This window comes from Hibiscus syriacus, unplaced genomic scaffold (genome assembly GCF_006381635.1).
Source record: "Hibiscus syriacus cultivar Baekdansim isolate YM2019G1 unplaced genomic scaffold, ASM638163v2 tig00111208_pilon, whole genome shotgun sequence".
Taxonomy (NCBI): Eukaryota; Viridiplantae; Streptophyta; class Magnoliopsida; order Malvales; family Malvaceae; genus Hibiscus; species Hibiscus syriacus.
Window position 1 is genome coordinate 164,124 of NW_024063020.1, and position 72,089 is coordinate 236,212.

The 72,089-nt window shown below is 33.7% G+C and overlaps 3 protein-coding genes and 2 long non-coding RNA genes across 6 annotated transcripts; 4 read left to right on the forward strand and 1 right to left on the reverse strand.

The window, feature by feature from the left end:
• Nucleotides 1-11,122: 11,122 nt before the first annotated feature.
• On the forward strand, nt 11,123-11,974 carry LOC120155805 (21 kDa seed protein-like). The gene has a single exon (XM_039167268.1). The coding sequence runs from the start codon at nt 11,159-11,161 to the stop codon at nt 11,816-11,818; it is 660 nt and encodes a 219-aa protein (XP_039023199.1). The 5' UTR covers nt 11,123-11,158; the 3' UTR covers nt 11,819-11,974.
• Nucleotides 11,975-12,208: 234 nt separating this feature from the next.
• Nucleotides 12,209-24,119, reverse strand: LOC120155847. The gene is made up of 3 exons (XR_005519009.1): nt 24,105-24,119; nt 20,495-20,498; nt 12,209-12,337 (listed from the first exon to the last, which is right to left on the reverse strand). It is a non-coding gene; the product is annotated as an uncharacterized LOC120155847 (long non-coding RNA).
• Nucleotides 24,120-28,552: 4,433 nt separating this feature from the next.
• LOC120155823 (21 kDa seed protein-like) lies at nt 28,553-29,343 on the forward strand. Its single transcript, XM_039167286.1, has one exon. It carries the CDS (start codon nt 28,569-28,571, stop codon nt 29,256-29,258), a length of 690 nt encoding a protein of 229 aa, XP_039023217.1. The 5' UTR covers nt 28,553-28,568; the 3' UTR covers nt 29,259-29,343.
• A 15,048-nt stretch (nt 29,344-44,391) lies between these two features.
• On the forward strand, nt 44,392-46,169 carry LOC120155837. The gene is made up of 4 exons (XR_005519006.1): nt 44,392-44,707; nt 44,834-44,992; nt 45,300-45,321; nt 45,893-46,169. It is a non-coding gene; the product is annotated as an uncharacterized LOC120155837 (long non-coding RNA).
• Nucleotides 46,170-66,812: 20,643 nt separating this feature from the next.
• Nucleotides 66,813-67,763, forward strand: LOC120155811 (21 kDa seed protein-like). Of its 2 annotated transcripts, XM_039167274.1 has the most exons (2): nt 66,813-67,358; nt 67,395-67,763. In XM_039167274.1, exons 1-2 carry the CDS (start codon nt 66,848-66,850, stop codon nt 67,571-67,573), a joined length of 690 nt encoding a protein of 229 aa, XP_039023205.1. In that variant the 5' UTR covers nt 66,813-66,847; the 3' UTR covers nt 67,574-67,763. The 2 variants fall into 2 exon arrangements, with proteins under 2 accessions (XP_039023205.1, XP_039023204.1); XM_039167273.1 differs by having other exon boundaries at nt 66,813-67,762.
• Nucleotides 67,764-72,089: the final 4,326 nt, after the last annotated feature.

Here is a 72,089-nt window from a genome sequence, read left to right on the forward strand (position 1 = left end):
GTGGTAGTTAAATAGTTAAGTTATTTGTTTGTTGAGTTTTATATATAAAAAATTAGTTAGTAAGTTTATTAGTAGTATATTATAATGAAAAAATAGTTATATTTTAGTTATAAAAGAATATTTTATTAGTTGTTTAAGGTTTAGCGTTTACGTTTAACTTATATTTTAAAAAGTTTAGTTTAGTTTATTAGTTTATTATATTATAAGTTATTATTAAAGTTTAGTGTTGTAAATTAGTTAGTTAGTTTATATTAGATTATTAAATGATTTTTTAATATTGTTGTTTAATTTTTTTTACAGATTTAATGAATTATAATTAATAAATATTTGAATATATTTTATGATTGATAAATTTTTTGAAATATTAATTGCAGGAGGACGAGCAGCGAGCTTCGTCTTCGGCTACATAAAGTGCCCAAGCCACACAGATTGATAGAAAAAAACTTGCAGAGGCTGGATTTTGGTATGTACATTTGTGCGAGTTACAAGTTGGTCACAGGTTTGATCAGTGCCTTGATTGAGCGTTGGAGACCAGAAACGCACACGTTTCATTTGCCGTGTGGCGAATGTACGATAACTCTGAGGATGTGGATTGCAACTCGGGGTCCAAACAAATGGGATGCCAGTGTAATGTCACATGAGTTTAATATGTGCACAACTTTGTAGCTTGTTTCTTGGGAAACGCCCGTACCACCAGAGTGTAAAGGGTGGCGTGTGAGGTTTCATGGTTGAAGAATGAATTTCAGCTTCAACCAAATAGTACGAGCACGAAATTATATGCAACACGAGCATATATTACAGTTGATTGGGGTATTTTAATGCCGGATAAATCCGGTAGTTATGTTCACACTCAGTATCTTCTTTTTTAAGAATTTGAGAATAGTAGGCAATATAGCTGGGGATCGGCGATATTGGCGTTCTTGTATCGTGAGATGTGCAAGGCGTCATTATCGTGAATGATAATAAACAACAGAAATCGTGGATGTCTGTTGCTGCTACAATCATGGGCTTGGCATAGACTTCCGTTTCTGACACGATTAGTCGACTGCGGTTGACTTTCCGCTTGCCGGAAGGTAAATGAATTCTCTATTTTAATATAAAATATTAATTATAAAAAATGATCATATTTTATTTTGATTGATATACAGATGGAGGCATAAAATTGAAGGCATGGGGTTGGTGCACAACAACATTAAAGAGTTCAGGCTGAAGATCGACATTAAGGCAAAAAGAGGTATGTATATCTGTTATTTTTAATTATTATTTAAATTAACTATATATTTGATTTAAATAATTTTATTGTTTTTGTAATTTTACAGTTTAATTGGAGACCATACCTGAATGAAGATACTTGCGTTGATACCGACGATATTTTAGATGGGTTTCATATTGGTGTGTTGTTACACCATTGATCAATTTTGCTTTTGTTGAGATCCAATTTGGGATAGAGTGTTGAGGCATTCCACTTCCACCAACCTATTCCGCGGAGTCCATGGATCATGACCTCCTCCAAATCTTAGATGGTCGTGTCAGGTGAATTGGTTGAGACGCATGACCAGCTGCACAGATTTGATGGTCGTTTAAGAAAATGTTAATTGGGTTGAGAAGCATACACCTACATTAATGCTTGGAACAATAGGGCTTCATTCATGCCAACTCTTGACGACATTCAAGCGACGACTTTATTTTGAGACTTCGGCTTACCTTGCTTATTTTTTGGATAATGGAAAGCCATTCTTGACAACAATTGTAGAGGCGACAATTTTTGAGGTTTAAGAAAAGATTTGGTAAGCTGAATACTCTCTACCAAGTGGGAGTGGGAGTTCATCTCAACAACCTGAAGCGAAAATGACCGATGTGGATAATAGCGCACCACAACCGTTCGCGATGCATACATACCAGAGTTTGTGCAGCCTGATGCATCCATCTACTCTCCCATGTTTTCGTCGACGTATGACTTTGAACACATGTCAGTTCAAATGCCCCCAACGAATGAGGAGGATGGGTACCATACTCCTGAGCACCGCAACGGCCACAACGCATCAGACGTCCGCCCCAACATTATCATTCAACAACACCCTGACATCGGCAATAATTGTAAACTAGTTTGTTATTTGTTACAAATTTAATATTGAAATTAGACTAGTTTTTTCAAACCTTAACAAATTTGACATATTTATAATGATTTTTAGTATCAAATCATTATTATAATTTCATTACTAGTATATAACGAAAATATGGTTAATTGAACCAAACCTTGTTTATTGTTCAAGTCGTAAATCATTACTATCAAATCATTACTAAATCATTAATATCAAATCATTAAAGATTAATAATAATTTCATTACTAAATCATTACTATCAAATCATTAAAAATTAATAATATTTCATTATTACTAATCATTACTAAATCATTAATATCAAATCATTAAATATTATAATAATTTCATTATACTAATCATTACTATCAATCATTAATATTAATAACATTTCATTATTACTAATCATTACTAAATCATTAATATCAAATCATTAAAATTAATAATAATTTCATTATTACTAATCATTATTAAATCATATTATAATTTCATTACTAGTTTTGTAACGAAAATATGGTTAATTGAACCAACATTGTTCATTGTTCAAGTCGTAAATCATTACTATCAATCATTACTAAATCATTAATATCAATCATTAAATATTAATAATAAATTATTATTACTAATCATACTATCAATCATTAAAAATTAATATATTTCATTATTACTATCATTAAATCATTAATATCAAATCATAAATTAATATAATTTAATCATTACTAATCATTACTATCAAATCATTAATATTAATAACAATTTCATTATCATAATTACTAATCATTAATATCAAATCATTAAATATAATAATTCATTATTACTAATCATTACTAAATAATTTATAATTTCATTACTAGTTATAACGAAATATGGTTAATTGAACCAACATTGTTCATTGTCAAGTCGTAAATCATTACTATCAAATCATTACTAAATCATTAATATCAAATCATTAATATTAATAATAAATTTATTATTAATCATTACTAATCATTACTATCAAATCATAAAATTAATAAAATTTCATTATTACTAATCATTAAATTAAATCATTACTAAATCATTAATATCAAATCATTAAATATCAAATCATTGTTCAAGTATAAATCATTACTATCAAATCATTACTAAATATTAATATCAAATCATTAAATATTAATAATAATTTTATACTAATCATTACTAAATCATTACTATCAAATCATTAAATATTAATAATTTCATCATTACTATCATTACTAAATCTTATAAATACATAGAAATTCATAGAAAACATATATCATTACTAATGATGAGCCTATATCTTGGTAAATTAGGACAATTGTTTTTGAATGGCCTTCACCCTACATAATCTGCATCTCTTGCTTGACCTCTCTCTCTAGCATGGTGACAACTGTCGTTTCGGATGTCAAATAATTCCTTATTCTCAATCATAAATTAAGGAAATGCGTAGCAAGGAGAAGTAAGGGTCGATTCCACAGGACTTAGAAAATTATAAATTTCTGTCTGAATTATTATACCAGGCGTGAAACAGTAAAATGGGGGATTTTAGTAAAATAATAAAGTGATTAAATAAAAGTAATTAAAGTAAAAATAAGAAGATGAAGATTGTGAATAAATACGGTAAAAGTAGCCTCAAGCTTCGCTTGATTCAATTCCTTTAGATCATCGAACAAGATTTCTCTCGGGATTCACGTCGGTTACTTTGTCTACAAGGGCTATCCTTGTGACTCTATCTTGTATACCGAATACCCAAGGCAATCTTGATTTCGGCTTCGGTAGTTGATTCTAACAACATCTATTGTCGTAGATCAAATACCGTTTAAGTTCGTGGCGACCGACTCGGATTGTTGTTTCTATAACCGTCAATTCCGATCTCAATTCCCTCTTGGCGAAGCTATCTCGCCAAGTGTGTTCCTAGGAAGTCGAATTGCTTTCTATAAGTCGAATCTTCCTCCCACACGTTTAATCGCAACAACTTCTTGACCAAAGTCAATCTTCGATTTTGAAAACTGTTTTGATTTTGAAAATAAGCGCAGAGATTGAGAGAGAGATTCCGAAGATATTAAGGGACCGTTTCAATTCTCCCGTTGGAATTGAATCATCGCGACAGCTCTCGGCTTATGAAAAGTTTAGCTAAGCATGAAAAAAGTCATACTTAGCATAAAAATAAAACTTGAAAATAAAGAAAAATAAAAAAGAACTTAAAAAGGAAAAGAGAAAACTTTTATAAAAACTAGAAAGAAAAGAATAATGTATTCTGAATGATGATTTTAGGCTTACCCCAAGTGGGTATTTATAGCCTCTCAAAGCCTAAAGGATAAGCAAAGAAAATAATAAAATAATACAAAAGATAATTGTTTTTAAATTTAAATTCAAACTTAAACTAGTCTCCTAATGCAACTCTACTCGTCAATCTTCCAGAAGGCGTGCGGAAGAAGCCTTCTAGAAATCGCCGCTGACTGGACCTTCTAGAAACTTCCACGTCATACCGCGTCGTGCACAGAGTCGTGCCCATGTCTCCAGCCGTGACCAAATAATAAAAAAATGCAGAATTCGCCCGTTTTGTCACAAATTCTAGAAAACAATGACCTGTACGAAAACAAGCACAACACGACCAAATCAACAGCAATAAATCCACAAAACCGAAGAAATAACGAGCAAATATTAACTATTCTGAACACTCATCAAATTCCCCCTCACTTATCTCATGCTTGTCCTCAAGTATGATTAACCAAATCAGTCAAAAACTTCATTAAACGTTCTTTCTCAAGTTTCACATTTAGGGAAGCAAGGTAGAGACCACAATAACTATTCAAGTCAAGAAATCAATCAATTGAATATCACCAATTAGAACAAGTCAAGTGCAATTGTAATATCCATTCATTCATTAATTTCAATGCTCATAACTCAATACCTTACCGGGATTCACTCAAATCACTCCATGTGTTTGGGGTAAAGAAACGCTCAATGTCAGAATTTACACAGTATTACCATAAGCCTGTAAGTAAATCAATCTCCACTACTAATAAGAATGATGCATAAATCAAAGGGTCTTTTATTGGTTGTAACGGGGCTTAGGTAAAGGTGGGGAAAAGGCTAAACATAAGGCTAAAAGTTTAAGGCAAGGAACTAACAAATAATAATCTCAACTCCATCAAAACATTAAGCACAACAAGAAAAAAAAACAAAATATCAAACAACAAATTTCTTATCGAAATGCATTTTTCACAATTTTGTTGTTTTGTCTTGCATTTTTTTCACGTCTTTTTTGTGTTCTTTTTTTTTCTTTCGAACATTCTCTCTTTTTTTCGAACAACTTCTTTTTTTTTTATTCAACATTTTTTCGATGGAGAATACAATGGTAAAAATTATTCACTTACCCTGAAAAAGGTAGAAAAGAGGGATAAAATAAAAAGGCTCGGGTTTATGAATATGGTGAAAACAAAGAAGCGGGAATAGGCTCAAAAGTGTTTAACTAAGGGAAATATGCATGGGTAGGCTATTTAGTGGGGAAACGAATGGTTAATCCTAAGGTGCCCAAATCATTTTTAAGCATCATGTTCATGTGTAATCTCGACAGTATTTAACATGCAGGTTCTAGAATACCAATGCCAAACTCGACACACTCAATCAAACAAAATGAGAGCGAAAATGATATGCTTGTAAAGGCTCAAATCTCACCAAATTGTTTCATGCATTGAGCTAATCACATTTCAACCAACAAAGTCATGGAATATCACAAAAATACCAACTTATCACAATTCATGCTATTCGCTATCAAGAATATCCTAACCTAAACAATTATGTGTTCCCAAGCAAGCATAGCATTCCAAAAAATTTCAACAAGACAAAGATAATTAATGAAATTTTCGACCAATTCAACCAACACATACTAGATTCAAAGCATAAAGATAAGCGAAATGAAATTCAATCCTATACTCTACTCCCCCTCACTTAAAGCGTTTTGCCTCAAAACGAAGAAAAAAATTAGAGTGCAAGAGAAGGAACAGAGTACTCCCCGGATTTACTGTCGACCGGTCTCCTTAGAAGTGTGCTAACGTTCACCGTTACATGCTCCTAGGGGTAGAATTTGGCATTGTTCGGACGATAATATCTCAATTCTTCGTTGTTTAAGTTTGAAATTCCTGCAAAATTAAATAAAATATGCTTAATCGGAAAAAAATAAAAGAAAAAAAATAAAAATATAACGGAATTGAAAACAATGGGTTGCCTCCCATGAAGCGCTTTTTTAACGTCATTAGCTTGACGACCTGGTTCAGACTACAGGTTTCGTGACAAGCACTTTCGCTTCATTCGCTTTCTCCAACTAAGAAATTCCTTATGAGAAATTTGAAAATTCTCACAAAGATTTCTTCGGATATTTCCCAATTTTAAAAACTTGTCCAGAAGAATGGCCGTCAAAACATCTTTTTTACCAAAAATGATTTCTTCAAACGGCTCCTTATGATTTCGACTTAATTTTGGTGCCTGCAAAAAGGAAGGTAAATCTTTAGTTTTTAAAGGAGTTGAGATCAAATTTGAATCAACAACTGAAATATTTTTCAACTCCCTTATGTCGTCTTTTTTATCATCTGATTCCTTGCATAAATCGTCAACAAAGTTAGATTCATCATCAACAAGTTCAAAAATGCCAACAAAATTAATACTATGAACGTTATCCGAATATCTCATTGCTTTATAGACATCAAATTTTAAGATCTCACCGTCGAACTCCATAGTAAGAATACCGCTTCGAACATCAATCTTTGCATTTGTCGTGCTCAGAAAAGGACGACCGAGTAGGATTTCAGAACTAATGTTGCTACGATCATTTTCCATATCAATCACATAAAAATCAGCAGGGAAAATTAAGTTTTCTACCTCCACTAGAACATTTTCTATGAGTCCTTCAGGATAAATTATTGATTTGTCGGCTAGCTAAAGTGTAACTCTCGTCTCCTTCAAAGGCTTGGTGGAAATTAAATTATAGACGGAGAGAGGCATTACATTGATAGAGGCACCTAGATCGCACATAGCTCGCTTGATTTTAACCTTACCAATTTTACAAGGTATTGAAAACATACCTTGGTCTTTATACTTCGGTGGAAGCGATCGTTGGAAAACTGCTGAGACGTTCGCGCCTAAATCCACTTTCTCGACCCCGGTAAGCTTGTTTTTAGTCGTACAGAGATCCTTCAGAAACCGACAATACCTTGGAACTTTCCGGATAACTTCGAGGAGAGGTATGTTAACTTCTACCTTCCGAAGTACGTCTAATATTTCCTTTTCCTCAACTTTTTTATCCTTTTTAACTAACCTTGATGGAAAAGGCGGTGGCACATCGTAGGGAGATGGCTTCGGATCGTCCGTTTGTTCTTCATCGTTCTCTTTCTGGGATTCTGCGTCAACTGCTTCTTCTTCACTTTGGGAGTTCGAATCTTCTTCTTTCTTCCGGGATCTTGCACTTACCTCCTTAGGGTCTGGTTGTTCAGCAATTGTACCACTTCAGAGGGTGATGGCGCTAACATTCTCTATTGGATTCGGTTCAGTTTGTGATGGTAGCCTCCTTTGTGACTCTAATCTCCCCACGGTTTGAGCCAGTTGGCTCAATTGCTTGTCCATCTCTTGGAAGTGGGTTTCAGTTCGAGTCTAGAATTTCTCCTGGGATAATGCTAACCTCTCGACAATCAATTCTAATGATGACTTCTGCGGTTGTTGCGGTGGTGGAGGTCTCGCTTGATAGCCTTGATTCGGTCTCGGGTTCTGCGCATAACTGAAGTTCGGATGGTCCCTCCATCATGGGTTGTTTGTATTACCATAAGGATTATAAGCTCTTTGGGGAGGTCCCAGGAAGTTTTCGACTACGTTGAATTGAGCTGTTGCATCGTCTTGAATCAGTGGACAACCGCCTGTTGGATGATCAGGCAATGCACATATTCCACATACTTGGTTTTGTCCTGTCTTTCCTGCAACAAGAGAGTTTACGACTTCAGTTAACTTATCTATTTTACTTTTCAAGGAAGATGAACTTATCTCATGAACCCTTCGAGAAGGTTCATTATTTGCGCGGAACTGTTGGGAATTTGCAGCCATCGTCGATATTAAGTCTCTAGCCTCGGTAGGAGTCATATTCACCAAGGCTCCACCGCTAGCAGCATCGATCATCTTCATTTCCAGGGGAGATAATCCTTCATAGAAGTATTGAATGAGTGTTTGTTCGGTTAGCCCATGTTGTGGGCAACTAGAACACAACTTCTTAAACCGCTCCCAGTAGTCGTAGAGCGACTCTCCATCAAGTTGCTTGATTCCAAGTATTCTCCTTCGTAGTTCACTTACTTTTGCTGCAGGGAAAACCTGTCAAGAAAAAGACTAGTCATATTAGCCCATGTAGTAATAGAATTAGGAGGAAGATAAAATAACTACTCCTTAGCCGAGTCGGCTAAGGAAAAAGGGAAAGCTCTAAGTTTTATTTGGTCCTCGGTTACTCCCTGTGGTGTCATGCTAGAGCAGACCATGTGAAATTCTTTGAGATGTTTGTGTGGATCCTCGTTTGGCAATTCGCGGAATGTAGGGAGGAGATGAATAAGGCCAATTTTCAACTGGTATGGAGTTTCGCCTTGGGGAAAATTAATGCACATAGGTCCTTGTTCAGTGGGTGCCGCGGCTAACTCTCGAATAGTAGGTTCGGCCATCAGATTTGTATTACCTGAATTTAATTCTTCTTCTGGATTTGATTGTTGTCTCCTTCTTTCCCAAAGTGTCTGTGCGTGGAGTCTCCTAGCTTCAGCTTCGATCTCCGGGTTGTTCTCCACTAATGTGCCCGGATTAGTCCTGGTCATAAATAAAAAACAAACAAAAATTAGTAACTTTGGCGAAGTCCCCGGCAACGGCGCCAATTTGACAACTGTCGTTTTGGATGTCAAAATAATTCCTTATTCTCAATCAATAAATTAAGGAAATGCGTAGCAAGGAGAAGTAAGGGTCGATTCCACAGGGACTTAGAAAATTATAAATTTCTGTCTGAATTATTTATGCCAGGCGTGAAACAGTAAAAATGGGGGGATTTTAGTAAAAGATAATAAAGTGATTAAATAAAAGTAATTAAAGTAAAAATAAGAAGATGAAGATTGTGAATAAATACGGTAAAAGTAGCCTCAAGCTTCGCTTTGATTCAATTTTCTTTAGATTATCGAACAAGATTTTCTCTTCGGGATTCACGTCGGTTACTTTGTCTACAAGGGCTATCCTTGTGACTCTATCTTGTATACCGAATACCCAAGGCAATCTTTGATTCCGGCTTCGGTAGTTGATTCTAACAACATCTATTGTCGTAGATCAAATACCGTTTAAGTTCGTGGCGACCGACTCGGATTGTTGTTTCTATAACCGTCAATTCCGATCTCAATTCCCTCTTGGCGAAGCTATCTCGCCAAGTGTGTTCCCAGGAAGTCGAATTGCTTTCTATAAGCCGAATCTTCCTCCCACACGTTTAATCGCAACAACTTCTTGACCAAAGTCAATCTTCGATTTTGAAAACTGTTTTGATTTTGAAAAATAAGCGCAGAGATTGAGAGAGAGATTCTGAAGATATTAAGGGACCGTTTCAATTCTCCCGTTGGAATTGAATCATCGCGACAGCTCCCGGCTCATGAAAAGTTTAGCTAAGCATGACAAAAGTCATACTTAGCATAAAAATAAAACTTGAAAATAAAGAAAAATAAAAAAGAACTTGAAAAGGAAAAGAGAAAACTTTTATAAAAACTAGAGAGAAAAGAATAATGTATTTGAATGATGATTTTAGGCTTACCCCAAGTGGGTATTTATAGCCTCTCAAAGCCTAAAGGATAAGCAAAGAAAATAATAAAATAATACAAAAGATAATTGTTTTTAAATTTAAATTCAAACTTAAACTAGTCTCCTAATGCAACTCTACTCGTCAATCTTCCAGAAGGCGTGCGGAAGAAGTCTTCTAGAAACCGCCGCTGACTGGACCTTCTAGAAACTGCCACGTCATACCGCGTCGTGCCCAGAGTCGTGCCCATGTCTCCAGCCGTGACCAAATAATAAAAAAATGCAGAATTCGCCCGTTTTTTCACAAATTCTGGAAAACAATGACCTGTACGAAAACAAGCACAACACGACCAAATCAACAGCAATAAATCCACAAAACCGAAGAAATAACGAGCAAATGTTAACTATTCTGAACACTCATCACATGGAAATCCAAACTGGTATGAATACGAGTGGACTCAGGTCGACCCTTTGGACTTCTGATAAGCATTGAATTTGGCAGCCATTCGTCATGATCTTTTTCTGGGCCAATATGATTCATTCGGTATCTGTCTGAACGCATAGCTTGTAGGTAGTGCATGGCGACCTGTGTTGGGGTGCTGGGGACGTGCATGGCGACCTGTGTTGGGGTGTTGGGGACGTGCATGGCACATGCAGACGTCCATTATCTCTGTGCAGCTCCCGGGAAGCCATGGCGACGTAGTAGGTTGCCCGGAAGGCATGGCGACCTACGGTCACACTGTTGATTTCATCCTATTTCAGCAAATAATATAGGGAGTGCATTAGATCGTGAATTATTTATTTTGAAAACATTATATCGTGAGTTTAGCCATTAGTTTACATATACATATACAATGGAAGCCACTCAACCAGAATGCTTGAAGATGTAAATATTCATATAAAGTAGTTCAAAATATTTTCTTAAAAATTATGCGAACACATGAACACCGTACGAGGAAAATCGTTCTAGAGTTATCTGCTACCAAATGTGACCTTATGGAATCAATTATTTTGAGTGTCTCATTCATGCATGTGCTTAAATGGATAATAAGAAAACAAGAACAATAAAAAACAAGACAACAAAAATGCTGTTGGCGTGGGGTAATGCGATGTTGAAGATTTCAACAAGACATGTACGAGGTGGTCCAATTAGGTGGTCCTACTAATTGGACCACCTCAAATGAATTATGGACGTTCATGGAGCTTACACCTATAAATTGGTATGGAAAACTAAACCAACAACACATCTCAAACACAATCTGCTAATCATGAAAACCACAAGTGCTTCTGTATTTCTTCTTTTCGTCCTGTTTGGCCTGGCCAACGCTGCAAACAATGCCGTGCTGGATAGAAACGGCGAAGAGGTCGTCACGGGCGTCCCATACTATGTAGTGTCGGGGATATGGGGCGCTGGTGGTGGAGGGCTTGCCATAGGCAGGGAGAGTGATAGAAAATGCCCGGAAATCGTCGTTCAGAGACTATCCGATAGGGACTATGGTAACCCCGTGATATTTTTTAATGCAGACTCCAACGATGATGTTGTCCGTGTGTCCTCCGACGTGAACTTGATGTTCACTGGACCAACCGACTTACTCTGCACAACAACAAAGGTGTGGAAGGTTCAAGATCGCGACCACTCAACCGGAAAAACGTTTGTGGAACTAGGTGGGAAGGAAGGAAACCCTGGTTGCGACACAAAGAAGAGTTGGTTTAAAATAGAGGAGACCGGCGTGGAACGTATGTACAAATTTAAGTACTGCCCTTCGGTATGTGGTTCATCCGCAACTGCTTGCAACGAAATTGAGAGAGCTGAAGACAAAGATGGACAAATACGTTTGGCTCTATCCGATGGCGAAGGGGCATGGCCATGGGTATTTATCAAAGCAAATCAACCACGTAATAAGATCCGACAAGTTGTTCGTGCTTAATCGAAAGCCATCGTTATGCATCAACTAATCACTACTTTAATAGTAGTATTAGCTTTAAGTGAATAAATGGCCACTGCTTAAATCTGAGAGAGCTTATCATTAAAGTTGCCTTGTTAGAGGCAGCAGCATGCTCATGCTTACAGGGTTTGCCTCTCAGGCCGTGGTTTTTACTCTTCTCAGCTTATTGAATAAAACAATGTAGTTAATTACTTCTTGCTGCCATTGAATTACTTCTTGCTGCCATTGATTCTAGTATTAGACTCTTTAATGGTTTAACTTGTTTGGTTAATTTTAGTGGGTATGTAAACTAACCGAATGTTCAACGAACCATTCATGAACGATTTCGGCGGGAAGTTCGTTTATGTTCATTTATTTACTAAACGAATAAATATGAACAAGATTTTATGTTCGTTTAATTAAATGAATGAACACGAACAAAAGGCTCGTTCGTTCGTTTACGTTGGTGAACGTTTGATATGTTGTTCGTTTTATATTCGTTCATTTATTTATTTTTATATTCTCCATGCCCGTTTGAAATATAAAGACTTAATAATTTTTAACTTTAAACTCATTAATATTTTTAAACTAAATTAATTTTAAACCCAAATAAAAAGTACTCAAATCAATTAAATAAAATAAAATCTTAAAATTATTTGAAAAGAAAAAAATTCCTCTCAAATATAAACCCAATTAATTTTATGTTCGTTCGTTTATGTTCGTCTGTTTGTGTTCATTTACATTCATTCATTTGTGTTCGTTTATCATTTAAACGAATGAACATGAACAAGCTAAATTTCTTAATGAACGAACACGAACAAAAAATTTTGTTCATTTAATTGTTTGTGTTCGTTCATTTGTTCGGTTAAAGTTAAACTAACGAATATGAACACACCCTCATTCATGTTCGTTCGGTTTATTTACAGACCTAATTTTAGCATCTAGTTCGATCACATGTGTGTGATGCACAAAATAAGTGAGAATTAGATGAAAATGAAAAATAAAAAAAAAAAAATCAAAAATCGAAAGAAGAGCTTGACAATGCATAAGAAAATTGTGATAAGAGATGTTATAAAACTTATGTCTTCGATTAATATTGGGAAATAATAAATTAATTAAATAAAATTGATGCTCTTTATAATAAGTCGTGTCACTTGGTGAATATACTACTATTGAAGATTATTTTAAAAATTATACCTCTTAAACAAATTTAAAACTAGGGCAGAGGGTGTGACCAACCATACTCCTACCATCAAAGCTGGGCTACTATTTGAGATTATTTTATTTAAAATATCTCATAAACAGGTTTGAATCAGATTTCTAAACCCCAAAATTTACTTTCCCCAGGAGAACTAACACCCAAAAACCCTCAAGCCTTTAAACATTCTCCTCTTCGTTTGAGGTCTGATCAACCCTCTCTCGGTGGTCGTGCCTTGCACTACTCACAACGTCGTGATTGTCGTTCACCCGCGACCAAAATCCGATCAACTACACTCTGAGAAGCCCCACCGTTAGCGATGAAGGAAGCCTCGAACGCTCATCGAAAACCAAGCAATCGCCTAGGTTTTCTTCCATTTCCAGTCGATCACGACAACCTACGACTACAACGCCACCACTGGGTCCCTCGTGTAGTTTCGGTCAAAACCCGATTGGTTTTGTCCCACGTCATTGCTCCATTGACGTACCTCCTACATCCATCATTGGAGAAGGTTCGATCGAATTCAAAACCCACCCTCTATCTTTTTTCACCTCGAAACAACCCAAGCAACGAACACATTCGTCCTCGAATTGCAAATCTAGAAATTTCAGGATTTTTAGTCCGGAGGAGGTGAAGCACGCGCCTTACATGCAAGGGGTTGTCTGCCAGCGAAAGAGATTCATGAATTCACTCTGGACCGGTCCAGACCTCCCGAACCGATCCAGACCACTTGCGTCGATCCAATAGAGCTGTGACTGACTTAACTGGCTGTTGACTGGTCATTAATTGACCATTGATCGGGCGTTGATTTTTTTTGGACCACCTATATAGATATTTTTTGATATCATGAGTTTATTTTTAGGGTCTATTTTACCTAATTCGAATCCTATAAACTATTTTTCAATATTTTATCTTCAATATGTTTTCCAATTAAGATCCGTTTTTGATGTCATTATTTTGTTATGTATTCGAGATATTTTTTAACGTCAAATCCAAGTCGAAGAGTGATGACCGATATAACTCAAAAATCAAGACAATATATTACTATTTTTTGCATGCTTTACGGAACGTGTTTATATTGATCATTGCATAATTGAATATTATTGGACAATTATGTGTTATTAATTACCACTGGACTCGAACTAAATACGGTAAAAAAATTAATAAATGGTATAACACTTGAATGACTCACATAAGAAATTGGAAGTATGATATGTAATAAATCCAAGTTCATTAATTAATCAATAAATTAATTAACCTAAGGATCTGAAAATTCTTATTTTTTGTTAAAGGATAAATATCGAAAAATACATGGATAAAAAGTTACAAAATACCCCTATGATGTAAAAGGAGAAGGATTGTCCCTGAAGGCTAATTTATCAAAAGTAATACCAATGATAGAACTGAATGAAATGATGAAAATGCCATTGAGATATAAATATTACATGATTTACCTCTGATAGTGGAAAATATATGGAAATTTATATTAGACCTAATATAAGTCTTTGAATCATCGGTTTAAGTTCCCGATCTATTTAAAAAAAACTCGGATAACTCGTATAAGGGAGTTGAAGACTGATAAAAAATAATTCAAGTTAAGTGGTTATTCGATAAAGCGATTAACCCTAAAATTATTAGATTTTGATATTTCTCGTTAAAGAGTTTTTAATACCAAAAATTTGATGATAAAAAATTATAAAATTACCCTTGCGAGATAAAAATGACCAAAACTAACCCTAAAAGTGGAAATAATCCTAGAAAAAGCCTTTCATGCTCCAATAAAGTTATGATTCACATATTGAATACTTAATCTATTTAGAAAAATCCTGACAATGGATTTTTAACCTCTATGAGAGAAAAAGACTTAGAATTTTTTATTCTAGAATAATCACCCTATAACTAAATTACTGGAAATGAAGCATAAGAATAAATTGAAAAAATGACCAGAATGACCTTGAGCTTTGGAATGACCAAAATAATCTCAAGTTGTAAAATGATCAAAATGCCCTTGCACTATATAAGATCCAAAATACCTTGAATGACAAATTAAATAAATAGCTTTGTTTATTGAAACGACCTAGATATCCTCATAAATTTGAAACAAGTGAGAGACTCAGATAAACTATGGGTATTCTGACAAATATGAATTTGGTATCGTCCCTATATGTTAGGAAACATTAATCGAAATTGTTGCCATTTTCTGACACCATTGTAATACTGGAATAAAATAAATATCACGTGAATACTTGTATGTCTCTTTGAGACTTGCTCAATGAAGATTTTTTATGGAGATCTGTTCAGTTATAACATGTTATTGATACTATGAAATGAACATCCACAAGGTATCTCTGTTCGAATATTTGATAAATATTGCATTGCTGAGATTTGTTCAGTTTGATTGTACTGAAGAATTGATATGTCGTTAGAAGTCCAAAATACTATAAATGAACGTTTTATCTTTATTGGGCTGATTTTACCAAATTCTCTTAAAAAATTAGAACGATTAAAATGCCCCCACTAGCCTAAATGATGAAATCACTCTTGATATATCTGAATCCTAAATATCCTAAGATATAACTGAACCTTAAATGATCCTAAGGTATTTATTTATTTATTTTTTGAATGCCTACTTAGATCTGTTAGTAATAGAACCCTTTTAATAGGGATCTCGTTTCTTAAATATGATCAACTTGTATAAGTTTGTGTTTCTCATTCTTGTAATTACCTAGTACATCCGAAAAATATATGAATCCTCTAGTGTGTTCCATATGCACAAAGATATTTTCTCTGATTATAAAAAGTATGACTTTGATATATGAAATAACTCTATCGTATGATCTAATTTATGTTGGGGTATTTCTTGGATGTATTATCCAGTTTTACAGGGTTAGCTCGGATCAAGCTGAAAATTCTTTATGAACCTAAAGCGACCCTTGGGTGGGCTCTTCGCCCAATGGACCTAGTGGTAAGACCTTATGGATCCTAAGGAATCCCTTAGGACGATCCCTTTGCTTTGTACATTAGGTAATTCTTTATAGACCAAGGGACACTCTCATCAGGGGGCTCATTTGCGTTGTGCATTGGGTAAGTCCTTATGGACCTGGGGGCACTCCCCTCAGGTGTCTCATTTCCTTTGTGCATTGGGTAAGTCCTTATGGACTTGGGGGAACTACCCTCAGGCATTTCTTTTTGCTTTGTGCATTGGGAAAGTTCTTATGGACCTGGGGGCACTCCCCTCAGGTGACTTCTTCGCTTTGTGCATTAGGTAAGTTTGTATGGATCTGAGAAACTCCCCTTAGGTGACTCCTACCTTCTACTTGACTGAGATAACCTACTGTTTTTAAACTATGTTTACATTTATTTATGGTTTTGTGGGAACACACTAGATACCGTTCTCAATCTCCTAAATCAGTTCCTATGAGTAGTTCCTCTGAACTATAGGTTTCATGACTATTACCGGAGGTTTAAATAATAAACCTCAACTCATCACCGGAACCTGTATATGACTTGATCAATAAGCAAGTTCTATGTTTTGCTATTTATCTTCTTGTCTTTAGAATAATTTAGTAGTTATGTGTTACTGAGCTCTCCTAAAGCTCACTTTGTTACTTATCATTTTAGGTTAAAGAAATTGATTATATGGTATATCAACATCAGCTTTGGGAGTTCCTTTAGCGTTACTTGTAGAGTACGATACAAGTGTAATTAATGGGCATGTAGGTCACATTTGTTTTTATATTGAGTCTGTAATTTAATAGATATGTGACATTATCATATTATGTTTTATTATATGAGTGATTTCTTTTTGAGTTTTTTTTTATTTATAAAATGTTTTATGGTTGAAAAGGTTTAACAAAAAATTTAAATTTTCTTAGATTTTTTATGGATCACTATGGTGGCCCTAATGTGACACCTCATATCAAATCAACTCATAGATCTGTCGATTGTCTGTCGTAAGAGGTCTGGTTAACACATGCCCCTAGATTATAACAGTAATCTTCTGAGCTGGAACTCTGATGTCAAATTCTCATTCTATAATAAGTGTATCAAAGTATTCTGAATGTTAAGGTTTGATAAAGGAAAGGATAGTTGTTAGCATTCAACATGATTCTAGAAATCATCTACAAGTAATGTACGGGTTATTTGATCAAAATTCTAACCCGATTCTCGACTTGAATTTGATTTTTGTTACCCCAAAGGTTTTATGAGGATAAGCTCGAAAACAAACCTTATAAGTGATTTTTTTGGGATTAAGAACTACTACCCAAGTGGATTGAAGATAAATATATTCGATCCAAGCTTTAACAATGTGATTTCCCCTAAACTTCTGCAAAGATTAATTGAATTGAATAATTTTTGAAATCTTATTCCAATTTTTTTATATTTAAATCGATATTGTTGAGCCTCATTCCTTAGTGATATTATCAATATGAGATTAAAGGAAATTATTCATGTACATGATAAAAGTGTAAATCTCAAGGTGTTTCTGATATATCTGAAAAAAAAACAGTTATGTTTGCATGTTACACTGAAGGTAAGCAAGTATTATCTTTCAAAAGCTTCTGTTATATTGGAGGATTCAAATTGAGTTCATTGTTGAAGATTAAGTGTTATCCAAGTATCTATGTGGAAGAAATTCCAAAATTAGGCATAAAGGGCAAACTAAGGCGTGGATTCTCTGAACTATTTTGGATACCTATGATGATCAGATCAGTCATTTACCAACTTAAGTTGTTTTTGAAACCTGAAAGCATCGTGGGTGTCTTATATATGTCTACGATGAGATGATATAGTTCTGACCTCCATTCATGTTATTTTCATTAAGGACATTGATTAAGATTTGATTTTTTATTTGAGGAGGATCATGTTTAGTTTCTTGATTATGATAAGAAGGTTTTGTGAAGTAAGTGATTTTTTATGGATAAGTTTCAACAGAAAAATCATGGTCATGTAAAAGCTGTTTAAGGGATTGAAGAATTGATGAAAGCTCAGTTTCTGATTTTCTTTGACTCAGGTAAATTTCGAGGACAAAGTTTCTTTTAAGGAGGGGAGAGGTTTAACACCCCAATTTTTAAGCTTTATTTTAAATGTTTAATTAGGAAATTTTGGGGATTAAATTGAGATCATAAAGATTTTAGGGTTATATCTAAAATTTCTAAAAGTTCAAGGACCTAAACTTGCATTGACCCACATCTATGAGCCAAGAAAAAAATGGTAAAGGTACTGTTATGGAGATTTGAAATCAGAGCATAGAGTTTGGCCAACCATACTCCTACCATCAAGGGTAGGCTACTGTCTGAGATTATTTTATTAAAATATCTCTTAAATAAATTTGAATTAGATTATTAAACCCAAAAAGTTTACTTTCTCCCGATAGAAGCAACACCAAAAATCCTGAAGCCTTTAAATAGTCCCCTATCCTTTCGAGCTTTGATCAGCCCTCTCTTGTAGTCGTACATTACACCGTCCACACCGTCATGTTCATCGTTCACCCACAACCATAACCCAACCAACCACACTGTAAGAAGCCCCACTGTTAGTCGTGAAGAGAGCCTCAATCTCTTGTCAGAAACCCAAGAAACTGCCTAGATTTCTTCAATTTTCGGTCGATCATGGTAATCTATGACTACACCGCCATCTCCATCAGGTCCCTCGCATAGTTCTGGTCAAAACCTTACTGATTTTATTCCATGTTATTACTTTGTTTTCATACCTCCACCATCCGTTTTTGGAGAAGGACCGACCGATTTCAAAACCCACCCTCCCTCGTTTTTCACTGTGAAACAACCCCAACAATGGACTCATCAGTCCTCGAACTAAAAATCTGGAAATTTTGAGATTTTTTCAATCGGTGGAGGATTCGTATGCATCCCACGCGCTGTCCCTTACGCGTGGGGGTTTTCTGGTAGCGAGGGAGGTTCAAAATCCAGTCTGGATCGGTCTAGACATTCCGAACCAATCCAGAACACTTGTGCCAAGTCGATTGAGCTTTCTCTGAGTCGACCTAACCATGATCGAGCCGACTAGTTATTGATCGTTTACCTGCCAATGATCGATCGTCAACCGTTGACTTTTTTTTTAACATTCTATCCTAATGTTTTTTTAATATCATGAGTCTATTTTTGGGTTCAATTTTTTAAATTCAAACTCAATAAATTATTTTTCATCCTTTTATCTTGTGATTTGATTTTTTTCCTGACTAAGATCTGTTTTAAATCTAATTTTTTTAGGATCAATGTAATACACTTCTTACTTACCGATATCACTTGTAAGTTATTGTATATGTTGGTTAGCTTGTATGAGTTCATAGAGTATGTAAGTGATTCCATGGTATATTATGGTTTGTGATGTTATACGACATGAAAATTTACCTATCATGACCCATTTTAACTTGCATTAGATTTAAATAACGTTTAAGGGCCTTAGGGAGGCTTAAGGGTGAAATTTGGGTGTAGTTTTCAAGTAAAATAGAGAAATTATAGGTTTGAGTATAGGTACAAGATGAATAATATTAATATTGTTCTTCAGATAGCCAAAATAATAGAGTTTTGGTTGGGTAGTATCGATATTCTATTTGTAGAGTATCAATAATGTTCCCTAGGTATAGATACCTAAGGGTGGGCTATTGATACCATCGTTAAATTATAAATTTCAGTAGCCAATTTTGGTATCGACACTCGAGAAGTATCAATACTACTCAAAGAAAAAGTATCAATACCCTAAGTAAGTGTATCAATACTGATTTATTTTCCCAAACATCGAACCTACATTTGATATCGATACCTAAGAAGGTTTTGGCACCCTGATAAAGAAGTATCGATACTCCATATAAGTGTATTGATACTAACTATAAGGCATTCTTATTACATCGAATATAAAACTAGTATCAGTACCAAGGGAGGCTATCAATAATGTAACGTCGGTATACATACTAATAGTCTTAGTATTGGTACCATCGCACTAATTTGAGCAAGAAGCCTAACGTGGGGTTAAGGGCTCAGGAAGGGGTTTAGGACTGCCAATACTTCTCTAATAATCTTATAAGTGAAAACAACAAATAATTACGGTAAAATCATAAGAACATTATGAAGTAAGATGTAAAAGAACTTATGCCTTTATATAATGCTCGAAAAACAACGAGGACACCTGATTTACTTTAGCAAGTATGACGATCTTCTTGTTTGCTTTGAATATCTGGATATATCTCAACTAGTTGGGCGTAGATGTCACGAGTACTCACGAGGAGTAAGTTAGTTGGGTATATGTTTCTAATGCATGAATTCTGGATATTACCCTAGGTACATGAGGGTACCATAAGTAGACTAGAAGGGTGTGAGTCCTGAGATGTAGCAAACTCTCCAACCACACCTATGATGGCTACCTTAGCATGTGTGTTTCTTATTCTTGTATGCTTATGTCTGTACTTGCTAGCATGCCCATATGATGAACGCATGTAGTGTAATATAATTATTAATATACACTTAGCTTGTGAGCTCAACGTTTAGAATTTGTTTTCGTGCACAAGTTATTAGGAGTATCATTGGGGAGCTTATCGCATAACTTGCATTCTAGATCGTTCGAGGCACACAATATTTCTTGTGTTTGTTTTAGAGGGCATACTATTCATAGACCGTGTGTATCCTAATCGTAACTCTATATTTTGAAATACTTATTTTATAAATTTGAGATGTATTTGGGAGCTCCATTTTTTTGTAAAACTTATTATACACTTGTTTTATCTTTATTTTAATAATGATATTTTAATGATGATTTCAATGTCGATTTTAAAAGAAAATTTAGATTAGCCACTTCACTACTTTTGTATAATGCTTTAATAATTTGATCTTCAGTTTGGATCAAACTAAAGTGTTATATTTAGTAGTATCAGAGTGGTAGGTTCATTCTTTCCTAGGATTCGTAGGTTATAGTCAATAAACGTCTACGTGTGTGCATGCCTCTAGAGTTTCAAGAGTACTTATATAACTAGAATGACGATAATAACCTCTATTTTCTTTTGAATTTTAGATAACCTATGACTAATAATTCCACTACTAGTAATATAGGAAAAGACATGAGTCGTATCTCTTAGTTGATGACTCTGGCTACGATTTTGTCTTGGATTATGAGGAGTTTAGGATTTAAGGAGATAAAAGGGTCGACAAGGTGACCTTCTTTAGAGACTTGATGTTAGCACTTAGGCACATCGTACGTACTATTCATTGAGCATCATTTGTTCCATCAGCCCCACCAACACTGTCAGCCTCACCTATAGGGACTATAAGGATCTTCAGTCGAGAGGCTTCATTGGTACAAGACCATAAACTTCTTTAGTTTTATGGATAACAGCTCTATCATAGTCGATGCTTCGAGAGACCCTTTACACGGTTCGTTAGCTATATTTTACCCCGAGGGTAAGCTTGAGTGCATAACTGCTTTGTAAAGAGTGATGACATAGACTGGTAGGAGATCTTAGATATGACTTTAGAGCCTGATAGACCGACTTGGTATATTTCATATAGGAGTCTCGACAGAAGTACATTGGAGAGGCTCACACTGATGATTTAAGTGATCATTTCCTGTATATGGTTTAGGGTGACCGATCCGTGTATGAGTACGAGTGAGAGTTCCTCTGTTTGAGTTGGTATGCACCAGAGTTAGTGGCGACTAAGAACCACCATTGTAGAAAGTTTAGGGAGGCTCTATACCTCGATATCCTTACTCACCTTGTGACTGGCCCTATTAGGATCTTCTTTGAGTTGACCCGCCAAGTGAAGATGATTCAAAGGGTCCAGAGTATGAGAGATATACTATTGAGTAGGTCTACGAGGCATAGTAGGAGAGCTTCAAAGCAGATGAGATATTTGTAGACTTTGGCAAAGAGTGTCAAAGACTCTCATGGATCCTAGAGCTCCCCAACAAGCCACTGTAAGAGGCCAAGATATAGTTCAAACCATGAGGGTAGATCTAAGCCCCGTGAGAGACCCTTATTATCAACTTCTGGGCTAGCACTAGTGGATCGATGAGGACCCCGTGTCATTCAGTCTACTCATTTTGTTGTAAGAGACACCTTGTGATGTGTTAGTGGGGTGCTTAGTTATGGTTCGTTAGAGCATTTTATAGAAGATTTCCATAAGGCTTAGACTGTAGCTTCTACGTCCACCTAAAGGCCCACTCAATCTGTTCAATGAGGCAAAAGGTCCTTGAGAGGTGGTGACGCTACATCCAAACAGTTCAATATGAATACAACTAGATAATTGGTTGGGTTTAAGACGAGAATGGCCTCAAGATAGTTTGCAACGAGACTCAAGAGGAGTGTGATGTAGTATATGTGATCTCAGGTACATTTATGGTATTTTTATTCCGTTTACTATTTTAAAAGACCTAGGATCCACACACTCTTATACGTGTTAAAACCTTGTCCAGAAGAGAAACATCTAGTAGAGGACTAATAGATATGTCTGAATATCTAGCCCCCTAGGATTAGACGTCCTTATTGACAAGGTTCACCGTCGATGTCTAGTAGAGATCCAAAGTTAAACCTTCCTAGCCAACTTAGTAGAGTTACCATTTCGAGAATTCGATATGATTTTTAGGATTGATTGTTTATCTGATCACAATGCGAGCTTACGGTGCACAACTCGATAACTCAAACTCACAAGGGTTGATGGCACTAAGGTATTGATGACTAGTAAGAGGTTGAGGTGTGTATCAAGGATTGTTTTAGCCATAGTGACCCAATGACTAATTTATTGGGGTTGTAAGGGCTTCTTGGCTCATGTAGTCGATATCAAGATTTGATTTCCTACACTCGAGGATATTTTCAACGTACGAAAATTTCCTAACATGTTCCCAGAATAGTTGTTAAGGCTACCGCCCGATTAAGAGTTAGAGTTTGGCATTGAAGTGTTGTCGAGTTTGGATTTAGTGTCAATTACTTCATACTGCATAGCTCCAACAGAGCTAAAAGAGTTAAAGTTCCAAATATAGTAGTTGCTAGAGAAGGGTTTCATTCGACTAAGCATATACCGTGGGGAGCAAAATTTTTGTTTGTCAAGAAAAATGACGAGCGATGAGGTTGTGCATTAACTATCAAAAGAGCACGATAGAGGTGCATAGTTTCTTGGGTTTTGCCAGGTACTATAATCAGTTTGTTAAGGGTTTCTCGATGATAGCTACCCCTATGACCAAATTGCTTTAGAAGGGAGTTCCCTTTATGTGGGATAAGAAATGAAGGAAAAGCTTTGATCAGTTGAAGGTCATCTTAACTCAGACCATGTTTTGACTCAACTGGAGTCGGGTAAGGATTTCACCCTTTTTAACAATGCCTAGGATATGTCTTGATTGAAGAGAGGAAAGTTATGGCATATGCATTCTATCAGCTCAAGTCACATGATAGTAATTATCCTACCCATGACTTAGTGGTTACTACAGTAGCTTTCGCATTAACATTTTGGAGGCATAATCTTTTTGGGGTCATTTTTATTGATCAAAAGAGCATTAAGTACCTACTCATGCAAAGGAGTTGAACTTAAGATAGCGTAGGTGGTTCGAGTTGTTAAAGGACTACAATTGTGTGATCGACTACCACTCGAGAAAGACAAATGTAGTTACGAATGCCTTGAGCAGGAAATCGATGTTGGAATCATAATCTTTATTGGTACGCCTAATTTTCACTAGTGATGGTGGTTTATTAGATGAGGTATGAGTTTAACCCGAGTTAGTAAGCGAAGTTAAGAGTTTAGAGAGTGCTGACAATAGTTTGAAGGCTCGAGGGGAGTGAGTTTTCTAAGGAGGCACCACATTTTGAGTTACAAGATGAGGATGTGTTATTCTTTAGGTGTCATTTGTGTCTACCCGCAGATGAGTAGCCACATAATAAGATTCTTTATGAGGTACATTGTAGTCTGTTCTCTATCTATCTAGATAATAACAACATGAACCATGAACTTCGACAGTTGTGTTGATGGTCGTACATGAAAAAAAGAAGTGTCCAAGTTTGTCTCTAGGTACTTAGTGTGTCAGCAGGTACTTAGTGTGTCAGCAAGTTAAGGTAGAACATCAAGTTCTTTAAATGTAAATTTTTTACAATACTAATTTACATTAATTCTCACGGTAGCACCCGTTAGAAAAAAAGGTAAACTACTTAATGAGCATCCAACTATGGAGTAGGTGTCAATATAACCATAATTTTCAAAATTGAGTCAATATGACCGGTTAACTATTTAATTGGTTTAATATAACTACATGCCACTAACATTCAATGGTAGTACTTACATCGCAGTTAAGAGAATAGGTATAATTATATATTTGATCTTCAATACTTGTACATTTAATCAATTTGGTCCATTATCAACCCCAAGCCCGTAGGTTGACAAAGCCTCTCCCAATTAACATGATGCAGAACTCTTCTATCTGACGTTCCACCCCAAATGTATTTACGAATCAACCGTTCAATAGAATCACAAATATTTTTTGGGAGATATGAAGTCTGCATTGCATAGGATGGAATAGCCGCTAAAACAACTTTTGCCAGTACAATTCGACCAGTAAAGGAAGATGACGGGTTTTCCACTCGACAAGTTGATCCTGAACTTTTTGGAGCAAGTATTCGTAAGTGGCTGAAGTAACTCTACTATAAAGCAACGACACACCTAAATACTTCCCTTAATCATCAACTCCGGATAATTGAAATCTCGTGCTAATTATAATTTGATATTGTTCAGGCACATTGCGAGAGAAACAACTAGTTGTTTTGGAGATACTAACCTTGTGTCCGGAGGCCTTACCAAAGGTGGAGAGAATGTGTTTAATAACTTCCAATTGCGCCATGGAAGGCTCAGCAAAGAGAACCAGGTCATAAAAAAGAAGCAGTGTGACAGTGCATATAAATACAATTTATAATACATATAATCTATTTAATTACAAAAATATTTCTATTTGTTTAACTGATTTATGTGCTCTTATAATTGGTCTATGATCAAATCCTCATTTGGATGATTCTATTTCTTTATTTTTCTATCATTAATAATATTATAAAATAAATAAAGTTTGTTGCAATACTTAATCGAAGCATTTGGCCTAATGACTTGGGTGTTCTTCTACCAATCAAGTGACTCAGGTTCAATTCCTCCCAAATGTCACCTTTTGACAAGATAAAAAATAAATTTAATTAAATAAATTAAAATTTATTAAAAAAAATCTTTCAATCAAGAGTTGAGATTGACGTGTCAGGATTATATGCTGATACATGTCATCTCTTGATTGGATGATTAATTTATTAAATATGTAATCATACCAATTTTGTTAACTGTCACAAAAGCACTTCTGTTAAATGTTAACGGTAAGTGGTTATATTGAACCAATTAAATAGTTAAGTGATCATATTGGTTTAAATTTGAAAATGGTAGTCATATTGACAACTCTTTAGTTGGGTAGTCATTCAAAATAACGACAATGAATCAACTTGTTAATTTTTTTAAAACAAAGATTATTTTGTAACTTTCATGGTTAAAATAATTTTTTATCTTCAATTGAAACTTGATATAATCATAATAAGCCAAAAATAATAATAATAATAATGCATAGCAATAGATTATATACCTCACAAAATTGATGCATGATCACGATGATAATATTTGTTCTGAATTTATTTAGTCATTGACAACGTATAATTATTCAAAACCTTTCAGAAAATAAAGTTTACTTTTATCATTGAAATCGTTGAATAAATTTTAAAATATTTTCTTGAAAATTATGCAAACGCAAGGCTGCCGTAGGCTCAAAATCTTCAGGAAAAATATCTACTTCCAAATGGGACATTGTGGTATCAATTATTTTGAATGTCTAATTCAAGTATTTAAGATATTGCTGATTTTCTTTGCATTTTATATTTTTAGGATAGAAGGAGATTGAGTTTGAGATTTAAGTTTAAATTAATAAAATATTAATATTATATGAAGTAATTTTTAGAATTGAAAATAAATTAATATAAGTCTAAAACTTAAGAGTTGTATATTTTATTATACCAATTTATCTCATTAAAAAAGTTAAGGGTAAACTACACGGGTAACCATTCAACTATGATCAAAAAATCATTTTGACCACCAAAATTTCAATTTGATCAAACAAACCATCCAACTATTTAAATGGTTCAATCAAGCCACTGGCCGTTAAACTTTTGACGGTGGAGGTGATGTTGCAATTAAAATTTAACTGAGAGAATGACTCATCAGTTAACTTTTTGGTATAATTATATATTTGGTCCTTGTTATTTACACAAATGTTAATTTGATCCTAATTTTAGTTAAATCCAATAAATTTAATCCTCTAATTAAATCGTAACACTATGAGTCTCTAATTGGAAAGCTAAGTTTATTTTAATTTAATAGATTTATTTTCTTCCAATCAGAGGGTGACATGTGTCACCCTATTAGAAGAAAATAAACCAAAGATGGATAAGGGGTATCAAACCAAAGACCACTGAGGATAACAAATGTATATATCTTGTGTTATAGTATGTAGATGTTTTACTCAAAATTAATAATATTTTGTATATCTTAAATATATCTTTATTCTTATTTTAACTTATTAAATATATTTTATTTTATTTTAATGTAAATATATATATTATCTTTTTTATTAATTTAGCGTGATTACAATGTAGTATATGTTCTAAATACTCTCAACTAGTTTACAATGAATGCAAATCACCCAGCTGCAGCTGCTAGTGCTCGAACCTGTGACCTCTAAGAACAACAATGATTCCTTTAACCACTAAGGTAAGTTGGTTCATGCATATATTTTATCTTTATCATCACTTTGTGCATATATTTTATCTTTATTATCACTTAAAAATATATTATTTAAAATATTTAAAATGTTTTAAAAATAAGTTAAAAAAATAAAAGATATATTTAAGATATATAAAATATTATTAATTTTAAGTATTTTACATTAAAATTAAAATAAAATATATTTAATAAATATAAATTTGTAATTTATGTAAAAATAAAGTTTTTAAAATATTTTAAAATCAAGTTAAAAGAAATATAAAAGATTTTTTTACGATATATGTAAAAATTTTAAATAATATATTTTTAAGTGTTGATAAAGATAAGATATATTTTACATTAAAATAAAAATAAAATATATTTAATAAGTTAAAACAAAAATAAAATATATATTTAAATATATAAAATATTATTAGTTTTGAGTAAATCATTTACATACTATATAAAGATATATACATTTGTTGTCCATTATATATTATATTGCTTCCTTGACTCACTAGTTTTGCCGTTGCTATAATCCCCAATGGTCTTGGGTTGATTCCCCTTATCCACCTTATCAAACATTGGATGATACGTGTCAAAATAAACCTATTAAATTAAAAATAAATTAAAATAAACTTAGCCTTGAAATTAGAGATTAACACATGTCGTAAATTAATTAGAGGATTAAATTTAGGGTAAACTACTCAGTTCACCACTTGTCTATTTAGTCCTTTTACTTTTGCCAACAATCTTTTAAAAATCACACCACATAACTATTTAATTGTTTCAATCAAGCCACTAGCCGTTAACGTTGACAGAAATGATGATGTGGCAGTTAAAAGCCACTACTCATTTGACCACTTAACTATTTAATTGTCTCAATCAACCCACATAACTATAATTATGCGAATTCCGTTTAACTACCATGTCATCATTTTAGTCAACCGTTAACGGGTAGTGACTTGGTTGAAAAATTAAATATTATGTGGTGTGATGAACAAAATTGAAAGATAGATGGAAAAGTAAAAGGGCTAAAGTTAAGTGGTCAACTGAGTAGTTTACCCTTAAATTTATTGAATTTTAACTAAAATTAGGATTAAATTAACATATTGGATAAGTAACAAGGACCAAATATATAATTATACCAAAAAGTTAACTGAGGAGTCTTTCTTTCGGTTAAATTTTAACTGACACGTCACCTCCACCATTAAATGTTAACGGTCATTAATTACGAGGGATTAATTCGTTAACATTTCTAAATCGACTATTATTTTATAATTTTTCATAGTCAAGTAAATTTTCATCTAACATTAATTTAAACTTAATTAATCATAATAAGCGAACAAGAAAAAGAAAAACTAACAAGTTTAAGTACCTGATCACAAAGTTGATGGTTGATCTCAAATTCTGAAATTAATCTTGTTAATTGCTTACTGATATTAGTTTACATATACTACGGAAATCACTCAGAATGCTTGAAGATGTAAATCGTTCTAGAGATATCTGCTACCAATGGGACCTTATGGAATCAATTATTTTGAGTGTCTCATTCATTCATGTGATTAAATGGATAATAAGAAGACAAGAACAATAAATAACAAGACAACAAAAATGCTGTTGGGGTGGGTAATGCGATATTGAAGATTTCAACAAGACATGTACGAGTGGTCCTGCTAATTGGACCACCTCAAATGAATTATGGACGTTCATGGAGCTTACACCTTCTATAAATTGGCATCGAAAACTAAACCAACAACACATCTCAACACACAATCAGCTAATCATGAAAACCACAAGTGCTTCTGTAATTCTTTTTTTTGTCATGTTTGGCCTGGCTAACGCTGCAAACAATGCCGTGCTGGATATTAACGGTGATTATGTCGTCACGGGCGTCCCATACTATGTAATGTCAGGGATATGGGACGAAGGTGATGGTGATGTCGATGGTGGTGGAGGGCTTGCCATAGGCAGGGAGAGTGGTAGAAAATGCCCGGAAATCGTCGTTCAGAGACAATCCGATGCGGACTTTGGTAACCCCGTGATATTTTCTAATGCGGACCACAATGATGATGTCGTCCGTGTGTCCTCCGACGTAAACTTGAAGTTCACTGGAAAAAGAGACAGACTCTGCCAAACATCAACGGTGTGGAAGGTTCAAAATATCGACGACTCAACCGAAAAAAGGTTTGTGGAACTAGGTGGGGAGGAAGGAAACCCTGGTTGCGACACAAAGCAGAGTTGGTTTAAAATAGAGGAGACCGGCACGGAACGTATGCGTATGTACAAATTTAAGTACTGCCCTTCGGTATGTGGTTCATCCGCAACTGATTGCAACGAAATTGAGAGAGCTGAAGACGAAGATGGACAAATGCGTTTGGCTCTATCCGAAGGTGAAGGCGAAGGGGCATGGCCATGGGTATTTCTCAAAGCAAACGAACCACGTAGTAGGATCCGACAAGTTGTTCGTGCTTAATCGAAAGCCATCCTAGTGCATCAACTAATTACTACTGTAATTGTAGTATTAGCTTTAAGTGAATAAAGGGCCACTGCTTAAATCTGAGAGAGCTTATCATTAAAGTTGCCTTGTTAGAGGCAGCAGCATGCTCATGGTTACAGGGTTTCCTCCCAGGGCCCTGCTTTGGACTCTTTTCAGCTTATTGAATAAAACTTTGTAGTTACTTCTTGCTACCCTCTATTCCAGTATAGACTCATTAATTGGGTAACTTGTTTGGTTATTTTTAGCATCTAGTTCGATTATATGTGTTTGGTGCACAAAATAATTGAGAATTAGAAGAAAATGAACAAACAAACAAAAACTTCGAAACTTGAAAGAAGAGCTTTATAATGCATAAGAAAATTATGATGAGATTTGTTATAAAACTTGTCTTCGATTAATATGTTGGAAAATAATAAATTAATTGAATAAAATTTATACTTTTTATAATAAGTTGTCACTTAGTGAATAGACTTATTTTTTGATTTAATTTTTTTTGCTCGGGAAGATATTATTAATAATCGAACAAAACCTTTCTAAAATGTATGCCTCGTTAAAAACTTCCCTACCCAAAATGCAGGAAAAAAGTACATACATCCCAGACAAAGCATTACAACCCAAATAACCACAATATTCAATTCAAAGGAAAAATCGACAATACGATACTGAAGAAAGCTGCCAACAACCACTGCACCCTCTATAACCACAACCCACCACAAAAAAACGTAAACTACAAGCTACCATGAAAAATAAAACCAGCATTACTCCAGCGATTGGAAAGGGGAAGTATAATATCATAAAAACCCAACTAAGACTAGGACGAAAAAGGGGCTAAAGCCTTCGAAGTACACGATCAATAATTTCAAAATAACATGATCCTTCCAATCTAACACAAGACATCAGATAAACACCAAATCTCAACCTTAGGACACAATCAAACGGATTAATACTTTCTCTCATGCAGTTTGGCTGCAATAGCTGCACTTGGAAGGTCAAAGGCATCAGCGATTGCGTGATGAAAAATTGGACCTGCTGGAAACTACCACCCATATACGCTCTTGCATAATCAAAGGCCATTTATTGCAGATGCAGAACTAAGATGAGTTGCTTGTATTCCTCCACTAAAAAGTTTGTTGTGCTTAGAACCAATTCAACTTGAATGTTAACTATTGCGTTTTGTGAGTACTATAAAATTATACACAAATAATGTACAAGTATACACAATCGCTCAAGTAATAAAGTGATGAGTGAGTATCGTCTCTACAAAGATTGGTGGAAATTACAAAGTTTAATCAAAGCAAATAACTTACTCTATCTAAGTATTGTTAGTGATGATGTACCAATGGATACGTAATACCCCAAATATCGGGTCGGTGACCATAATAAAGAATTTGAAATTTGGGGGAATAAATTGAATAAATTGTAAAGTATAAGAAATGCTTTAGAAATTATGTTTAAGACCAATTAGTAAGAATGGAAGATTGAAAGGGCATTTTGGCCCTTTAGAGTGAAATAAAAATTTATTTATTAGGGATTTAAGAGAGAAACGGGAAAGTTAATAAGCTAGTTATCTTTCTTCTCTTCTCCTTCTTCCCGTGTTCACGTGCTCTCTCCATAGCCAAGGTAATTTTTCTTTGAAACCTTAAGTGATATAGAGGCTTAAGGAAAGTTCAAGGATGATAAAACTAATTGATTATTGAAATATTGGTGATTAAAGAAAATGAGTTTTTGAATGATATGTTGGAATATGAGTTTTTATTGATGTTTATTAGTATATTTGACTTGTCAAAGAAGTAAATAAGAGATTAGAAGCTAAATGAAGGAAGTTAGTTGAGATAAGTAAATAAGTTTAATAGTATTGTTAGAGGTAAAAGTAAGGAAATTTGACCAAATTTGGGTAAAAATCGAGCTGAAAAATGGAAAATCAGGGTAAGGGTATCGGTACTAGAAGAATAGTACCGATACTATAGGTTTAAATTTGGGGAAACCAGATGATCAATATCGATACTTATGCAATTAGTATCGATACTGATGTAGGTATCGATACTATATTGAAGGTATCGATACCATGGATTCCAGAATGCAGAAATGGTATCGATACTGAAGGGAGTGTCGGTACCATAGTATAGAAGTATCGATACCATGGTAGGGGTACCGATACTAGTGAGTCTGAAAATTAAAGTAGGACGAATTTTGATTGAAATTGAATATAATAGTACTTTTAAGTATTATTAAAAGTATAAATGTTAGATAGTATACTAACATTGGTATGGTATGTGTACTTAATGGATACTTGTATAGATCGTAACCAAGCTCCCGAGTAAAGCAAGAAAAGGGCAAAGATAAAGTTGTTGAATAGTTGGACATCCTTAAAGCATACTAACGAGGCATACCGGGTGAGTGCATTTATTATGTAAATTAAGAGTTATAGATGCATGTTGTTAAAGGCATATGATGCATTTGTATATCAGTACTATGTGTACTATATGCACTAAGTGTGCAACCCACAAAATTCATCATATGTTGATGAACGACCTTATAGGCACTAAGTGTTCAACCCACAGAATTCATCATATGTTGATGAATGACCGTATAGGCACTAAGTGTGTAACCCACGGAATTCATCATATGTTGATGAACGACCGTATAGGCACTAAGTGTGCAACCCACAAAATTCATCATATGTTAATGGACGACTGTATAGGCACTAAGTGGGTAACCCACAAAATTCATCATATATTGATGAACGAACTGTATAGGCACTAAGTGTGCAACCCACGAAATTCATCATATGTTGATGAACGATCTTATAGGCACTAAATGTGCAACCCATGAAATTCATCATATGTTGATCAACGACCGTATAGGCACTCAGTGTGCAAACCAAGGAATTCATAATGTGTTTATGAATGACCTTATCAGCACTAAGTGTGCAATCCATTGAATTCATAATTTGTTTATAAATGATCATATTGGTACTACTTGTGCACCCTAGAGAACTTATAAGGTTATGAAAATAATGTATTTTGATAGTTATGATATATTTATGTTTCAGTTATGGCAATTAGGTGCAACTCATGTATCATGTATTTTATTCATCATATATTGGGCAAACAAAGGATAAATTATAAAATATTGATTGAAATGATACTGGACATACTAAAGATAGTTATCATATTATTTGATTGAAGATTGGTTCGCCAAACCTATTGGATATATTGATTTGAATTATACGATTTTCATTTTTATTTTGAAAATTTGGCTATGCTTATTTTTAAGTATAAATAATTTTGTATTACTATGCCTCACTAAGTAAATACTTAGTGTGTGTTGGTTTCAAGAGTAGGTAAAAGCTGAGATTAGAAGTAAAGAGTACCGAGTAACTCCAAACATCAAGGAATATACTGCAATATCAGTAAGACATCCTATGATGAAATTTTTGACTTAGTTTAGTGGCATGCACTTATGAATGTCCTATTAGATCTATTTAAATATTTTGGAAACTGATTTGTAATAGATTAACTGGATTATTTTATATTGATTTTAAATATGGATAATATGAACTAGTATTGCTAATCGGAGTAGACGTGTCTAATATATTATTAAATGATTTTATTTAAAGAAAACAAAATTTTTACTGATTATCAAGTACAGAGAATGTTTCAAAAGTCATGTGACATCTGTAACTCATGTACGGAAATGTATACGGGAAATGAGTATTGCATTTAGTGGTATCAGAGCTACAGGTTTAGCCGTTTCTAGACATGAAATGAGTATTAATTTTGCTAAGAATGTATACATGCCACTAGGGTGTCAAAAGTTTACTGATAGTTGTTATATACTGTGAAGATGCTTATACGAAAGTAAAGTTACCCTTTAGTAATGTAAGATGATTTTGATTGTGTTTAGATTCGGAAACTAAAGATAAATAAGAAATTTGATAATATTGAAAAGAAGGTCGAGATCAAAATTGACCCAAGAGAATCCGACATGACTTAACTATCACACCTTAGAAGGGTAGAAGCTGTTAGGAATTTTCCTCCATTATGTGCAAGGAAATAAGAAATTTTAAAATAAAGTATTATATTCAACTTAATCTCGAGTGATATGATAGCGGTAAACTCTATGGGTCATGGTGCAAGTGTGAGTTGGACAGTAGTAAATATTCGATAAAGATTCTAGGGACTATGTTCTCGGTGAATCTGATGGAATAATCATTTGATTAGTTAGATCATATTGGGTATAGGTTGTTTCTCTCCATAAACGATTAGTTCAAAAAGATGTATAGCTTTTGGATAATGTGATAGATACTCAAATAATTAAAGTAAAAGTATATGATATTTCCACAACTAGAGAATTTATAGATGTCTTTTCAGATGAATTACCTGGGTTACCTCCAAAGCGAGAGGTGGAAGTCAAGGTTAATGGTTATCAAGGTATTGAGCATGTTCTTATGATTCCGTATCAAATGACTTAAGCGAGTTAAGAGATTAGAGGCTTAATTAAAGAGTTGATTTATCAAGGTTTTATCAGACCGAGTGTTTTATATTGGGGAGTAATTGTGTTATTAGCGAAAAGAAAGATGAATCTATGTTGTTAGGAATATATTATTGACATTTAAATAAGGTAACAATAAAGAAGTATTCTCTTTCGAGGATTGATGATATGTTTGATCAATAGAAAGACACAACAATGTTCTTTAAGATAGACCTTAGTTCAGGATACCACCAATTAAAGATTAAAGAGGAGGATATATCAAAGAGAAATTTTGGACTCAGTAGTGACATTATGAATTTGTGGTGATACCATTCGAATTGACGAATGCTCTTGCAACATTTATGGACTTGATGAACTGAGTATTCCAATCTTACTTGGATCAATTTGTGGTGGTATTTAGATGATATTTTGGTTTATTCCAACCAAGAAGGTTTTGAAATGCTAAAGAGGATTTTATTAGAGGCACCAGTGTTTATACAACTTGAGTTAGGTAAAGATTATGTGGATTTTAGTGATGCATCTCTTAACGGCTTAGGAAGGATGTTATGCAAAAAAATAAAGTTGTGGCATATGACTCGATAAAGTTAAAGACTCACAGAAGAATTACCCTACGCATGAATTAGAGTTGGCACCAATCAAGTTTGCTTTAAGATTTGATGCCTTTACCTGTATGGTAAGCGGTGCTATAGTTATGCTAATTACAAAAGCCTAAAGTACGCGTGGAATCAAAAAGAGTTAAACCTTAGACAAGTAATATGAAATTTCATGATAAGAATTGTATAAGTAGAAAATGAAGAGATTAAGTACTTTTGAGGTCAGGTCCAACAAATGTTTGTATTACCATAGGAGACTTTGCATTTTCAATGATAAAGAATTTAAGAACTTTTGAGGCATTAAGTCAGTTGAGTATGCATTCAGATGGAACAAATGTACCAAGATTTAAAAAGTCGGTTTGGTGGCATGGTTTGAAAAGAGCCATCACGGAAATTGTGGAAAAGTGCCTGACATAACAATAGAGGAAAATCTAAACATCAAGTATTTTTGGATTATTTCAATCAATTTTGATTCATGAAAGGAAAAGGGAAACGAGTCACTGTGGGATTGTTACAAGGCTACATTTGACACCTAGCAAGAAATACTTTTTATGAGTTATTGTTCATAAATTACCAAGGCAGTTCACTTCATATTAGTACGAACATATTATTCGATGGATAAATATGAGTTATGTATATAAGAGATAGTTCGACTACGTGGACTGCCAGTATCGATCAAACCGAAGAGATCCAAGACTAACTTCAAAGATTTTGTAATTTCTTGCATAAAGTTTTAGGTACTTGATTGAACTTCATTACAACCTTTCATCTGCATACATATGGGCAGTCAGAATGAACTATTCAGGATTAAAGGATATGCTAAGGGCATGTGTGATTGAGTTTAAAGGATAATGGGAAAGGTATTTACCTTTAGCGGAAATTGCTTATAATAACAATTACCAATCGAGTATTAAGATGACCCTGTAGGAAGTTTTGTATAGGAAGAAGTGTTGAACACCATTAAATTGGTTTACACTAAAGATCGAGACCTGGTTGGCCCGGATTTGATGAAATAAATATAAGAAAGTGATAGTTATCAGGGATAATCTAAAGGTAGCCTCCAATCGAAAAATTCTTATGTTGATTTGAAAAGAAAAGAGATTGAATTTCAAGTGGGAGACAATGTATTTTTGAAGGTATCATCATGGAATAAAGTATTGATATTTAGGAGCAAAGGAAAGCTGAGTCCGAGATTTATTGTACCTTATGAGATTTTGAAAAGGGGTCTGACCAGTAGCATATCAATTAGTTTTGCCTCCTGATAGGATGAGATCCACAAGTTTTCATGTATCGATGCTCAAAATGTACCAATTAGATCTATCTTATGTTATCACACCAGAGGAAATAGAGATCCGACCATATGACTTGTGAGGAAGAATTAATGCAGATCTTAGCTTGAGAAAGCAAAGAACTAAGTAACAAGAAGATTCCTCTAGTTAAAGTACTTTGGAAAACCATAAGATAGAAGCTACTTGGGAAAGAGAGGAGGACATTAGGAAACAATTTCCACCTTTTTGTATCAGGTATTTCTTAAAATTTGGGGATGAATTTTCTTAAGGGGAGAATTGTAATACCCAAAATATATGGTCGGTGACCATAATAAAGAATTTGAAATTTGGAGGAATAAATTGAATAAATGGCAAAGTATAAGAAATTATTAGAAATTGTGTTTAAGACCAATTAGTAAGAATGGAAGATTGAAAGGGCATTTTGGTCCTTTAGGGTGAAATGAATTTAAAATTAATTTTATTATGGATTTAAGAGAGAAACGGAAAGTTAATAAGCTAGCTATCTTTTTCTCTTCTATTCTTCCATGTTCATGTACTCTCCCCATAGCCAAGGTAAGTTTTCTTTGAGTTAGTTATTCTTTAGTTTATGGACAAGTTTTGAAACCTCAATTGATATAGAGACTTAAGGAAAGTTCAAGGATGATTAAAACTAATTGATTAGTGAAATATTGGTGATTGAAGAAAATTGGTTTTTGAATGATATGTTGGAATATGAGTTTTTATTGTTTACTAGTATATTTGACTTGTTAAGAAAAAAGAGATTAGAAGCCTTGGATGTGATTAAAAATATTAGAAAAAGTGGTATTATTCTTGGTTTGAGATGTTCTTTGAAGATTTAGTGTTATAAGAAGATAAACGAAGGAAAGTTAGTTGAGATAAGTAAATAAAAGTTTAATAGTATTGTTGGAGGTAAAAGTAAGGGAATTTGACCAAATTTGGGTACAAATCGAGCTGAAAAATGGAAATTTTGAGTAAGGGCATCGGTACTGGAATACCTACACTATGTTTAATGATCAATATCGATACTATGCAATTAGTATCGATACTGATGCGAGTATTGATACTATGATGAAGGTATCGATACCATGGATTCAAGAATACAGAAATGGTATCGATACTAAAGGGAATATCGGTACCATAATATATAAGTATCGATACCATGGTAGGGGTACCGATATTGAGTCTGGAAATTAAAATAGGATGAATTTTGATAGAAATTAAATATAATAATACTTTTAAGTATTATTAAAAGTATAAATGTTAGATAGTATACTAACATGGTATGGTATGTGTACTTAATGGATACTTATATAGATCGTAACCAAGTTCCCGAGTTAAGTAGAAAAGGCAAAGATAAAGTTGTCTAATAGCTGGACATCCTTAAAGCATACTAACGAGGCATACAGGTGACTGCATTTATTATGTACATTAAGAGTTATAGATGTATATTGATGAACGACCATATAGGAACCAAGTGAGCAACCCATGGAATTCATCATATGTTGATGAACGACTGTATAGGCACTAAGTGTGCAACCCACAAAATTCATCATATATTGATGGATGACCGTATAGGCACTAAGTGGGCAACCCACGAAATTCATCATATGTTGATGAACGATCGTATAGGCACTAAGTGTGCAACCCATGGAATTCATCATATGTTGATGAACGACCGTATATTCACTAAATGTGCAACCCACGGAATTCATCATATGTTGATGAACGACCGTGTAGGCACTAAGTGTGCAAACCACAAATTCAAAATGTGTTTATGAAGGATCGTATGGCACCAAGTTTTCAATCCATATAATTCATAATGTGTTTATGAATGACCGTATCGGCACTACGTGTGCACCCTAGAGAACTTATAAGGTATGAAAACAATGTATTTTATAGTTATGATACTTATGTTTCAATTACGAAAATTAGGTGCAACTCATGTATCATGTATTTTTATTCATCATATATTGGGCAAACAAAGGAAAATTAGAAAATACTGATTGAAAGGTAGTTGGGCATACAAAATATAGTTACATGTTATTTTGAAGATTGGTTCGCCAAGCCTATTGGATGTATGATTTGAATTACGATTTTCATTTGTATTTTGATAATTTGGTTGTGATTATATTTGAGTATAATTAATTTTGTATTACTATGCCTCACTAAGTAATACTTAGCGTGTGTTGGTTTCACGCGTAGGTAAAATATGAGATTAGAAGTTAATAGTATCGAGCAACTCCAGGCATCAAGGAATACTGCAATATCAATAAGACACCCTAGGATGAATTTTGAATTAGTTTAGTGGCATGTACTTATGAATGTCCTATTGGCTCTATTTAAATATTTTGGAAACTGGTCTGTAATAGATTAACTGGATTGTTTTATATTGATTTTAAATATGGATAACATGAACTAGTATTGTTAATCGGAGTAGAGTGTTTAATATATTATTAAATGGTTTACAAAATATAGTTATCATGTTATTTTATTGAAGTTGGTTCGCCAAGCCTATTGGATGTATTGATTTGAATTATACGATTTTCATTTGTATTTTGATAATTTGGTTGTGCTTATATTTGAGTATAATTCATTTTTTATTACTATGCCTCACTAAGTAAATACTTAGTGTGTGTTGGTTTCACGCGTAGGTAAAATATGAGATTAGAAGTTAATAGTATCGAGCAACTCCAGGCATCAAGGAATATACTGCAATATCAATAAGACACCCTAGGATGAAATTTTTGAATTAGTTTAGTGGCATGTACTTATGAATGTCCTATTGGCTCTATTTAAATATTTTGGAAACTGGTGTGTAATAGATTAACTGGATTGTTTTATATTGATTTTAAATATGGATAACATGAACTAGTATTGTTAATCGGAGTAGACGTGTTTAATATATTATTAAATGGTTTTGTTTAAAGAAAACGAAAAATTTATTGATTTTCAAGTATAGAGAATGTTTTAAAAGTCATGTGGCATCTGTGAATCATGTATGGAAACGTATACGGGAAATGGGTGTTACAGGGTAATGCCACAACATTGAAAGGTGTATGTTGGTGGATATGGATTGATAGTTTGATGGGGTAGCAAATGGAAATGTAGTGGCAAAAGCATATGATAATGTTGAAAATGATAGAAATGTCAATACATTGAAAAATGGTAAAAACAGTAGATGAATGATAGCTTGATAATCCTCACACAACTAGCTGCATATGAGAATGAATGGTAGGGATTGATTTAGGGATTGATTTTAAATATGGTAAAAATTATCTCTCAAGTATATTTGATTTATCTAAGCTTCACTTGCTCGATAGGGTTTTTCTAAAAGTGCTCCCGCTATCTCTAGTCAAAGGAACCTAATAGAATATCATGCCACGACATCTCTTCCCAGTCTCAACTATGGCAACCTACGTTATTTGATAAACTACCCCTCTTAGTTGTTGAAATCCTATCTTAGTCTCTCTCAAGCACTAAGGGATTAGGCTATAGTATTACTATACCGGTTCTAAGTTTAAGAAAATCTACACCCCATTGCTTAAGTGGATCTTACTTGTGTTTCTCTCGAATAGTACAAGTATTAATTACTATGTTTCTCTCGAACACCTAGCATTCATCTAAGTAATGGAAACTTGATCGCTTGTAAATGTATATGCTAAGGCAAGTAAATATGTACAAGTGTATACGGTTGAATCAAGTAATAAAGGGTAAGTGAGTTATCGTCTCCTCAATGATTGATAGGGGTTTTGATGTTTCGCCATAACTAGAACTAGGTGTCATGAGCTAGTCCTTGAATTCTTGTCAAAACAGAGAAACAATTAGTAATGGATTATATTAACAGGTGTCAAAGCGTTGCTGAAGCAAGAGAATATTGTGAAGTGTAGTTGCAGAAAAGTTTGGTCGAGGAAAAGAAAACATGCAAAAGTAACAAATAAAAATAACCAAGGCAAATAAAAACGTTGATTCAAATATATTTAGAATAACTTCACATATTCAGACTTTTCACAGAGCAATTAGGTTGGTTTTGCTAAGGCGAGATTATTGAAGTATTTTAGGACGGTTGCTATGGTAATACTACTCAGTGTGAGCTACAACCCTTGGTTTGTCAGACTGTTGTTATGGCAATACCCCTCAGCGTGAACTATACTCGTTGTCTATCTTACTCAAACGTTTATCCCTTTTAGTCAATTGAAACCCTCTCCTTATCTCTAAGGCATGTTAGAACATATCATCCTGGATCTATTCCATTGCTCACATAGATCAAACTTAATTCTCACAAATATAAGAATCAATTTCTAGAAAAATGATAATCTCTCGAAAGCTATTACAAGGTCTAGAAGTGTTTCGCCTAGGGACCAAGAAATCTCTCGAAAGCCCTTACAGTGTCAAGGCAAAATATTAAAATAATGAACAAAACAGACTAAGCAAAATCATAATGCATCATTCATTAACCATCAAATAATTGTCTCGGCAAAACAAAAACCAACACAGTAAAACAAATCATATTGTGGAAAAAGTATCATCTTTAAGTACACGCCCAAAATAGCATGCCCAAAATAGAAAAAAGAAATTAAGAATAAAGGAAGAATGGCTCCCAAATAGGGGCTCTGTTGTGACAGCTTTGACCAGCACCACGCCTGCTTTGGCGGTCAGCCTCTCTCGAGGCCTGACCTCCGCTATGTTATAGTCTGGCTATGGAGGGCACCAAGGAAAGTCGAGTTGGGGAATGGTAGAGGGTAAGGTACTGCAGATTCTTACTTCACGCCTAAGGTAAATCCTCTCCTTGCTTGCCTCTTATTCTTGGCGGCTACAATGAGGTATTTATAATGGGAATTTCTAGGGTTTTGTGTCATTGAATATTCCCTAAATACCCATGTTGACTTGTCTATACTATAGATAGAATGGCGGTTGGAGGTGGTCAAATTCTTGAAGGGTATGATTGCACTTGAGGTCAGTCATATAGCTGGCAAGTGACATCAACAGTTCGTCAGATCCGATTTTGACTTGCAAGATAAATGTAACACCCCCAACCCGTATCCAACCAGGATACGAGTCTGAAGTGTCACATTGACTTTTCAAAATTTATTCGTATAAATAGTGAGTAATTTAAAACTTTTGTACAGTAACTTATTCAAATATTTCCGAACTATTCAGAGCTTAAATGTTTTTGACAAAACCGATCAAGCTATACAATTCAAAACATTAATTACATGCCAACTATTTCAATGTACAGAATATATCTAATTCAAGAGATCTTTTCTGATCTGATCTTCGGTAAGAAGTAACTGACCTGTCTTGTTCCTCTTTACTTTTCTTTTCGCTTTCCAAACCTACGTGTGAAACAATCACACGCTAAGTTGATGACTTAGAGAGGCATATAAAACATATAATATTTCATATAACATAAAGCATACATAAACTATACCATCATTATCATAATCTCTATCATTATCATTAAGAAACACACATAACATCATATGGTTCATGTAACACATTTCAAACCACTTACCTTTGATAACCATTTATAAACCCATTGTATACATATCACATTCAGTATGCTTGTTTAATCACTTTATTAGCCTATGTACACTAGTGATAACTTAAGGTATGTGAGTACATTGAGGTTGTGCACACATATGCTGTCACCACAGCTCGATCAATGTCCCGAAGGACCAGTCCATAGATTCCGAAGAACCTAGGTAATCAGTCCATATGTCCCGAAGAACATAAGTAAACAGTCCATATGTCCCGAAGAACATAGGTAAACAGTCCATATGTCCCGAAGAACATAGGTAAACCCTCGACCCTTGGCATGCCAACTATACCCCTAGCTCTCATATCACATAACATGGGCATTATCATTTATAACAGTTCACATTACTTATTCATATTCTTCTCTTATAAACACATATCTTTTCTTTTCAGTCACGTATCACATGTACGTGTAATCATTGATCTCATAATCACATGTTCCTTCTCTTCTGTCACATACCACATGTATGTGTAAACATATATCTAATATCATATGTTGCATGTAATCATATAGATCGTATCATATAGCTTCTTTCACATATACATGTAATCACTTAGTCTATTTTCATGTAATTCTTTTCACTTCTCATATGATTTTATATTCATATCTCACATAGCTCATATCACCTTGCATTGTTTCATATAAACATAGATGTCATATCTTGTTCACATATATTTTCTATATAACTCATATATCTCATAGTTCTTTCACATAGCTCACTATCATATTTTCATATCATATATCTTATAATAGATTCTTATATCATCATTTGTTTCCTTTCTACCTATTCCTAATCACATAACATATACAAAGCATATAATTATCTTTAGTCATGCATACATACAATCAATGTAATACAGATAATCACATATAATTATAACAACACATAATCATGTCCATGACTTCATGCATACTCTAGGAAATAGACTCATCGCAAGTCTTATTTCCATTAAACACGGAATTGCTTTACGCGCAGAATCTACATAAATGTACATTTTGAGGCAATCATTAGATACCTACCTTGTAATTGGATACTAGCAACTTAAACAAACTTATTACACCAATATTCATATTTTCCTTTAGGGGGAATCGGTTCCCTCCTGTGGGGTATCGGTTTCCCCTTAACATTCTGTAATTTGGTTCGCTTGAGGGGTATCGGTTCCCCTTGAATGGGTACCGATTCCCTTGCCCATAAATCACATTTTTGAGCTCGAAATTCACTTCATTTCAGCTTAAACATATTTTACTTCCTTTAATATTCCTAACTTCCATACACATATTTAAACTCATTTCTATTCCATAATCACTTCTTTAAACCCAAAATCATCATTTACATGGCATTCAGAATCACACTAAATTTCAATGTGTTCTAATTCCAATTCTAACACTTTATACTTCTTAATTAGATTGATGACAAGTCAAATTCATCCATAAAACTCAACAACCATACCATATCAAAATTCATCTTAAAACTCATATTACAAATTCCTTCTTAATTCCTTTATCTTATTGTTTAAATCCCATATAAGCTTTCCTTAAGCTTATTTAATACCCAAAGAAAAAACTAAGCTTAAAACTCAAGAATTAACCAATTGAAATTAAGCTTACCTTTGGCTCTTGGCTTCCACGTGAAGAGAAGAAGAAAGGAGAAGAGAACTCTGGAGAATTCTCTCCCTTTCCACGTGCATTTATCCTTACCAATCCCATTTTTAATTCATTCTTGGTCAATTGACCCTTTTGCCCTTTATTTCCTTTAAATTACTAAATAACCTTCATCATATATCCAATAATCATTGAACTATTTCATTCTTATACTTTAGTCACCAAATTCTGAAACTTTACAATTTGGTCACTAACCCGGTATTGCGGATGTTACAATAAATCTTGCCTTGGTAAGAAAAATCTATTCCTCACTGTCTTCGTCTTCTGTGTTCCACTGTCCCTTACAAAATGTTTTGTCACGACTGAAATGTTCTTCCTAAGTCATTTGCTACATACACATAACCCACAAAAGCCCTTTCTCCTCAGCAGCATCAGTTAAGCCAAATAAAAAAAGGTTTTATTAAAATAGTTTTTAATATATTTATATGTATGTATGCTTAAGTTTAAGAACCTTTTAACCATTAATATTCTACGATGCCGACTTGCGTCACACACTTGACTTTGTTGGGTGAGTCTCTAAATAAAAATTTTCTGCATAGACAATGATTCAAACTTGAGACCTGCTTAAAAGATATCAACCTGCTTACCATTTGAACCAATCCCCATTGATACCGTTATTTTATTTAATCGTGTCAAAGTCTATCTATCACGTTTTAAAATTTAGTTTAACAATTTTTAAGTTAAAATTTTATTTTTAAATTAATTTTAAAATTCAAATTAAATTTATTCTAAAATGATTAGGTTGTCTCACTTTGCGAAAAGAACAATTAACGACACAACAAATAGAAAAACTTGTTTGTAAAAGCAAAATAATAATAATAATAATAATAATAATAATAATAATAATAATAATAATAATAATAATAATAATAATAGTAGTAGTAGTAATAAAAATATTGAAGGAAATATGTATCTTCAAGGAAATTATCCTACAAAATATAAAAGAAAAAATATATTAGTAAAATTTAAATATGATAATAATAAAATAATAATAAAATCAAATGAAATGACCAACAATCAGTTGGTCTAGTGGGATGATGCACTAGATTCCTTAAGCAATGTCGGAGGTTTGAATCTTGACGATTGTGAATAGAGCAAACTGGGTTGTGAGGGTTGCCCTTGTCTCTACAGAACTTGATCTCGATTAGTCAATCAATAGATCGGATACTAGTGATTATACCAAAATCAAATGAAATGAAATAAAAAAGAGATAAAAATATATTAATCCTTAAAATTGACATTAAAAAAAAGAAAAATAATATGTGAGTGAAAATAAAATAGTAATAATAACAATAATTAAATAAGATAAATACATAAAAAATAAAAACAAATTAATGTAAGGACCAATATGTAAATGAAAAAAATTAATTGCGTTGCAATAGCAAATAAATTTGATTGAACATGATAGAATTAAGACAAAAAAAACTGAGGGACCAAACCTAATATAATCCCAAAGGTTTGATAGCAGTGCGGTTCTCCGTCCTTTTTCGCTCCTCTATATTTCTTCACGACAAACTAAGAAAAATGAAATTCTCTCACCATCCAACCCTAGCTGCCGATGATTTTAAGCCCTCGTCGATGCGCTACGCTGACTCTACCAGCGATAGTTTTTATCAAAATGACCCACAACGCCTTCTCTTCTCTTCCATCCGAACTAATCTTTCAAATCATTAATAAGGACAAGCAAAACTAGATTGGAGCGTTAGTCTATTCACTCGTTGGATCCACGTTGTTCATCGTTTAATGAGATTGAAATCACACAATGTTTCTCTCTTCGACTTAGGCTCTTCATCTACTGATTCGATTCACCAACGAACGCTCTAACCGTCACCAATTTAAGAACCCGAAAAGGTAAGCCTTCCCTCTTCTCTCCCTTTTGACTTCGTTTTCTCTCCATTTTCCCTTCTCAAACTTCTTATTTTCTTTGAATCTGGTGGTCTTGGATTTTACTCGATCGTGGGTTTTGGGTATGGTCAGGGTCATTGAATTCAAATCTTGTGGCTCTAGATTTTCTACATGGGGAAATTCGTGGTCGAAGCCCATGGTTGCTACAGAAGCTTCTGAAACTGATGATAAACGAATCGAACTTTATGGTTCTAAAAATTGATGATGCCATTAGTCCATCAGACTACTGAGGTATAATTTCCAAACTGTTTCACCTAGAAGATTACCCTGTTTTGATCGCCCAAAACTTTTTTGTTTGCTCGAGAGAAACATGTTTTACTTATATATTTTTGAATTGTTGAGCCCTCTGTTAGTTGAAGTAGCATGATGGACTCGTGTTATTGGCAATGATTCTTTACATCTTTAGTTACTACTTTCAATCATCAATGGATCGATTTTCATATTCCTCTTAAAAATGTTTTATATTATTTGTCTATAACATTATCTTTATGTAGAATGGCGATTTGTATAATTCAATTTTTTGGCACTCGTTTTGCAGGGTTTTGGGCTGGAAAACTTGGGTAATACATGCTTTATCAATGTTTTGTTGTAATGTTTTATTCACACGGTTCCATTTGTTTTAGTTATTCAATCTTTGAATCATCATGAGAAACCTTGTGATTGTATGTCTCTTGTTTAATCTTTGTGCCTTTGTTTTCTTTTGGGGTTTCTCGTTGTTTTTGTTTTTGTTTGAATTGTCAAGTGATAATGAGGGCTTTTGTTTACTTTGTGCTCTTTGTCATCACATTGAACTTTCATTAAATTCATCAAGAGTTGTATCGCCTCACAAAAGATTTTACAAATTGAACTGTATTCTTTATTTTTCTATTAGTAGCTTGATTAGTTTATAATTAATTGATCGTTACTTAATATGTTATAAGCATTGAATGATTTTGATTTAGGATTGATTTTTTAGTAAATTTTGGTCATTTTATTTCTTTAGTCATTGTAAGAGATATACATATTTGTTATCAATGTGCTTAGAAATGTGTATTTCAAGTATAGGGAGTGACTAGAAAAATACAGAAATGAAGTGTGTTCATAATTGTGATTCTTGACTCTCATGGACCTAGGTATTGCATCATTTTTCAGATATATCAACAGGAAGAAGCTCATGAGTTCCTGCAATGCATGTTACATAGGCTTGAAAGCTGTTGACTAAAGGCCAAGAATGATTTGTCCTCTGTTGATGATTGCCTCGTTAAGAAGGTTTATCATGGTCACCTGGTTAGCAGAGTATAAATGTTGCAACTTGATCATGGGTCATTATTGTAATTTGTAAAAGATGTATGTTATTATTGTAATTTGTGAACCTTTCTCCTTTAATGTAATTTATAAAAAGTTGTGGTATCTATTATAATTTATAAAAGGTTTTATCTTTAATTTTAATTTATAAAAAGTTTTATCCCTAATTTTAATTTATATAAAGTTTTGTCCTTTTACTAAAATGTTTTGTCCTTTAGTGTAATTTATAAAAGTTGTCCTTAAATGTGATTTATAAAAAAGTTGTGTTGTATATTGTAATTTCTAAAAAGTTTAGTCATTTATTGTAACTTTACACTTTTTATTTATTAAAAAATTATGAATTTTTTTTGTCACTAATACAATAAATTTATTATATTATTAGTGACAATATTAATAATTAGTGATAAAACTTTATATTATTTGATGACATGATTAATTTTCATTGAATATAATTTCTAATGTGACTAAATATATTAACGTCACTATGTATTTAATAATACGTGACGAAATTATATACATCGTCATATTTGACATTTAATGACACACCTAGCGTGACGTTCATCGTGACGTCAAATTTTACGTCACAAAAATAAACAGTGATGTAAATGTAAGTTTCTATGATGATATTTCAGATGCCATAAATAAACAAATTTATTGTAGTGACACCTACTGTTGTGTATTCAGATAAGGACATCACGCCTGCCAACTCACCCGTCACGAGTGTTAAGACCTTGGCCATAGTCAACCGCAAAAGTACCTTGCACACTTGCTTTAGGTGTTCTTGGATATCCTATACCACTAGATGATCTTCAGCGCCTGAACTGGACTGATGCGACTATACATGCATACCTAAGGCCCAGAGGCCATACGACACTGACATCGTTACCCAGCTCCTCATGAGTGTTTGAGCCTCACGCCTTAACTAGCTCCTGAAGTGTGTTGTATACTGAAAATGTCCTACTAGGGAAACTAAGGTAACTTGGGTATACCCTAACACAATTAGACTCATTAAGGTGAGTTCATCCTCTCACAAGCTTCTATCTCACTCGTTCTCTCATCTAGAATGTTATGCGAAAGATTATTAGTCTATTACTACTATTATCTATTAGGATGATCTATTATGGTCGTTCGTTACTTAAGGGTATTTTAGTTATTCTCTACCTCTAGGAAATTCTTTATGTTATTCACTGGTTGTACTATTCACTAGCCCGATATCTGACTCAGGGTCAACACTGGGTAACGACACTCTGATCGCTCTTATTGAACTTCTTTTCAATACCCCTCGAATTGAAAGGACAACTTACACCTCCTAGGTTCATTGACGTTCTTGAAGGCCACGTTTTCTGCTATTTCTAAATCTGAATTGCTTATTGTACCACTGGTCAGTACATTCCCCTACAACGATCCTTGTTCTCAACTATCTTGACTAAAGATATTTCGACATAGTCAACCGCAAAAGTACCTTGCACACTTGCTTTAGGTGTTCTCGGATATCCTATACCACTAGATGATCTTCAGCGCCTAAACTGGACTGATGCGACTATACATGCATACCTAAGGCCCAGAGGCCATACGACACTGACATCGTTACCCAACTCCTCATGAGTGTTTGAGCCTCACGCCTTAACTAGCTCCTGAAGTGTGTTGTATACTGAAAATGTCCTACTAGGGAAACTAAGGTAACTTGGGTATACCCTAGCACAATTAGACTCATTAAGGTGAGTTCATCCTCTCACAAGCTTCTATCTCACTCGTTCTCTCATCTAGAATGTTATGCGAAGGATTATTAGTCTATTACTACTATTATCTATTAGGATGATCTATTATGGTCGTTCGTTACTTAAGGGTATTTTAGTTATTCTCTACCTCTAGGAAATTCTTTATGTTATTCACTGGTTGTATTATTTACTAGCCTGATATCTGACTCAGGGTCAACACTGGGTAGCGACACTCTGATCGCTCTTATTGAACTTCTTTTCAATACCCCTCGAATTGAAAGGACAACTTACACCTCCTAGGTTCATCTATTTCTAAATCTGAATTGCTTATTGTACCACTGGTCAGTACATTCCCCTACAACGATCCTTGTTCTCAACTATCTTGACTAAAGATATTTCGACATAGTCAACCGCAAAAGTACCTTGCACACTTGCTTTATGTGTTCTCAGATATCCTATACCACTAGATGATCTTCAGCGCCTGAACTGGACTGATGCGACTATACATGCATACCTAAGGCCCAGAGGCCATACGACACTGACATCGTTACCCAACTCCTCACGAGTGTTTGAGCCTCACGCCTTAACTAGCTCCTGAAGTGTGTTGTATACTGAAAATGTCCTACTAGGGAAACTAAGGTAACTTGGGTATACCCTAGCACAATTAGACTCATTAAGGTGAGTTCATCCTCTCACAAGCTTCTATCTCACTCGTTCTCTCATCTAGAATGTTATGCGAAGGATTATTAGTCTATTACTACTATTATCTATTAGGATGATCTATTATGGTCGTTCGTTACTTAAGGGTATTTTAGTTATTCTCTACCTCTAGAAAATTCTTTATGTTATTCACTGGTTGTACTATTTACTAGCCCGAAATCTGACTCAGGGTCAACACTGGGTAGCGACACTCTGATCGCTCTTATTGAACTTGTTTTCAATACCCCTCGAATTGAAAGGACAACTTACACCTCCTAGGTTCATTGACATTCTCGAAGGCCACGTTTTCCGCTATTTCTAAATCTGAATTGCTTATTGTACCACTGGTCAGTACATTCCCCTACAACGATCCTTGTTCTCAACTATCTTGACTAAAGATATTTCGACATAGTCAACCGCAAAAGTACCTTGCACACTTGCTTTATGTGTTCTCGGATATCCTATACCACTAGATGATCTTCAGCGCCTGAACTGGACTGATGCGACTATACATGCATACCTAAGGCCCAGAGGCCATACGACACTGACATCGTTACCCAACTCCTCATGAGTGTTTGAGCCTCACGCCTTAACTAGCTCCTGAAGTGTGTTGTATACTGAAAATGTCCTACTAGGGAAACTAAGGTAACTTGGGTATACCCTAGCACAATTAGACTCATTAAGGTGAGTTCATCCTCTCACAAGCTTCTATCTCACTCGTTCTCTCATCCAGAATGTTATGCGAAGGATTATTAGTCTATTACTACTATTATCTATTAGGATGATCTATTCTGGTCGTTCGTTACTTAAGGGTATTTTAGTTATTCTCTACCTCTAGGAAATTCTTTATGTTATTCACTGGTTGTACTATTCGCTAGCCCGATATCTGACTCAGGGTCAACACTGGGTAGCGACACTCTGATCGCTCTTATTGAACTTCTTTTCAATACCCCTCGAATTGAAAGGACAACTTACACCTCCTAGGTTCATTGACGTTCTCGAAGGCCACGTTTTTCGCTTTTTCTAAATCTGAATTGCTTATTGTACCACTGGTCAGTACATTCCCCTACAAAGATCCTTGTTCTCAACTATCTGTACACGTTCTTGACTAAAGATATTTCGACATATTTTGCTTAGTATGGTTACATCGATTGTAACCCACCTCTAAACACATTTCTTAACATTTATTCTAATATTTTACAGATATTTGATCCCATTTATGATTATAGTATGGGTCTAGGGCTTCCCAGACAACATTTTAGGCCCTTTTGGACATTTTAGGCAAGGGTTTCAAAACCATAATGCAATTTCTACATTCTAGACAAGGGGTTTTGAAACCGCTGCTGCAGATTACCCTGTTCTTACGAGAAAGCTCTCCAGATCACTTTCAAAACGTTCCCAAGGTCTCCAAATGTTTAATAAATCTTATAGAAATTATTTAAGGTCATCTAGCACTATAAAAACACTAGTTTTTATCCATGAAAAGAATCAAACACAACCCTAATATACCCAATACTCAAATCTTCAACAAGCATTTTGATTTATGGAAGTCATGACACCACAAATGATTAGAAATACACTACCAATGTGTTTGAATCCTGAAATAGAGCTCCTTTAGCTAGAAAATACCCTCTACCAAGTCTTAGATGGTAAAATCCCCAATTCTCTTGCAACCAAATAACTCAAAGCTTTAAATTATTAAAACGATGTCGCTGGAGGTATTATGAACGAAATTGAAGCTTAAAATAAGTAGGAAATGGCTCCAGGGACTTACCTTTAACTTATGGAACTTGGATAGGAAGAAGAGAGGAAAATGAGAAGGAAGGAAAAAACTAAGAAAAGAATAAGATAAAGAGAAATAAAAAGCTTCCATCATTTTAAAATAGGGTAATAGAACTTTTGGTCCTTCCTCATCCTATACTATTTTAAAATCTCTTTTTTATAACTAATTGGTCCCTATTCAAACCCAATTAAGCCCAACAACTTAAATAATGAAATCTATGGTGTCAACTTGCCTATCAGGTACCTGAAACTACTAGCCAGGACTTTGGTGTGTTATAGACCCGAAAAGGTTTTGAATAAACCCATTACCCATATAAGAAGCCTTAGTCCAAAATTGAGTCTGTTTGGGTTTTAATGAGCCCAAATATAGATAACTTTTTTTTTGTACTTTTTAATTGGGGCCAAAATTGAGGGACCAAGGCTTGTGATGAAACAAAGGTTGAAAATGACTAAAGTTGAGGGAGACAAGAATGGTGAGGAAATTGAGAAGAGAATAGAGTCTGTTTGGGATTTACCCATTTAATTTTTCAAAGGTTGAATCTCATTTTTGGGAATGAGGTCACAGAGTTGAGAGAAGAAACAAAGCTTCATTCTCTTCTCAATTTCCTCACCATTCTTGTCTCCTTCTCTATTTCAAAATATATCTTTTTCCCCTTAGAACTTAGAGAAATGAAGTAACTTTGTTACCTTTCAAGCTTAATCCAAAATTCTGAAGGTAAGAATCATAGTCTTCTCCTCTAGAGCTTCCATTCAAGCCCTTAATATCAAGATTTGGCTATGATGACCATATGGTGGGTGGTTTTGTGGGGTTTAGAAACTCTTGCTAAACCAGATTGTTTTTGGTAGTTTTGAGCCTTAGGGAACCTTTTTAACTTTTTTTAGGCTCCTAAGTGAATTAGTAACTCCATTACTTGTTTCTTGATTAGTGAAAGAAGTTAAGAAAGCTCCAAAAGCAAAGGCAAGGAAAAGCTCCATTACTTGTCTGAATTTGCTTTGATTTTGTATATGATTGCGTTCTGTTTTAACGTCAGAACGTTTTTTGAAATTATATTTCTTTTTATAAATTGTTTTATGATTTTAAATTGTTTTTTTATAAAAGTTTACGTTTTTATATAATTTTACTACGGGTCGTTTCGGTTTTGGGGTGTTACATTCGACATCCTTAGCCAAAAGGCTATATCTATTCTTCAATCGACGAGTGTGCGCTTGCACCTATTACGGCCACATATCTACCGATCACTAGCCTGAACACCGTTTTAACTTCATACAGCAGAACGTTAAAAGATTTGGCATCAACCTTCAATTTGATAACATCATCAATCCTATTTTGAATGCTTGAGATTATTTGAATCTTAACCTAATCAAAAGCTATGTTGTACTGATACGGGTATGGGCGGAAAACGATAATTTCTAAAATTAAAGTGTACGGGGACGGCAATTGTACAATATATAAAAAAATTTAAATTATAAATAAATATAAAAAATCATAAATAAAGTTAATACTTCATAGAAAATTAAAAAATAAAATTCATAAATAAATCATAATATTAAATTATCAAATCTCAATACTCAAACAATAAATTAAGTCTAAAATAATATTAAAAAACACAAATCAAACATTGTAAACATATTCCAAATTAAAATAAGTACTCCGATTTTTATTCTTTTTTAGTACCTAAACTTTAATTTTTTAAATCATGCATAACATTTAGTTTAAGTTTCAATTTGGTATCCCATTGTGAAAAAGTTATAGATCTATGGACGTGATATTTTTATTTTTTTTCTCAATGATGATGTTCCATTATTTTATAATGACAAATCAATATTATCATTATGTATTTAATGTTAGGAATGATTTAAAAAAAAAGTTTAGATACCAAAACAATACAAAAATAATAATTTAAGTACTAAATAGATGGTTTACGCAAGTCTAATACTTGATTTTTTATGTCGTTACCCATTTTCAGCTTCCCCCAACTGATGGAAGCTCATCAATGCCTCCTCTTTATCTCCCTCCTTTAACTTTCGTTTCAACTCAGTAATTTCATGACGAATCATTTCTTCATTCACTTATATATACTGATCGCTTTACGCTTCAAATAATCTATCCCCTTTTGTTTCTATGGATCATAGAAACGAGTTTTCAGATTTCAACGAAATCAGCAGCACCTGCTATATCGTCACCGCCTAAACGCTTACTTCATCAGAACCGTAGAGTATTCCTAACCGGGGACGCATGTGATAATCACATGTCATCCCCGAAACGTCCCCGGGTAAGCATTGAAATGTCCCCGATGTGTTTAGCCGTACCCTTCCACATGGCACGTCCCCTGTACATACCCTAGCAGTCCCCGTGCCGTTCCCGTGATAGTTCCCGTATCAGGTACTGAACCGTGGGAAGGAGTGCCGACCCAGTGCTTCATAGATCAAAAGACGAGGGATATTGAGAGTTTTCATCGATTGAAATAATCTTACCTCACCTGGCTATAATGTTGTTGAAAGTATCCTGATTTCATGAATGAATTGGAATTCCCTCACAAACTAACGATGCACAACGACTAACCACTCCAGAACATCCGACCAATATTCAATTTTATAAAACCATTCGTTGAATGATTTTGTTTTCTCGGTCTTCATTCTTCGCATTGTATCAATGTTTCTAAACATCAATAAGGCAACTTCTTCGGTAATTCTCATAGTAAAAAAGGCAGCTATACCTTTTCCATGTAGTTGGCTTGCAGGGCTTCCGATTGTATAGAAATTCTTGCACCATCCTACCAAACAATTTTGCAGCATTTGTAGTTTTACTTCGTCAATAATCCCTTCTACCTTCGGAGGTCCTGTCAGACGAGTGTAGGAAGTAATCTGAGCAACCATTAGAGATTGAAGAAGAAGATTGATGAACAGTTATGAAGGAGAGCAGTTAAGAAAGATGAAGGAAAAACAAATAATACTGAATTATTATTAACTTTGAGAAACAAAATAAAAACCAGTCTATCAAAGCCCAGAACAATAGGCCTATTTATATAGCCAACAAAGGGTCTGACAACCCAACTAACTCAGAACTAACTTACGTGTTAGTTACAACGGTGCATACTCTAATACTCTCCAGGTTTCCCTATTAGAATACTCTATCATTCTACTAGTTTTCCTTGCTAAAACTTGTTTGAACTTCTTAATATGAATTTACACCAAGCTGAAATCGAAGATGAGGAAAAGAAGCCCTTGGTATAGGATTAGTCAAAATGTCAACTGCTTGCTCACTACTAGGAACAAAGTTGACCAATAGCTGTCCAGCTAGCACACGTTCAAGAACAAAATATATGTTGATCTCCACACGTTTCATACGAGCATGATGTGTGGGATTTGCTACTAGATAAACAGTAGAAGTATTATCACACTAGGCAACTGGTTTACCAACAATAGAGACACCAATCTCTTTCAACAATTGTTCTATCCATATCAACTCAGAAACAACGTTTGCTAGACTCCTGTATTCAGCTTCACAGGTCGACCTTGACACTACACTTTACTTCTTTGAACTCCAAGCAAAAGGATTCCCACCTAGGTAAATACAATAACGTGTGATTGATCTGCAATCTTCAGTTGATTTTGCCCAGTCAGCATCAAAATAACACACAAGTTGAAAATGGTTACAAGCATAAAAGAGCAAACCATGATCCAAGGTGCCCTTAAGATATCTTAGAATTCTCTTAACAACTGACCAATGTGTAGTACATGGAGCAATTCATATACTTACTCACCTTGTTCACAGCATATGAAATATCCGCTAAGGCAAAAGATGATTTTTTTATTATGTTATATTATTATATATAGTTTGTTTTGTTTACATTTTTAATGCGTTCATGTATTTTGTATAGTTTTTTAGGATGATAATTTTATTTGATTTGATTGATTTCGACTTGATTCGAGTTGATTGGATTTTTTTATTTTGGATTTGGGTTGATTTTTTTTTTAAAGTTGGATTGAATCTGATTCAATTTTAGAATTAAAAATTCAATGTGATCCAATACAATATTTTAATTATTTTTTATATAATTAGAGATAAATATAATAATATTGCTTTTTATATTAATTGTTATCAAGTTACGGAGTTAATAATATTCACAACATCGGAATTTAGTAATAAATTAATTGAATGCATGTTCTGCTAATCTGTTATTTAGTCTGATATGTTCGTTTGTCCCGTTTATTTTCTGAGTTCCGTGATATATATATATTGTTTATCTAGTAAATTAAGCATTTTTTCTTAGCTAGGTCATGTCTGTAAGTCTATTATTTATGTTATCCAATACACTTAGTATGCTTGTTTTATTTAATTTGTTGTCGTGCATATTTATGGATGTTTCTGGTTTTCTTAACATTTTATCAGTTTTTAGGATAGAATAAGATTAAGTACGTAAGGTTATAGAAAATATTTTGGCAAAAAGGTACTTGAGGCCCTTCACTTTTTCTCTCTCTCAATGTGGCCCTCCAATTTTAAAAAAAATCAATATGGTCCTTTGACCAAAGTTTTCTATCGCTAACTGACGGAGCTGTTACTTTGTGCTGACGTGGCACATTAGGCAGGTCAACATCCTATTTTTTCCTCTCAATCTGGCCCTCCAATTCAAGAAAATAACTCAATGTGACCCTTGACCATATGTTTAATGATGTTATAAATGAGAAAATTATATAATTCATCAATCAACTATCTTCACTCTTCTATTTTAGTAATTAAACTTTAAAAGTTTTCAATTTAATCACTAAACTTTTGAACTACTCCTTTTTTTATCATCATGATTTATTTTATTAATATTTATGTATGATGTAACATTAATTATTCTTATCTTATTAATATATGATTAAATAATATTAATTAAATTAAAATTTTAAAATTATATTGAAACAAAAAATTTCCAAAATTATAATTAAATTAAAAAATATTCTTTCTGCTTTATATATTTCAAAATATCCACTCTCCTTCTTTATCCTCTCATTTCATTTTTCTTCCTTTTCAACCAAAGATTTCTTTTTTTTTTCTTTCATTACCCGATCAAGTAGCTCATCCCTAGTTTTTCAATTTTTTTACAAGTTCAATCAGGGTTCACTAAATCTAGTAATGAAAAAAAAGAAAAAAAAAGAAATCTTTGGTTGAAAATAAAAAATGTCAAATCATAAATAAACTCCACTTCATACATAAATATTAATAAAATATAAATTATGGTTATTAAAATAGGAGCAATTCAAAAGTTGAGTGATTAAATTGAAAACTTTTAAAGTTTGGTGACCAAAATAGAAGATAAAAAATAGGAGGGTCACATTGAGTTATTTTCTTGAGTTGGAGGGCCATATTGAGAGAAAAAAATAGGATGTTGGCCTGCTTAACGTACCACATCAACACAAAGTAACGACCCCGTTGGTCACGACGGAAAACGTTGGTCAAAGGACTACATTGAGTCTTTTTCTAAATTGGAGGGCCACATTAAGAGAAAAAAATGGAGGGTCACATTAGTTTTTTTTTTAAAGTCGAGGACCTCAAGTACCCTTTTGTCAAATATTTTCTATTTTCATTTTATATTTTTGTTTTCATAAAAAAGTTTTCATTTTCAATTTATGAAAATTAAAAAACATCTTTGGTTAATATAAATGAAAATTTAAATCCAAAACTAAAACAATAAAAATGTATTTGGTATCTATTTTTTTAAAAAATGGAAATAAACAAATAGATGTTAAATAATTAAATTAAACTATAATTATTAAAAACAATCATTACATAAATTTAACATGTGAGTTATGTAAACATAAAAAATAAAGTTGATAAGAAAATCTATAAAATAAAATTTATTTTAGTTTATAATAAGAATAAAATGTTAATGTGTATTGGACATTAACTGAATTTAAGAAATAAACAAAAATATTGTTATAAGCAAGAGGATACAAATGTCATTAACATAAAAAATATGTTTAGTAATAATTGAGACCCTCAAGCTTTTAGAAAAAAATAATTAGTGAATTCCCTAAATATTTTTTTTGCACCAAATGTGATCCTTAAACCTGAAAAAATTAATCTAACCTTTTGAACAACATAATCAAACGTTGATCGTCACGACACTTGTATGACAGTTCACAAACTTAAATAACAATCTAAAATATTAATGTGATAGTTCACGATGTTGTTGTGGCAGTACTTGATAGACGATGTTGTGGTAGATTGACTTAATTGATTATTTTAGAAAGTTTAAATACTTATTTAATTTTTAAATAAATTAAAATTTTATTTAAGTGAAAAATATAAACAATTATGAAGATATTCAATACATTAAATATAAAAAACTAAAAAATAAATTATTAAAAAGTTTAATCTAAGGATTACATTGAGTGTAAAAAAAGTTTAGGGACTATATTATTTTTTACACAGGTTTGAGGGTTTTAGATACCATTAAATCAAAAAATTATTGTTAGAATGATTTAAATGTGTAGATTAAATTAAAAATATAGATATTATGTCTCCTTATTTTTCAAATTTTAAAAATAATTTTTATAAAAATAGAGAAAATGTTTTTTTTATGATTTTCCTATTTTTCCTTATTTTTATTTTCCAAAAATTATTTTCCAGTTTCATTACTAAATATATTTTCTTTAACGTTTTATACTTTTTTTAAAAAAATAAAAATAATTTATATTTTCTAAAACCAAATCAACTAAATTTGTGATATAAGATTGAATTGATATATCAAGTATTTATGCTTTTTAAAAAAGATAAAAATTTATTTTTTACGGCTGAAATCATTGATGAGACGCCGTATGAGGAAAATCTTAAAAAAATGTATACTTCCAAATGGGACCTTGTGGAATCAATTATTGTGAACGTCTCATTCAAGTGTTTATGGATGTTGTTGATTTTCTTTACATTTTATATTTTTTTTATAGGATAGAAGAAGATGAGATCGAGATTTAAGATTACACTCATAAAATATTAAAATTATATGAGTTACTTTCTAGAATTGATATTAAATTAATATAAGTCTAAAATTCAAGAGTGAAATGTTTTATTATACCCATTTATATTAATTGTCATCTTAGTCCACATTGAAAAAAAGGTTAATGACAAGGGAATGATGTCCACCGTGATGCCTGCTGGAATGCCCCTCCAAATGGATGGGTGAAATTGAACACCTCTGGTAGTTGGAGAAGGGAGTCGGGACTGGCCACCTGTGGGGTGGGGGGGGGGGTTATTCGAAGTTCAGACGCTGCATGGATTACGGGTTTTTCACAGAAAGTTGGGTGTTGCACGACGCAGAGTTCTGGGGAATTTTTTCCGGGCTATCCATTGAATGGGAAAGTGGTTTTCGCCAGGTCATTGTAGAGACTGATTGTTTAGACGCGGTTGCTGTTCTCCTTGGCAAAATAAGGACTGATGGACTGTCGCCGATGGTTCCTCATGTTCACGACCTTATATGACGAGATTGGAACATTCAGATTCAGCACATTCCTCGGGAGCATAATCAGGTGGCTGATGGCTGATGGCTTGGCTCGGTTGGCATGGCATTTGGATGGAAGTTTTCGCAGGTTTCCTGAGACGCCAGCTGAAGTTGAGGCTTTTGTGCAGCTTGATGAATCTCACATAAGATCATTTTAAGAGCCATGTTCTTCCTTGTATACTAAAAAACTACTAACATTTCTAAACCGACTACTATTTTATAACTTTTCATAATCAAATAAATTTTCATCTTACACTAATTGAAACTTAATATAATTGTAATAAGCACCATCCTACCAAACAATTTTGCAGCATTTGTAGTTTTGCTTCCTCAATTTTATTTGATTTTGATGGATTTCGACTTGTTTGATTTTTTTTTTAAATTTTAAGTTTAGGTTAGATTCCCTTTTAAGAGTTGGATTGAACCTGATTCAATTTTAGAATAAAAAATTTAATGTAATCAGATATAATATTATAATTATTTCTTATATATTTAAATATAATTATAACAATATTCTTTTTATATTAATGGTTATCGAGTTAAGGAGTTAATAATATCCACAACATGGGAATTTAGTAAGAAATTAATAATATCCCTCCATGATTTATGTTATCCAATACACTTGTATGTTTGTTCTATTTAATTTGTTGTTGTGCATATTTATGGACGTTGCTGGTTTTTTCAAATTTTATCATTTTCTTAGGATGGAAGAAGATTAAGTTTGTGATATAAGATTAAATTGATATATAAAATTTATTTTTACGGCTGAAATTATTGACAAGACGCCGCGTATAAGGAAAATCTTAAAATAAAATGTCTACGTCCAAATGGGACCGATTATTGTGAACGTGTCATTCAAGTATTTACGGATGTATCTGATTTTCTTTACATTTATATTTTTTTTATAGGATAGAATAAGATGAGTTCGAGATTTAAGATTATACTCATAAAATATTAAAATTATATGAGTTAATTTCTAGAATTGATATTAAATTAATATAAGTCCAAAATTAAAGAGTTAAATATTTTATCATACCAATATATATTAATTATCACGTTAATTCTCATTAAAAAAAAGTTAATGACAAGGAATTAATTTACTAACTTTTCTTCTCATAGGATGTTTTTTTATTAGAGAAAAAAGCGTCAGTGACCGAAAATGTCTTATAATATACGATTTTAATCAACTTTTTTTTGATTTTCCAAAATGACCAACAAAATCGCAACGCGATATCAAAACCGCAACGCGATTTAAAAAAGCGCAACGTTGAAAAGAAGATCGCAACGCGATCTTCCAAGAATCGCAACGCGATTCAGAAAATCGCAACGCGATTCCAAGAATCGCAACGCGATCTTCCAAGAATCGCAACGCGATTAAGAAAATCGCAACGCGATTAAGAAAATCGCAACGCGATTCCAAGAATCGCAACGCGATTAAGATAATCGCAACGCGATTAAGAAAATCGCAACGCGATTCAGAAAATGAGTAAATTCTTTCAAAAGCTGTTGCATTTGTTTCTTTCTTAAGAATTTTCTCTAAAAAGATAGTATCCGCGCGGACGTGTCGAAGACACGTATTACCACGACCACGACCACGACCACGACCACGACCACGACCACGACCACGACCCCGACCCGACCCGACCCGAGACGAGACAACATAGTTAGATCTGGGATGTTCTTGCATAGTTAGATCTCAATGATGCATTAAAAGGATTTGATGAGAAGCCGATAACACAATAGACGAATGAGGAAAAACGTAAGGATCGTAAAGCTTTTTCTCAGCTTCGTTTACACTTATCAAATCAAATTTTACAGGATGTGTTGAAAAAAAAAAACAATTGCATCTTTGTCGAAATTGGAGCAATTTTGCATGCATAAATCATTGACTAGTAAGTTGTACCTAAAACATCTTTATTCGCTCAAGTTGACGGAAGGTTCGTCTCTTGAAGAGTACCTGATCGCATTTAAGGAAACCGTCTCTGATCTAGAGACTTTATAAGTGAAGTATGATCAAGAAGACTTAGGACTGATCCTCTTATGTTCGTTGCCTTCTTCCTACTCACCTTTCAGAGACATAACATTGTACAATCGTGAAACTCTCATTCTTGAAAGGTGTACAATGGCATGCACTCGTTCGACAAGATAAAGCATCTTATATCTAGTTTCAAGCCCCAAGAAGAGGGTCTTGTGGTGCATGGACTGACTAGCTCTGACCGTGGAAGAAAAGGAGAACGTTCTTCTGGTATATCATTTTTTCTATGTATTTTTTTTTAAATTTATTCCCCTCAAAATTTTTTATGTTAAACTGCTCCCTCAAGAATTTTAAAAATTCAACTTCGCCCCTAACTTAAGTACCTCCATGATTTATGTTATCCAATACACTTACATGTATGTTCTATTTAATTTACTGTTTTGCATATTTATGGTTGTTGCTGGTTTTTCATATTTTATCATTTTTTAGGTTGGAAGAAGATTAAGTTTCTGATATAAGATTAAATTGATATATCATGCATTTATGGTTTTTTAAAAAATAAAATTTATTTTTACGGCTGAAATCTTTGACAAGACCCCGCGTATGAGGAAAATCTTAAAATAAAATGTCTATTTCCAAATGGGACCTTGTGGAATCAATTATTGTTAACGTCTCATTCAAGTATTTATGGATGTTGCTGATTTGCTTTACATTTTCTTTAAGATAGAAGAAGATAAGCTCGAGATTTAAGATTAAACTCATAAAATATTAAAATTATATGAGTTAATTTTTAGAATTGAGATTAAATTAATATGAGTCTAAAAATTTAAGAGTTAAATATTTTATTATACTAATTTATATTAATTGTTGAGTTAATTATCATTAAAAAAAGTTAATGACAAGGGATTAATTTACTAACATTGCTAAACCGAATATTATTTTATAACTTTTTATAATCAAGTCAATTTTCGTCTTACATTAATTGAAATTTAATATAATCGTAATAAGCCAAAAAAATAACCAAAAAAAAAATTAACCACAGCTTAAGTACATCACAAAGTTGATGGTTGATCTCAAATTCTAAAATGATCTTGTTAATTGCTTACTGATACTAGTTAAGTTTACATAGAATAAGGAAACAAGAATGCTTGAAGATGTAAAAATTCATATAAATTAGTTCAAAATATTTTCTTAAAAATTATGCAAACACATAAACACCGTGAGGAAATTCATATAAATTTAACAATTTATTTATTTTTAAAGGATATAATCATCCACGATTATCAAGAAAATAACAATTTATTTTCCTTACAAAGTTAAAATAATTCAAGATTTCTATGGAAATAAATTCAACAATTTATTTCCTTTACAAAGTTAAAATTATTTAAGATTCTCAAGGAAATAAATTCAACAATCTATTTTCCTTACAAATTTAGAATCATTTTAGAGTCTTAGAGAAATAAATTCAACAATCTATCTTCCTTACAAAGTTAGAATCAACGCAAAATTCTAACGATAAAATAAATCCAGTTATTTATTTCTCTCCTTTGTTTTAAAGTTATATCCTTTGTTAACTGGCGTGATTAGTAGCGCTAAAATATGAAACAAATATATCAAGGCATCACGATTATGTTTAACAAACATAAATCAAAAGGAATTCATTCTTTAATTTTAGCTACCCAATAATCAAAAGGAATTAATAATTTGATTTTAATTTTCGCAATCCAATATTCAAAAGGAACTAATCCTTTTATTTTACTTTTGACAACACAATAATCAAAAGAATTTAATCCTTTGATTTTACTTTCGACGACTCAATAATCAAAAGTCTTGGATTAAACTTTGAATCCGTTTGTATCTACATAATTTCTCAAAAGAAGTTATTAGTACAATAATAAAATTATAGTGTTTCCAAAACACAATCAATCAAAATCAAAGATATTTTTTTATTCATGCCATATTTAATATTACATATTAATAGACCAAAAGTTATATGATAATAATACCATAACAATAATATCATGAATAATGCTCATGTGTAATTTTATGGGCGAAATCTTACCATAATGATATTCCCCACTAATACTATAATATAGAAATAATCACATTGATTCTTTAATTGCTCTAAATCTATCGGCAATAACTACAATTGAATTTTTTTTCATAACAAAGAATCACATTTATTCTTTATATGCAAAAAATGCAACTGAGCATGCACAAGTCACCCTGCGTTAATCACCATTCAATTGTGTATTTACACAAGTTGGTTTCTATCTGAGCTTTCTACGTGAGCTTGCAAAACAATGTGCAAAAAAAAAAAAAACTCATGTACCATTACACAGATTGAAATCAATCTTGCTTATTTTTTATTTTTATTATCGAACAAAAACAAGATTTCAAACTTAGTAATCAAAGTTACGGTAACGACAATTTCTATTAAATATATTTGTCCGCTTTGAAATTAAGCAAACCCGTTAAAACTGTAGGATAAATCCCGAAAATGAATTTATTTACTTATCTCAATTTTTTCCAAGATTTCTAAATCATCTCGAATTTATTTTTTCCAGAAAGGTAGAAGATAAAATCTATTTTAATATTGTTAGAAGTATAACAATCCAAGACAAAAAGAAAACATAAAATCAAATATTTTATAGATCCACAATTTGCTTCCATGATGATTCATACAAGTAACGACAAACAGCTTTCAATTCCTCACAAGATCTCGTCGTAAAACTCGTGTACAAGAATCAATAATAAAACAAACACAATTAATAATATGGAAAATATTCGATTAAATATTATGAATAGAAAACCATAAATATATGAATAGAAATAAGTTGAGTCATGTAATTACGCAGTTTCCTTAAGATATATTTTCGGCCACTCCTTGGTATTTAAGTCTGTCTCCCAGGATACAACAACGAGATGATCAGTGCACAATAGCACAACTATCAAGATCACGAACTATTCCTTATCTTCATCTATCATCGGAAAAAAAAAACTAGAATAGCTTTGGAGGCAAATTTCAAGGCTGCATTGGCTACTCTTAGTGGTTCAAACACAGTCGTGGGTGTTCATCTTGTGAAGTGGGTTTTGTGTTGTGGAGAGACCAGTTTTTAGGTAGGCAGCTTGTGTGGCGTTCAAAGAGGTGTCGAGAGATTCATTGTTTAAGGTTTAGTGCAAGGATGTTTTGGTGGAAGGTTGCTCTATTGTGGCAAGTCATGATTTTTTGTGTACAAGTGTGTGGCAATTGTTTGTGGAGTATTGTTCATTGCAAAGCTCGCTGTTTTAATTCTTCTATGGTGATGGTTAAGGTGGTGGATTATGGTTCGATCGAAGCTTTTTTCCATGTTTCGATTGTTAGGCGAGGCCAAGTTATATTACTTGTGTTGCTTTGGCTTTAAGGAGTGTTTGAATAGCTAGTTCCCTTCTTGTTTGGTAATGGATTGTGGGAGAGTACATGGTCCTCTGCGTACTGCTTCCTTATTTTGTTTGGTATAGTCGGAGAGTAATTCTTAGGTTTTGGAACCTATTTTCTAATCCTTCAGCATTTCATCGGTTGGGGGATGTTGGTAGTGATAGCTAAGATTCAGCATTTGTTTTTGATGTCCTGGTTAAGCTGCTATTTCTCTATCTGCGCTCTTATCTTATATGAGATGATGTTTTTCTAATGCCTCGGTATTTGCTGGTGATGTGGACATATATCAATTGTTTATTCTCTTGTCTTCTCACGTATTTAGAGAAGTTGTTTGATGGAAGTTTTTTAAGTAGTGTTGAGGGGTGTTCTATTATGGTGGTTAGGTGTGTCGGTTGTGGAGTATTTATCCTTAAAGAGCTCCTTGTGATGGCCCTCCTTTGATGCCGAGTGAGATTCTCTTGCTGGGTTAAGTGGTTTTTTGGTTCTCTGTCAGTGCTGATTTTTCGGGAAATGCTCACGTGCGGCAGCTTTAATATACGACTAAAAAAAGGAGTTACGTTATTATTTAAATAATAAAACTGGTAAAAAAAAATGACCGGAAACATTATTATTTCTATCAGTTTTGTTATTATTTTGAGGTTTACTGGATTTGGTAAAGCGCTACCAATTTTGTTATTTTTTTATACCGGTTTTGTTATTATTGGACACTTTTACCAAAAATATTAAAAAAATTGATATTTTAGGTAAATTTAATAATATTTTACGTAATTTTTTATCGGTTTTGTTATTTAAATAATAACAAAATCGATAGCGCCTAAAATTGATTTCTCATTGAGAATGGCGGTTGATAATTGTGCTTATTGGTTCAGTTAGTTGGTTCTCTTTTGTTTCGATTGTATGTGTTTGTTGCAAACTTTTGGTTGGTCAATTTGTATGTAATTTTTTCCTACATTTAGGTTTAGGGAAGTTTTCAATGAGCATACATTTTGATCATATTCAATTCATTATTAATAAAGCTTATTTTGCCGATAAAAAAAAAGTTTTTGAGATGTTTTCAATTGTGTTTAACCTAGTAGGTTAACATAGTATTTATAAGGAGTCCATATTGTGAATAATTGGATATTTTTGACCTACTGAAGTATTAATGAGAATAAAACAATTAAACAACTTCTAGAATTACTGTTTTGATTAAATGAACCTTTTAATATTTATCCTTTAAATTTCAAAACAAATTTTAAAAAGGTATATTTTATTTGAGGAAAAATATTTCACATTTGGGTTAAAATATCTGCAAGCCCACAAAAGGCTTGGCCGATTTGAACATTAACGTTACATCGTGCAAGTCTACACATTTACGAACCAACAATTGGTTTCACATTTTCCTCAACAAAGTTTTGATCATTTTCTCATTCAAAGCTCCAAAATAATCGATTTTTTACAAGAACCATTTTATGTTAAAGGAGTTGATCTTGTGCACTATCGACGTCAGTAATGGGAGTTCCTTCGGCGTTGTTTTGATTTTATATTAGTGTGTGAACTTGCTTTGATATTGTATATGATTGCATTCTTTTTTAACGTCAAAACATTTCTTTAACTTAGGTATTTTTTTATAAATTGTTTTACGATTTTAATTGTTTTTGATAAAATATTACGTTTCTCTAGATTTTTACTGTGGGTCACTTTGGTGGACCTAATGTTACACCTCGGATCTGATCGGATTCGACATCCTTAGCCGAAAGGCTATCTCTATTTTGCAATCGACAAGTGTGCGCTTGCACCTATTGCTGTAACATGTCTACCTCATTGGCCTGAACACCGATTCAACTTCATACACCAGGACGTTAAAATATTTGGCATTAACCTTCATTTTGATAACATCAACAATCCTATTTTGAATGTTTAAGATGATTTGAATCTTAGCCTAATCAAATGACGAGGGATATTGAGAATTTTCATCAATGGCAATAATCTTACCCCTCTTGGCAGTAATGTTCTTGAAAGTATCGTGATTTCATGAATGAATTGGGATTCCCTCACAAGCTAACGATGCACAACGACTCACCACCTCCAGAACTTCTGACCAATATTCAATTCTATAAAACCATTCGTTGAAAGATTTTGTTTTCTCGGCCTTCACTCTTCTCATTGTATCTATGTTTTTAAAAATCAATAAGACAACATCTTAATTCTCATAATAAAAAAGGCAGCTAGACCTTTTCCATGTAGTCGGCTTGCAGGGCTTCCAATTGTACAGAAATTCTTGCACCTTCCTACCAAACAATTTTGCAGCATTTGTAGTTTTGCTTCGTCAATAATCCCTTTTACCGTCGTGAGCTCCATCCTTGTGGCAGCTACGACACTTTTCTTCTGGTATGATGGTTTTTTTTTTTAATTATGTTCATATTTATTATATATAGTTGTTTTGTTTACATTTGTAATACGTTCATGTGTTTTGTATAGTTTTTTAGGATGAAAATTTGATTTGATTTGATGGATTTCGACTTGATTCGATTTTGTTGGATTTTTTTTTTGAAATTTCAAGTTTGGATCGGATTCCCTTTTAAGAGTTGGATTGAATCCGAATCAATTTTAGAATGAAAAATTCAAGTTTGGTCATGTCTAGGGATGGACTTAGGTGGGGCGGGTGGAGGTAGTTGTCTCCTCTAAAAGTTTAAAATTACCATATATTTTAGATTTTTTTCTATGTATTTTCTTTTAAAAATTTATTTTCGCCCCCTTAAATTTTATATGTTTAATTTCGACTCCTAAAATTTTCTAAATTCAAGTTCGCCCTCTAACTTAAAATTTTGCGATCGTCCCTGGTCATGTAGGTGAGTCCCTCCATGATTTATGTTATCCAATACACTTATATGTTTGTTCTATTTAATTTGTTGTTGTGCATATTTATGGATGTTGCTGGGTTTTTCACATTTTATCTTTTTTTTAAGGATGAAAGAAGATTAGGTTTGTGATATAAGATTAAATTGATATATCATGTATTTATGGTTTTAAGAAAATATAAAATTTATTTTTACGGCTGAAATCTTTGACAAGATAGGGCGGCCGTATGAGGAAAATCATAAAAGAAAATGTCTACTTCCAAATGGGACCTTGTGGAATCAATTATTTATGAATGTTACTGATTTTCTATACATTTTATATTTTTTTATAGGATAGAAGAAGATTAGTTCGAGATTTAAGATTAAACTCATAAAATATTAATTGCTTACTGATATTAGTTTAAAAAAAAAGCTAACCACAGTTTAAAGTACCTCTCAAAGTTGATGGTTGATCTCAAATTCTAAAATGATATTGTTAATTGCTTACTGATATTAGTTAAGTTTACATAGAATAAGGAAACAAGAATGCTTGAAGATGTAAAAATTCATATAAAGTAGTTCAAAATATTTTCTTAAAAATTATTCAAACACATGAATACCGTCCATGAAAAATCGTTCTAGAGATATCTGCTACCAAATGGGACCTTGTGGAATCAATTATTTTTAATGACTTATTAAAGCATGTGCTTAAATAAATAATAAGAAGACGAGAACAGTAAATAACAAGACAACAAAAGTGCTGTTGGGGTGGGGTAATGCGGTATTGAAAATTTGACATGTGTTGTACCTTACCTCAATGAATTATGGACGTTCATGGACCACACACCTCTATAAATTGGCATGGAAATTAAACCAACAACACATCTCAACACACAATCTGCTAACCATGAAATCCACAAGTGCTTCTGTATTTCTTCTTTTCGTCCTGTTTGGCCTGGCCAACGCTGCAAACAATGCCGTGCTGGATAGAAACGGTGAAGAGGTCGTCACGGGCGTCCCATACTATGTAGTGTCGGGAATATGGGGCGCTGGTGGTGGAGGGCTTGCCATAGGCAGGGAGAAAGGTAGACCATGCCCGGAAATCGTCGTTCAGAGACAATCCGATATGGACTATGGTAACCCCGTGATATTTTCTAATGCGGACCACAATGATGATGTTGTCCGTGTGTCCTCCGACGTAAACTTGAAGTTCACTGGACCAAGAGATAGACTCTGCCAAACAACAACGGTGTGGAAGGTTCAACATGGCGAAGACTCAACCGGACAAAGGTTTTTGGAACTAGGTGGGGAGGAAGGAAACCCTGGTTGCGACACAGAGAAGAGTTGGTTTAAAATAGAGGAGACCGGCATAGAACGTATGTACAAATTTAAGTACTGCCCTTCGGTATGTGGTTCATCCGACACTGCTCGCAACGAAATTGAGAAAGCTCATCCCGACACTGCTTGCAACGAAATTGAGAAAGCTCAGGGTAAGGATGGACAAATACGTTTGGCTCTATCCGATGGCGAAGGGTCTGCATGGCCATGGATATTTATCAAAGCAAACAAACCACATAATAGGATCCGACCAGTTATTCCTATTAATAAAAAGCCATCCTTGTGCATCAACTAATTACTACTGTAATAGTAGTATTAGGCTATTAGCTTTAAGTGAATAAAGGGCCACTGCTTAAATCTGAGAGTGCTTATCATTAAAGTTGCCGTGTTAGAGGCAGCAGCATGCTCGTGCTAACAGGGTTTGCCTCTCAGGGCCCAACTTTGTACTCTTTTACGCTTGTTGAATAGAACTATGTAAATTACTTCATGCTGCCATTGATTCTAGTATTAGTCTCATTAATTGGGTAACATGTTTGGTTATTTTTAGCATCAAGTTCGATCACATCACATGCATAAGAATTAGATGAAAAAAAAACTTCGAAAATTGAAAGAATAGATTGATAATGCATAAGAAAATTATGATGAGAGATGTTAAATAATAATAAATTAATTAAATAAAATTTATGCTCTTATAATAAGTCATTTTTTGGTGAATAGATCATTTATTAATAATAAGTCACTTGGTGAATAGATTTATTTTTTGATTTAAAGTTATATTTATTCAATTATCTCTACTAGCTTTACAATAAATCTTTCATCAAATGATCTTAATTATTCATAAGAAGGTCATAACCTTTTGATTAATTTCCTTTCCTCTATATATAGTCTAGTTAAGGAACAAATCTTATTGACATTTTTTCACAACCTTGAATAGGAAATTAGAAATTCATTCCTGATTCTTTCTGTCCGATGAAAGAGAAGGGTAAAATTGTGTTCGATTGATCACTTGGGTTGTGCTTATTATTGTGATAGTTTGTTAGACTGACATTCAATGTTTACTCAAAGCACCGAGGAGAGACGAATCTGTCTTAAAGAAAATATTCATACATTCGTCAACAAAACTTCCCCTTCTATTTATCTAACTCCGCTCATCTGATTTCATGTCTACATATGAATAATCAAATTTTGTTTCTCAACTTTAATTTTATATTTATTTTACTTCGTTCGATTTAATAATAATATTTACTTATTTTATTATTATTTTATTTATCATATTAACATTTTGTCAAACAATATTAAGATATAATATTTTTGTAGTTTTTTAACCTAAGATTGATTCTTTGAGTTTATTCATGGTCATATACCAATGAAGCATTAAACAGTGACAAATCAAGTGTTGGACGCCATTTGCAATTTGCAATTTGCAATTTGCAAGTTGGAATGCAATTTGCAAGTTGGAATGCAATTTGCAGATGCAATGGAGTGAATGTGATAGTCTACGTGTTATTCATTTCTTTGTGCAGTTGGTAAATTGATTGTGGAAATTTGACTATCGACATGCCATTGAAATTTTCAAGTAGAGCGAGACACGTTTTTTTAATGCAAATATAATTTTATTACTTTTCCGCAAACTCAGCTTGGGTCTGTGCCTCGTTAAAAAACCTCACTAAGCCTAACAAGAGGAAAAAGAGTACAACGAACCAAAGCTTAGATTACAAGGGTTTCATGATTATAACGTAACACAAAACTAATTTTGACATTCACCATACACTGCCTTAAAATCAACTCCTTCCATCACATTCAGTAGAACTAAAGTGCAGGAACAAACCAAATTACCAATACTCTCAAATCCAATAGCTGTTGGAGAAGGGTTTCATTCGACTTAGCATATCCCCATACGGAGCACCGGTTTTGTTTGTCCAGAAGGAGAACGAGTCGATGAGGTTGTGCATCGATTATCTACAGTTTAATAAATTGACCATAAAGAACCGACTCCCTTCCCAAGGATCGAGGACCTTTTTTGTTCAACTTAGAGGAGCATGCATGTTCTCCAAAATTGACTTGAGATTGGGATATTATCTGTTCAAGGTTAAGGATGCCGACATAGCGAAGAGGACTTTTTGGACTAAATATGACCACCATGAATTTTGAGTTAAAAATTTGGAGGCAGCACCTTTTAAGGAAAAATGCTACATCTTTACCGATCACAAGAGCCTTAAGTACCTGCTCATGCAAAGGAGTTGAATTGGAGACAACATAGGTTGCTCAAGTTCATAAAGTACTACGATTATGTGATCAACTACTACCCAGGAAAGACATATGTAGTTACAAATGCCTTGAGTAGGAAATCGATGTCGGAATTGTAATCTTTATTTTCTGACGCCAGACAGAATAGTGATTATCCTACAAGCGCTCCAACAAATGATTCACAAGAGAAAATTCGCCAAAAAAACCAGAGAAAAAAGTCTCTAGGGTTTAATAAATATTATAAATTTAAAATCCTCCAAAATCAGTCCACAAGCCGGACTGTTATAGCCAAAAATCGTCTTTATTCGAATTTTTCCAAAAATAGCAAAATCCCGAAAATCACTCTAAATTGAAATTTGAAATAAAATAAGCAATCTCCAAAAAATCCGGCCTAAATCGGATTTAAATTGACTTCCTAATTGATAATCGAAATATTACCATAAATAGTAAAAAATATCTAAATCTAGTGATTCGGAGGGGAAAATGGCAGAATTTGAGGTTGAAAAAAGATCACATGGAGCATAGCTCATGTGGAGATCGTGCGCGTCGAAAATAACTTTCTGGATTGGGGTCTTATGCACGATTCTGACACCTGTAGCCAAAGTTATGGCCAAAAGACTGAAACATACTCAAAACGACCCTAATGAGGAACATGTCACAATCAATTCTCGCCTTTGCGCTGATCTGCCAATTCATGGTATCTCAGCGCCATCAAGGTGCAATCTGACAGCTCAGCATCATCTGTCTCAGATCCCCCTGCATCAGTCACCCCGGGTTGGAAAGAACTCGTCCTCGAGTTCAGAGTAGTGTCATCAGAATCCACAAAACAATGACTCAGGTGTTTCACATTAAAGACATCAGAAGTCTTCAAGTGGCTGGGAAGGCACAACCTGTAAGCATTATCATTGATCTTCTGCACGACCTCACAAGGTCCAATCTTCCGATCCTTAAGCTTATTATACTCACCAACAGGAAAACGATCACGAGTTAATACAACCCAAACAAAATCACCAACATCAAAAAGTACCTGACGACGATGATTGTCGACCCGAGTCTTGTACTTGGTATTGCTCTCATGAATGGTTTGTTTCACCTGTTCATGGATACCCCTAAGATACTTTGCCATCTCATCTGCTTTAGGACTGAAATGACCTATACGTGGAATAGGGGCTAAGTCCAGCACCCCGGATGGGTTCTGACCATAGACAATCTCAAATAGGCTTAAACATGTGGTTCTGTTTTTTGATCTGTTGTAGGCAAATTCTGCCTGAGGCAATGACAAATCCCACTACTTTGGCTTCGTTCCTGCCAAACACCTCAAGAGGTTTCCCAAACTTCAGTTCACCACCTCGGTCTGGCCATCCGTTGGGGGTGGTAGGCGCTACTGAAATTCAACTATGTTCCCAGTTCCCCCACAGGCTCTTCTAGAAATGACTGATGAACTTAGTATCACGATTTGAAGTGATGGATCGAGGAACACCATGTAAACGCACAATCTCCTTGAAATAGAGATGGGCAATCCGGTCAGCATCCATAGTCTTTCTGCAAGCTACAAAATGAGCCATCTTGGAAAACCTGTCAACCACAACAAAGATAGAATCTGAGGCCCTTTGGGTGCGGGGTAAGCCTAGTACAAAATCCATGCTGACATCGAACCAAGGAGCTTCAGGAACAGGTAAGGGAGTGTACAAGCCCGCATTGGTGAGAACTCCCTTAGACCGCTGGCACACATAACAACGGTCCACATAATGGGCAACATCACTAGTCAACTTGGGCCAATAAAAGTCAGAAGAGATAAGGGCCAAGGTCTTATCTCGGCCAAAGTGTCCCTCATTATGGAGTTCACTTATAATTTGCTATCTCAATGAACAATCTGGAATGCACAACTGTAATCCACGAAACAGATACCCATTATGCAAAACAAAATCATGACGGTGACCCTCAGTTACCTCCTGAAATATCCTTCCAAAGGAAGGATCAGCTGCATACATATCTGTGAACGTCTCAAAGCCTGCAACTTTAGTACTCATGGTGGTGAGAAGTAAGGTACGACGGCTCAGGGCATCTGCGACGCGGTTCAAACTCCCTGCTTGGTGCCTCAGCGTAAAAGTGAATTCTTGCAAGTATGCCACCCACTTGGCATGACGTCTACTCAGCTTGTGTTGTCTATTGATGTACTTCAAGGCATCATGATCGGTAAACAGAATAAACTCCTTCTGTACTAGGTAGTGACGCCAATGCTTCAGGGACTGAACTATGGCATAGAACTCCAGATCATAAGTGGAATAATTTTTCTTTGATCCCGATAGTTTTTCACTGAAAAAAGTAACCGGATGACCTGCCTGACTCAGAACACCACCAATGCCAACGCCAGATGCATCACAATTTATCTCAAACACTTTGTCAAAATCTGGAAGTGCCAAAACTGGAGCCTCGGTCATCTTCTGCTTGACCAGTTGAAAACTGGCCTCTGCCTCCTCGGACCACTGGAAATCACGCCCCTTGAGGCACTCTGTGATAGGGGTGATCAGAGTACTGAAATTTTTAATGAATCGGCGGTAAAA

What these genes read in the sequence shown, in the direction of transcription:
- LOC120155805 (XM_039167268.1), top strand. Translation starts at nt 11,159, where the DNA reads ATGAAAACCACAAGTGCTTCTGTATTTCTTCTTTTCGTCCTGTTTGGC.
- LOC120155823 (XM_039167286.1), top strand. Translation starts at nt 28,569, where the DNA reads ATGAAAACCACAAGTGCTTCTGTAATTCTTTTTTTTGTCATGTTTGGC.
- LOC120155811 (XM_039167273.1), top strand. Translation starts at nt 66,848, where the DNA reads ATGAAATCCACAAGTGCTTCTGTATTTCTTCTTTTCGTCCTGTTTGGC.